Source organism: Chelmon rostratus, chromosome 14 (assembly GCF_017976325.1).
Source record: "Chelmon rostratus isolate fCheRos1 chromosome 14, fCheRos1.pri, whole genome shotgun sequence".
Classification (NCBI taxonomy): domain Eukaryota; kingdom Metazoa; phylum Chordata; class Actinopteri; order Chaetodontiformes; family Chaetodontidae; genus Chelmon; species Chelmon rostratus.
The window spans coordinates 6,872,911-6,944,740 of record NC_055671.1 but is presented as its reverse complement, the minus strand read 5'-3'; the positions used below and the strand labels follow the sequence as shown (position 1 = coordinate 6,944,740).

Genomic DNA, 71,830 nt, shown 5'->3' with positions numbered 1-71,830 from the left:
TGAAGATGTAAGCATGAAGCATGTACAATTGGCAAATTAGGTCCAGAGTTTGTGGTAATTCAGGATTTTTTTGAACATCTTTGTTCCTGAGGGGTTTTGATAAACAGGACTCTACTGTATTGTTGCCATTTAGGTTTAGGATTGTGTGATTCATGTGGTAAATCTTTTCCTCACAGGGCCAGAGTTAACGTCACAGAAACATGTCATCCTATATGATACAGTATATTAAGAGTATATTACTATAGGAATATATTTATGCTATTCAGTAAAGCATTAAATATTATATGTTTTATACGACATAACCTCTGCAGAATTGATGCAAATCTCTTGATGGGTAGAACGCCGTAGACAAATAGATGAACTTAACAAGTGATTATAAACTAAATGGCAACAATTCTAATTGCTCAGAATAGTGTTACCAAGTTGTGAATTTGTAGATATTGTGAAATCAATTCCAATAGTTCTTGTGAATATTGATATGTCACGTCATTTATTTTTACATCTGATAAGTACATGGAGCTCAATAACACCACGTGTTATGGTATTTTAAAGACGTACAGTAGAGATAATATTCATCAAGCTACTTACAAGATCAGTACCTTGTGTGCACTTTTCAAATCTAACTGTGAATTAGCAGCTGTCTGCAAGCAGAGTCGTACACACTGTGTTCTCTCTCCAGCTATTTCACTGCATGTCCCTACGCATTGAGAGATCAAAGACTTCCTCCACAAAGACAGCTCCAGGAACATAGTGGACTTTGTGTTTTTGTTGGGAAGTCTACAGTATATGCTCAGTGACTGGACTCTGTATGTCGCCCTCTCTCTCGTTCATGGTCTTACTGTATGAGATGTAGCGAATGGAAATGCGGATTAAAAAGGACGTTGTATTTTGTCTCGGAGTTATAAAGCCTTTCTTGGTCATAGTCAAGCCTCAAAGGTGCAAATTTCCAGCACGGTGGACTCATCTGATGTTCCTTCAGAAGCTCTTTGCAAAGTGTTTTTGTCTGATTCTTTGTGCCACTGTTGAGGTTGTGCATGCGATTTGTTTTGTTTGTGGTGTTTACACCTCGATGTGTTAGGGATAAAATCAAGCAGTACGGTGTGAGGACATCCTACAGGGAACACAACATTCAAATCAAAGCACAGTCAAATAAAATGTCTCGTGATATTTCTGTGAAGCTTGGCAACACATGCAACTCAGAATATGACTATGGTACATCACATATTATCTCGAAGGTATTTTAAGGGTCAGGATTGAAGAAAACTGCTGGTATTCAATGCCTAGCATGTAGCAAATACCTGCCCCCCCCCCCCCCCCCCCCCCCCCCCCCCCCCCCCCCCCCATCTGACAACTGCCAGTACAAACACCTTATAAAGCTGGAATACTGCAGTAAGTGAGAGAGTAATGTTTTGCTTTTGCAGAGCCTAACATGCAACATGTTTTATGGCTGCACTAGTTAGCTTTGGCCAGAATGTGCTGCTACAATTCACCCATTTAACTTCATAAAGGATTTAGTAAGTAAAGACTGAAAATCCTCAAAGCCCTTCTCCATGAGAAAACTGCCAAAAATTCCCACCAGTTTTGGGTTTTGTAGCATCAGTAATATCAACAGCATCACTATCTAATCCTGAGATTTCCAAACTGCAGTGGAACAGATATAAAGAGCTCAAGAAATGAAATCTACTAAAGTCTGTACAGAGCAATGAAGCAGAGGGGTTTCAATGTGAACATTCCCCAGTATTTTTAATAAACAAGGCTGAGCTGTTGTCTACAGACTTTGAAGGTTACCATTGCCGCCTGGCTGCGGTCCAGTCCTGGCTGCCCTGTAGGTGCCTTCAACTGCACAGCAACGCTATTATTTCTAAAGCTAAAACGCCTCATTTTTCTCAGCACGCCGGGGAAAATGAGCTCTCTAAAGCCCCCCACATGGACATGTAAGGTTGTTTGCTTGCTTATGCTTGCTATGATAAATGAAACAATCCATTATACATTTACAGGCTGTTGTTCATACTAGCTCCAGGACCATATAGTGCTTTGTTTTTGTGAGCTGCACCACTGTTAAGCTCATCTACCTGATCTCAAACAGAAAAGGCAAGAACATTTGAGAATTTGATCACAGTAAGACTAAAGACTGGTGCGCTTTCATTTTTAGTCAAGCTGAAAGTCGCCATCCAATGGGATTGTAGCTCTGAATAACATGGCAGAATAACAGAGCTGACACAAATCTTCAAGATGGCAATTTAAACATAACATGAAAGGTGATACCAGCGTTAGATATTAGTCAGAGTAAGGAAGATATGAGAGGTAGTGTCACGAGAAATAATTAAAGTGTTATCAATAAATAGTCGGAGTAAAGTAAAGAACCTTGGAAAAACCAATCACTCACGAAAGACCTGAGATATTACACCCACAAACTACACAAATATGGTTTTTCAGCGGCAACCTGGACATCACAGGATGCTTGCCTCCATTTCCAGAAAAATGCCAAGTATAGAGTTACACGAGTAATTCATGCATGAGAAACATGCAATGCGATTGTTTGTGTCAAAATGTACAAGCTGATGACCTCAGTTATTATGCGAAGGCAATGGACGCCAACATTAAACATGCAAATTGGGCTAATGTGCTTCTCTCCATGACATGACGTCAGTATTGATGTGCAAAGCAGGATGAGAAGGAAGAAGGAAGCTGATCTCCATTGGCTCATGAGGGTAGCGGGGGCCAATCCTGTCAGACATAAAAGATGCTTCCCATTTGTTTCAAACCTCTGTTAACTGTCGTTTTAAAAGTGTCCGCCTTTCTATTACTGAGGTTTATTTGTGGGGCTATACTGACAAACTGTTTCCATCCTTTTTGTCCAGGAATTGCTGTTCTTTACAGTGAATAAAGATTAAGTGCTTTCACGTGTCTGTTAGTGTGACTGAGTGTTTGGTAAAATAAATGGCGAAGTTAATAAAAAAACAGTACAGAGAACGCTGGGCCCGAAGACGTGCCGTGCCCAGTTATTGTCTGGTCCACCCAGAAGTCACTCGAGCCACTCACCATCGCACTGCAGCCAGCTGGAGGGGCACGTGTGATGGAGTTCAAGAGGTGCACAAATACATCTCAACATTGCAGGCAGCAAACTCAGATGGAACAGATTATTATGAATGCAAAATGTTCAAGGCTGTAAATCCTGGCCTCATCATGTCCTGCAAGCAAACGCACCTCAACACTTGGTGTCAACCTGCAGAAATAACAGAGTGACAACAATAAATTCCACCACAATCACATTAGAAAACCTGATGCCAGATTATGTAGAATCCACTTAGTGACGGCACCGGTTGTCATGTGGCCTTTACCCGACAAAGCATGCAAACACTGCAGAGAACAAACAAATGAAGTGAGATGGAAGAATCTTAGCCCAGCAATCCAGCTGATATTGCAGCAACAGGCTAATGTCATCTGTGCAGCAAATACGTATTAACTAAAGCATAAAAAACTCAAGCAGTCTACTTGTGTAATATTGTGCAGTGTTGTTGAGCAGCAGACGACCTTAAGTATGTGGATACGTGCAGTCGAGTGCTGCAGCGGGACAAACTACAGAACAGAAGCTCAGCACTTCAGGTGTAATTATGAAATCAGTAAAAAAAAGGAAGCTGTCACATTAACCCATTTCTTCGAGCTGAAATATTTCACTTACTTAATGCTGAGCCGAATATGAGGAACATGTGACCGTCACAGCCAACCCCTGCGCACCACAAAAGCCTCAAGTTTCCCATGAAGCCAACAGGAAATAATTATTAACTCCACATAAGACAACAGTCACATTTACGTCCAAAATGCCAAAAGACTTTGAGTGTGAGCCTCAGCTAAAGACCTTTCCATGTGAGCCAAAAGCAACAACAGGCTAAGTGGAGAACATGTCCTTCACTGGAGCACTCATAACTCACCACTGTTCAGTATGTGAATAGCATGAATGCATCAAAATACACCTGCCACATAATAACCAAGAGAAGAGGCCACAGCTAGAGCTTCATTCACAATTGAAAGTCAGTGTTAGCAGCATTATAGCCGACATTAAACATTTGCAGATACCAAGAGAGCGACCACAAGCAGCTCTGTGACAGTTGCAGCAAACAACCAGCAGCCTCGGCGGCCATTTTGCCAAGCGTATAAACAGACTGAGCAGGGCCAAGACAAGACTAGCAGCATGCTAACAGGAGCGCCGCGCACTTAGCTTACCTAGCTTACCTAGCTTGTTGGAGTGAAGCAGCTAGCCTCTGCTGTGAGGAAGAGTCACTGCGGTACCAGGCTCCAGACAGCAGGACAGGGACAGTCCACTTCCAGCTTCATGTTTGTGTTTCAGGCCAACAGGTGGCAGGTGGAGCATGATGTTCTTCATCTCTGAACGATGGCAACTCCTGCTACTCCTCCGCGCCGTCGTCTCGAGGACACCCCCTGCTGTAGGTGAGCTTCATGATTAGGTGCCATGCGACAAGCAGCCGAGTTAGCAACAAAATTAGCTAGCTAGCACTGCAGTAGCAGCCAAACAAGAGTGGGTGAGTACAGGAAGCTTAAATGGCCCGCCTTTTTTTCTAAGGGTGCGTTTGATATGTGTGGCAGCAGATAGAGTGTGTCACGTGTCCTCACGCTGAACTGGCATGAAGGGTTCGCTCCACACGACAGGCCTCTTTCACAATGGACACCTGAACTCAGGAAAAGCACAGGTGATGCTAACAGCAACAACAATGTCTCCTGTTCAAGTGTTCCAGTAAGCCATGACCAATGGGATGCAACCATCATTACATTTATTATTTACACCTTGTGCTTTGAGACTTTCCATTTTATATGTGCTACATTTCTAACTTATATATTCAGAGGGAAATATTTTTCTTTTGACTCCACTACATTTATCTGGTAGTTGTGGAAGCGAAGAGGCTGTGGTTGCATCACTTTTAACCCTGTTGTTGAAAGATTACAGTCAATTATCTCACTATCTCAGGATAACAGAGTAGTTTTCTCATGATAATGAGCTAATTATCTCGGTATCTAGGGAGAACAGTTGATAATAATTATGTAGTTAAAGTCAAGTCCAGTTTAGAGTGTTGGAATTTAAAGCATAATGGGGTATTTTGAAGTTGTGCTATTACGACTTTTACTTTATCAAAGGAGCTTAATTTGTTGAGCACAACTACAGATAAAGATAAAACTTAATTTATATTCCCAGCTCAAAGTCTAATGGGACCAATCTGACCATCTCATTCAACAGCACACCACTCCACCAACCACCCCTGAATATGGCCAGAAGTGTGTAAGGCCAAGCCATTACAGGAGAATCACAGTTGCTAACATGATTTCCTCTCCATGCGAACCAAATTTGTTGTAAAATCCATCCAAACTAATCCAACCATGTAATATAATGTTGATACAAAAAAAAAAAAATATATATATATATGTATCTCATACCACAGGATTTAAATAAACACACTAAATTCTTCTTGACCATGTCAAGAAATGTACTGTGGCACTGACCAAAGACTATGACTGTAGAAAACATGTCCTACTTCTACATACTGTACATTTAAAATGGAAACTTATTAACATGCTCACTTCTCCGTGAGATTTTTTTTTTTTTTTCACAGATTAGAAGTTGTCATGGTAGTCAGGCAGTGTAGAAATGCATGTAGAGGTGTGAACCACAACATTGCATCAACATGGACTGACACTAAAAGAGTCGATCGTCTTTCAGCTTTGAAAAGCCTGACCGTTATTCCCACCGATGTCTCTGACAACCGCATGTGAGCAACTATTATTATCTTTAATCGTAGCCATGTTGTGAGCAAGTGCACCGCCTCGTCAAGCCTTTGGGGCAGTCCTCCCTCAGAGTCGACTCCGACTCGTCACTACAGCCCACTTCTTTCCACTGCTCAGTTTCGTCCATTCAGATAAATTCTTTGTTCCATCAGAATACAAATGTGATCACATTTGTAAGTGATCCTTTTCAATAATTTAGTTTCTTGTAGGTCCAGTGTCCGCTGTGAGCTCGATGCCCGGCACAACTTGACATTATTCTTCCAGCCACTTGTCATTTAAACAAGTGAAATAACCTTTTACTTATCCAGATAGCATCTGTACTCTGTGTATCTGTAGATTACAGCGTCCCTCGTAGTGCTTTCTCAATGATATGGCCTGTAGAAAACACACAGTGACTCATGTAATTATGAGGAAATTATTGGTACTAAAAGTGATTAACCATTAGAGGAAGACTTGCAACAGAAAATTGTCCTGCATGTTAGCTTACTCCATACCAACTACAATGTACGAACTACAGGACAGTAATATTATCGTCCTTTTTAGCAGGTCAGAGTACTAACAGTGTAAGTCATTGTCAAGTCTTATGTGATTCATTATGTCCTTTTCCCTGGAAGTGTTGTCAACATGTCTGCACACGTCACTAACGCGTGGAGTAAAACTGAACTATCCAGCATTGTTTAATTTGACCTCTTTTCCCTCTCGGGCCCCTCCACTTTGATGACACCTTGTAATATTAGCGCTTTGCTGAACCTCGGCTCAGCTCGGCGCTTTTCACTGAGCGAGATACCCCTGGCCCCCGGTGTATGCTGCTTTTCAGCGATTAGTTCAGGTACTGGAACCCTGCAGGCAGACACTTTGCCTCAAGGGTTTGTCGGGGCAGGCTTTTGTAGCTTTGTTGTTAATTAGGTTGCTTGTTTTGTGCACTGGTGAAAATGATATTTGAATTTTCCCCGCTCATTTCATATGTTCGGATACTCTCATACTACAAAATACGGAAGTGTTTAAGGGTTTGTATTTACTGGAGAAGTAATAAATATGAATAAAATCAATGAAATTGCCTTATATGCTCACTCAATGTCAACAAAAACTATTAGTATGCTGTGCCCTCTAGTGCCTGAAGTGGTGCACAAGGCGTAATTAAGTGCAAGACCTTGTTTGTTTGTTCCATTTAGAGGTACTGATTGGGCAAATACCTTGATGCGGATTTTCCAGCACTATGTACACGCCTGTGTAAAAATGTAGTGATCAGGTATGTTTAGCTAAGACATAGTTTCTGGTCTAACCTCTGCAGGACGGTGTCCAGCACAGCAGCTAACATTTGATAACCTTAAAGCTTGCAAGTCAAATCCCAATACAAGGTTTGCTGAAAAACCAGCAGAGGAATTGTAAACTGTGGAGGATCCACGTCTGTGAACGTTATAGATTCCTACAGCTGCCGCTAGTCTTACTAAAGAGTCAGATTTTACAGATGAGCCTATGATGGCCGGGAATTTTTCTTGCATGTTGAAAAAAAATCTTTCTAAAAAGAAACAATTGTTGGTGTTTGAGTTGTGGGCAGCCCCTCTCTCAGATGACTGTGTTTGATGGTTTGTCATTTCATCTGCCTGGGAAGAGACCGCCTCATAAACGCTGATGACTTCTCAAGCATACGAGAGCAGACTGGCTGGTCTAAACATGACGACGAGGCGATTCATCTGCCTTTCAGTTGTGACGCTGCACTCTGCTGCCGGGACGAGCAGAGACCCCCGTGGCTCCAGACTATGGCTGACTAACAAATGGATTTGGAAATAAATAATGTTATGACCCCAAGAGAACTTTACATGAAGAAAAGTTTACTTGTCTACTTAACTTGCCTCCAATGAGGAGGAGACACTGGATTCCCAGAACAAGACAAACTGTTACACGGGCGTCACTGTAACATCATATTATAGTTAGTCATAGTATAGCTGTAATGTCACAGCTGCACCGATATACGCTAAGTTCAGCATTAATGAAATACAGGAGAGACATAACAAGACATGACTTGACTCTGCTGAAACCTCTGCAATTATTTATCATTTTCTCGAAATCTGTGGGTTTAGTATCACCTGCTTGTCACAGATCCAGAGGTAGCAGCATAGCTGAATATGGAACAGCTTGAAAAACTGCCTCTTCTCAGCCTGGCTGTATCTGCAGGAGTTTAATTTCACATTCCACCCATGATTTTCAGCTTAGGTTATGCCATCGATTAGCAAATTAAAATGGAGCGTGTTGGCATGTTTCTGTAGCTGTTAGCACGCTTGACAGTCGTGGTACATTAGATTAGCCGTGGAGTGGAAAGCTCGGATGCCCTGCAGTCAGTATGGGGTATTCTCATGGAGGAAACAACACGACAGCTGTACTTGTCCTTGGGAAGATAACCCAGCACGAGCAGAAGAACGGGAGAGGCAGAGCAGACATTTTATAAAGGTGATGAGACAAAATGAAATGCAGCATATTATAGGTAATAAGAAAATGGACTGGCCCTGAATTTTAATATTTCCAGCTACTTGTGTGACTTCTTAGAATGGCTGGAGGATCAGATAGCAATACGATGAATCACATTAACACATGACTCAGAAATATAGCTTTCTTCTCTCTCTCTTTTCCCACACTGGTGATATGTATTGTTCTTTGCCGGTTTGGACTGTGGCATTCTCAGTGCCATCCGTCGTACTTGTAATTCAGATTAGACTGTGGTTCAGTGAGCTCTGCACAAATCCCAGTTTTGATGGTGCCAACTACTTCAGTTTGGGCTTTATTGTCTGTGTGCCTGGAGTCAGCCCACATCACATCTCCTGATAGATGATACCCTGACACACTTACCCATTCAACTCCCCTCCTCAAAGCCCCTTACCTCCCCCAGGAGATGCATGGATGAGCAAGCTTATTCTCCTCGTGGGGTGTTCCCCATGCATGACTGATGTTTAGATTAATATCCTTGACTGATTCCTGCTCTGCGGTGAAGAGAGGAGTCGGCCTATCATAGCGCAGCCGCCCCCTCAAGAGTCCATTGATTTTCGCACCATCCTGACAAACATAAACCTCCAAGACCCACAAAATACTTTATCTGTTGTCCATTTAGATGCCATGTCCTCAAGCCCAGCTGTGCACATCTGCTCTGTTTGTCCTCCAGCTCTGTTAGCTACCAGCTACTCGTTGATCTCATTCAGGAATTACTTCTTTAAATTAATGCAGTATGTGAATGACAACACTAAACACAAATCCAAATGTGTGTATATTGCATCAAACATTTCTTTTAATATTCATGTTTGTTTGATTGGGCGTCCCAGTAGCTTCTCCTGTAGCAGTTCTAATCTAACGCGGTACACACAGTAAGAAGACGAAATCAATATTTCATAAACCAAACCAGATAACTTTACAGATCAGCATTAAAGAAAACAATCAAAGCAATAGTAAGAAGCATCATGAAATAAGTGGAAGCAAAATCAAAACAAACAAAATCAGCATACACATTTGTGTTGAACTGTAATGACTTGCACTGATTAATGTACAATGTGAGATCCGAATGTGATCTGGCAGCTGCACAGCGTTGACTTGGCTTCTAACTCTCATACTATGACAATTAAATACTGTTTGCAATCCTTAATATTTGTGCACATAAAGCAGCTAAAGTGCCAGAAGCATAAGGGCAACTGCTCTGCAACTGGACTGTATTTAAAAAGGTTCTGATCTGCAACGATGTGGTGGCGTTACAAAGAAAATGCTCCAAAAGCCTCATGTGGAAAGAATGCTGGGATCCACATAGGGTGGGAAAATGGTAACAGCGCCCCCTGGTGACGCTAACGCCACTGAGAAAAGGCTTGTCCTTTTTAAAGAGAGCTGTGGTGCAGCACGATTCAAATTCAACACAAAAATTCATTTTGCTAAGATAGTGACATTGTATGTTTGATATAAGGTTTCATTCCAAGTCCGGGAATAAGCCTTCAGCATGCAGAACAGCAAAGCACAGACATCACTGACAAGTGTGATACAGGATTTTGTGCATCTCTCTCCGTGTGTGTTTGTGTCAGACATAATCCATTTTATGTTTGAACAGGGGGTTGATTCAGTTGTGACAACACTTGGCTCACCATGTTTGCAGTATGAAGAGCTGGAGAGTCAAACCAGCTTTGAATCCTTAATGCTTTTGGTTTGAGTCAGAGCTTAAAAACTGACACGCAGTTCTGTATGAGCTCAAAACCTGACACTTTCCTTAAGGACAATTTGTCTTTCTTATGGATCACGATAAAACTATGTACAGTCTATGAGCAGTCTGTGAGATATTATTATGACACTGAAGGAACATGGAGAGAAATGAAACGCAGATGCTGAAATCTAGAGGAATGTTTGGAAGATGCTGTGGTCACCATTGCAAAATAAATCGAACAAAAGTACAAAAACCAAAGTAAATATCAACATAAGCCCGTGTAGCGTGGTAAGAATATCATTTGTATGCTGTCGCACAATCAAACAAATTCCATCAAGTGTTTCTGACACATGGGTACAGTTAGACTTGTTTTTTAGAGGGGAAATATCAAAGTTAGTTGAAAACTGAGGCTGATGTTGAAAATGAGCTTTTAGTTGGGAGGAGCTGTCAGAAATACTATATTCATATTTCTCCACAGGCAGTGATCCTGTGCTTTCTGTTTCCTGATAAACAGTGCAGCCTTAAACCTTTATAAACAAACTTAGAGCACATCAAGAAGCTTGAGAAAGTCGTTTTTTTTCTGTGTAGCTGAAGCTGTGTTGTTTTTTTTCCTCCCTGCCCAGCTGTTCGTTCTCCTCAATCTTCAGCTAATTGGCCTTTTTTCCAGCAGACCTAAAGGGCCTTGATTTCACAAAACTGCTCCTATCTGACAGTTTTTTACTTGAGGAGTTCAGCATTTGGAGCCAGGAGACCGGCTCTCTCTTTATCCCCCAGGATCAAGTGCTGGGAGGCCAGTTGATCTTTAGCCCTCTCTCTGCTCCTCCCCACACCCTGAAGCGAGGCCTGGACTTTATAGCCCTCATCCGCTTGTAAACTGAGCCAGAGTAGCTTCCCCTGTGGGACTGAGAACATACTGTATTACCCTTTTAAGAATGTTGAAATGGGCTCCATTTTATTTTCCTGGGGAGCAAGTGAGGGCAAAAAGTCTGCTGACAAGACAGTTTCCTTATCAGGCCACAGCGGGTGCTCTAGCTTGTGAATGGAGGCCTGAATCAGCTCATCAACCTGTTTGGAGTCTTCCAGGTTAACTATATTGCATACCTTGCAGCTTTAATACCACGATCAGTCAAATGCAATTAAGGAAGGATCAGATCAAGTCACGGTACCTAGATCTATGGTGACACTTGTCCATCTGTGTCTTAAATAGAAACCAGTGGTAATATGAATCACATGAGCCTTGAAAAGATAAGATTCCAGTAATTACACATATACTAAATCCTGTTCGTGCTGTATATGAAGCCAAAAGTGTGCTGCGTAGTTTCCTGGTACTATGAGTTGCATTCCTGCGCACCTGCTCCTCACCTGTTTTCCTCCTCATGAGTCTTCTTTGCACACTTATCAGTAATTTATGTCGTTAAGAAATGATCTTTTGATGCAAACCTCCTTCATGTAATCTGTCTCAAGGCCCTGATGACACCCCCAGGCTCAGCTTCTCCACAACAGCAACCCGAACAACCAAACCAGAATTCCACGTATTCCCTCATTGTGCATTGTAAAGCAGGTTTGGCCGCAATTACAACATTACTACTCTGAGTCGTTTGCACTCAAAATGCTGGACCTGCTGTCAAACATGCCGTGCGCCACACTGAGTGCAGCACTAATGGAATCATGCCAGCGTGGGGTTATTTCAAAAACCGAGCATTGGCCAACCAAAGCTGGCACTGTGGGAGAAACATTAGATGCCTCTTTCACTTCTCCTCGTTTTACTCTTCACTCACGAGCCCGTCAGTCCTTTCCCTGCTCACTCACTCAGTCCACTCCATCTCCTAATGTGCATTTGTGAAAAGTATTTGCCAAATTGAAGTGAATCCCAATCAGTGTGGAGTGTGCACATGTCAATACCCCCTACAATGGAACCGCAATGAGCCAAATGAACATGGAGGAAACCAGCTGATAAATGAGTCCTCAGTGGTCTTTGATATTGGCAAGTATGTATTTTGTAATTCATGTCAATCAGACTTTGATGCCTTCTTCACTCACATGAAGTGATTTCAAGGGAAATATTCAGGTCTCATCATAATCTAGATCATGCAAACTTGCTATTACCGTGGTCCTTGATCGTGTTTGTCCATACTTAGAAGGATACATGTGGTGGGACTGTGTTAACCTACAGTTATTTTTTGGTGCTGTAAGGACAGTTGAACAGAATAAACAACAGAGCAACGTGTCAATGGATACATGGATACTGGCAGCTGAAGGTGTCCCACAGTCACCAGTTACTTTATTACCTGTTGTTCGGTCGAAGCACTCTTCTTTTGGAGTTACAGCTTGCCAAAATCATCATGGCTGATCATTAACTTTACAATTACAATAATATGGCCAACGTTTGTCCCAATGGCAGCTCTGTTGAAAAGACCAAGGGTTCACCAAAATGAATTAATTTCTTTAATTTGGAACAGTGGATTAGTGCAGAAAATATTAAGTGTTCATGGCTCATGTTTCACTGGCTACATGGCTTTAAAGATTTAAGATTTGGCCTGATGGCAGTGCTGGAAGGCACCAAAATTAAAAAGTTTCCTGTTCATGGGAGAAAAAATGTGCATAGAAAATGCAATGCAAACCCTCTCATCAGTTTTCAAGACAAATTGGCCGCAGTCAAACAAACTTAAGACAATCACATTTAATGGTGGCACTAATTAAAGCCGTTTTTAAAAAGTTAGAGACAGTAACTTTATTCAGTAATTTAGCTTACTTACTAACGTATCATTCACACCATTACCGAAAGGTAAATATACCTTAATTAAAATGAACAGCTCAAGAAGAAGAGTCTGAACTCCATAAATCCTTGAAACTTTGTGCGGATAATAGAAGCTGCAGTGCTTTTAGGTAGAGAAAGGAGGGACTGTGAGAACACATCCTGCAATCTTTCTCTGGGGTGAATGAATTTTTCATCCATTTGGTTTTAGTTTGCACATTAAAATCGACTGGAGTGGAGAGCTTACTGTTACTGTACTATATGTGTCCTGTGTGTACATGCATGGAAGTTTAACTGAGCCCTTACTGTGTAGTGGCAACACCAGGTGATATATACAGTATTGCTCTTACATAAGTGTAACTGGCTACATTCAGAAACTTTATAGATCAAGGGTAGCTGTATACAGGGTCGAATTATGGCTTGCTGATAGGTCTCATGAACAGAACATATAAAATAATTATCATCCAGTTTGTTAGTACTTCAGCATGTAGTGAAATGAGAGTTAATAGCCATGTGGCAGAGGAGCCCCTATGCTTAAAAAAAAAAGCATTGGGGGTTTAATATTGAGACATTACCATGGCTGCATTCACCGGCAATTTATTTCTCACGTGCAATAACAATAAGGGCAAATTTCGTATTTTTACTGAACGCGCCATCTCCAAGCATCACGTGTGTTGGGTGTCCTCCTTGGTGGTACTGGTACTTGCTTGCCCTCAGATTAGCCTCTCAGGCACGGTACATCGTGTGTTAGATTCGGGTGATGGGGGAAGTTGAAGAAACATACTAATGTTGAATTGTATTTATACACAAAAGTCGTACATGCCATCTGTGAATATCCCTATTATTGTTATACTCGCATTTAATGTCTTCAAGTTTGTATAAAATAAATACCCTTTATACTGGTTTGTTGCACAGTTAACATCAGTATTTCCATTTTAATGTGTGCACATTATTGTAGCAGCCTACATGAGCTAAGCAAATCAGCAATCCGTAAAACTAGACTCCTTTACTTACTTTTTGTCATTATTTCTTCAGTTCTTGACAAAAGCGATCATTTTTCATTGTCAGTGCCCCTGAATGCACCGCCTTTGCTGCGTACCAATGAGATCTGTGCTCAGCCTGAGAGGCTAAACTCGGGGTTAAAAGCCTTCTTAGACACGCCGCTTCAGCGCACTGATGTAGACCTGATAGCTAAGCTAGCTACCTATCCGGTGTCTGCACTAGCTAACACAAGCTAACCCAACGTCCAGCAAACTGCTTTCCAGCTTGGTATGACTTAGAATACGTAGCCAGCACAAGTGCTTGCTTCATATGATGCCGAAGCCAATATGACTGTTCACGTTAGCTAGCTTAGTTAACTGTGTGAGGGACGTGGAAGAAGAGAGGCGCTTGCCACTACCCACTACTACCAGCGGCTGCTACGGGTAGTCTTGACTACAGCTCCCTCCTGCTGCTAGCTGAAGTTCCTCATCCGTCCGTGGATGAGGTAGTTTGGCGATTAAGCTAGCTGAAACACACCAAAGCGGTGGATACATGTCTACCTCTCAACCACGACACCAACGACGAAAGGGAAATCTTGCAGTTCATGTTTCGCCAAGAAGTCAGTGTGACGTCTTTTATTCCATCTTGTTCGTATCTTTTCCAGCCCGAGAAGAGGAATATGTCCAGATATAACATATACAGCCTGTTGGACTGGATTTACGGCGGGGTCGACCCAAAGTTTGAGGGCAATGGGGGCCCCGAGTGTGCCGCCTTCATCGCGCCCCAGCAGCGCATCAGTGAAAGTCTGGTCATCGTCCTCATCTCCCTCGTGGAGATTGGCGTGGCGATGAAGAAAATTAACATTTCCAAAGAGCTCAAAGTGGTGGGGAAAGACTGCACAAGGGCAAAGGAAGACAGTCTGGGCAAGAACCTGTTGCTGGTTGCCCTTTGTATGACTTTTGGAGTGGAGGTCGGGTTCAAATTCGCGACCAAGACTGTGATCTATCTGCTGAATCCCTGCCATGTCATGACCATGATTCAGGTAAGGATGACCCGGCGCTGATGTGTGATTGTTAAGGCTACGTGTAATTGTCCACGCACCCAGGACGAGCTGCTAATGTGAAAGCAACACCCAGCAAATGTATGTGAACACATACCTCCCTTTCATCTTAAGGTTTCATGTTTTGTTTTGCACGACTGTCATCCTCAACTATGTATTGGCCTCACCGACTACAGTGTCATTTATTATTCAGTCTGGATTTATGTCTTTTTTCCCCTCCTGGTCCACTCAGACAGTGAAGAGGGCCAATTAAAACTTGTGTATTACACCACTGTGATATATGAGATGTATGGGTGTCATTTATATATCATTATAGCATATCATATCAGCTCATTTAGAGGTACAAAAAAACATGACAGCAAAAAAAGCAAAAGCACATTAAACAAAGGTTTGGGGTCTAGTTTTGAAGACTTGATGGGACTAATCTGTGTTGGGGGTGTGGGCCGGTCAGAAAGTGCTTCCATGAAGTGAGACAACAGTGTTGTTTCAAGTTCAGCCCTCCAGGTATGCAGCTGGGCGTCATTTGATTTGAACACAATGGTTGTTTATGACTGGAAGAGGCAATGTTATGAGCCGCTTTAAAGCTCCTGAGCTGAATTTATAACTGCACATTTACAGTTTGATCGCTGTAACATGGGACTTAAAGTGGGTGATGTGTGTGTTGTGTTGTATTTCATTAAGCTTGAAGCGGAGGTTATCTCTCTCTCTCTCTGTCTATCTGCCGTGCGAACACAGTGCCTTTCTTTCACGCTTCCTGGTTGGCTGACCTTCATGGTACATGATTGCACACCACGGGTCATGGTAATGGGTCACTGCCAACTGTGTTTTAATTTATTTTGTAGTACACATGGACTATGGAGAACAAGTAATGCTGATGTAGTGTGATTATTTCAGGTTACACAGCATTAGTGTGACAGCTGGTGGACTTTGATGAATGACTTGCTGTGATGAGGAGTTGACTGATGGTAGCAAAATGTCCTTGAGGTATGGTGACCAAGGTAAAGATAATCCACAGCAGGTATTCATCATGCCTGTTGACACTTGAGCGTGGTCAGAAGAGGAAATTAAAGAATATAAACAATCCGGTTTTAAAAAAGAGGTGGAAGTTACAAGTTTGTCGCAGCATCTGTGTTTTACTGTTGAAAGAGAATAACAGGAAGGAGTTGTTTCTGTCACCGGGATGGCTCCTCTGGGATTGCCTCCAGGTGATTATTTGCTGCAGGGAATCAGAGGCTTGATTGCATGATATGAGAAAAACAGGTGGAACAGGAAGTTTGCTATGCCTTCTAACTTTGTTGAAGGTGATGCCTGTGGGCTCGATGGTGCGCTGTTTGCTCTGTTGTCCTGCAGAGAGTTTCTCACCAGGAGGGCTGGAGGGACATTTAATATTTGTCAAATATTTGACAGCGTTGTAGTGCTGATAGCTCTAAGGATGTTTGACTATATAAGCGCATTTAAATTGACTCAAGGTATGATCAAAGTCCAACTACCAGGTCGTTTGAGTTGATGGGTTTACAGTGTATGGGGATGGTACCTTTTTAATCACTTTCTAGATCATCTCATCTCATAAAGACCACACATATCCTCAACTGGCCCCTTTTCTTCTATCCTTTTAACTTATTTGCCCGGTAACTATGCATAAGAAGCTGCATGTGGAAATGAGAGTGTGAGGTCCAGATTTTATAGGCTGAAAAATGTTGCCTCCTTTAAAGTTCTTTGTTGAGATGAGCAGAGTCGAGTGTTGCTGTAGCTGACGGTACCACGGTCCTTGAGTAATCAGCACAACTATCCCCTTCACCTGAGGGTTATTAAAGAGAATGTAACCACTTGGCTGTGTTGCTATGCTGCAGCATAGTTACTTGGCCAGCAGAGTCATTATACAGCAGCCTGTTTGCTAAATTCTGCATATTTCTTAGGTGGATTGAAGAACAGCGGCAAGATTATTACTGCATACTTGCATGGGATATTGGTGCTTACTCCACTGACTGTAATTGCCATTGACTGCATCCACACAATTTTGGGAAACATTGTTGTTTACTTCAAAAACACGAATGGTCAATGGGAAGAAATTTTACACCTTTTAAGCTAAACTGCCATCCCAGCTCAGTCTGGTATGGAGTGGCTGTGTTCACACACATATCAAAAACGCCAGGCGAGTGAGCAGCAGTCAGTACAAGGTGAGAGAGTCCCACTGGGGGTGAAGAGCTCAGTGTCTAATGACTGATGAGTTGATGCTCCACATCTGGTAGTGCACATGTCTGTTACATTTTCCTCCACATGGAACCTAAGCAGTCCCATCGCCACAGTGACAGACGTCCAAATCACTGACTGATCAGTTTACTGTCATCATTTTTCTTTTGAGTCCGGAGGGTGAGGCTGGAGCTCTGTAGACAAACGAATCAAATAGCATGCCATGCAGTGTCGATGTGATGGACAAGTTTTCTTTTCAATATGTTATATATTATTATATTATGTTGTATATGTTATATTACTGAGGTCTTCTGATGAATTTTGTCATGTTTCACTCAGTAGAATTTGGATTTAATAATCAATAGTTCTAAAAATGTGTAAATTGGATTGCTAAGGCAGATGAGCATTATGCGGCAAACATCACATTTATTCACTTTACATGGAGCTAAATGTTCGCCAAATGAGTAAAGGTCTCTTTATGGGTCGTGACAAATCATAAGTGATCTTTTAGAAGGAGTAGATGTTTACCATAAACTCGGCTCCATTAAATTTAACAATTTGTTAATGGAGCAAGGCAAGTTCATCACCAACACGCCCTTAAACCACAAGGAGCTTTGAGCTTTGAACTAGAGTCCTGAAAGGGAATTAATATAAATACATGTTATCGAATCAATCAACATGCATTATTGATACCTTGGCAGATACTGCGGGATGGTGTATCTTCAGGTGTCTTTTCAAAGCGGTTGTGCTTTTTCCACCCATAATACACCCATGACATGCACCGAGCAGGAAAAAGAAATCATCCAATTAGAAAGATGCACGGTGGCAGTTAGCGTTCGTACTTGCACTTGCAGATAAATGATTGATGATTGTTAAAAAGGAAAACAGAGCCGAATACAGCTATATCACTATTTTGTCTTGTCAGGGCATTATGAACATTTTGCCGTACTTCTTCTTGTCAGTATTTTTTTCATTTACATTGTCGTTTCAATTTAGTTATTAAATATACGGAATTAAGAAAGGAGAGGAACTGCTAACTAATGCTTCTCATCAAAATTTTCATTGGCAAAATTAACGCTGTAATCATGATTAGCTCCGCTATTGTGAATGATTGAATATGGCATTACTGTAAAAATGCTGTCCAGTGTTGTGGATGTTCCAGGATGACAGAATAGGTTAAAGAAGGTGAATTCCTCATGTGGTGTTCAGATGACTCATTAGCTCCTGCAGAATCCTCCAGGGAGCTGGGAGTTTCCTTTTCTCGCATGGTGATAGGAAGACTCCTGTCAAGACACACAACCGCCTTATCAAGTGAACTTTCTTCCCTTGTAAAGGTCATTTTAAAACAATGGTAGATACAGGTAGGCTGATAATAAACATTGCTCCAGGAAACAATAAGTCATTCCTCTTTAAAACAGGCCTCCAGCATTTCCACTTTGAATGGATTACACAATGGCTACAGCAATGAACATAAAGGCTTGTGCTCTGTCTTGGCTGCACAGGCTGTGCTGTTAACAAGTGTGCTGCAAACATTCACTATCAATATGATAAACTACGCTATCAGCATTATCTTTAAATATAGCCACATTTATCAGCTGTAGCTATAACACCCAGCGCACCAGATTGTTCGCTCCGTCATTCAGTTTGCGTTCAAGGCACTATCCTCTATTACTTAATGACCACACTTGTAAAAAGGAAGCACGGCTTATCACTAATGGGTTCTTGTCAATCTATATATCTTTTCTCCAGCTGTTTTCCTTCACAGCTTGAAAGGTCTTTTATGTTGAAATAATGCAGAATGGCTTTGTTAAAACTGAGTTTTAATAGTATTTGCACCATACAAGCACATATTTTAAAGGGAGTTGAAGCTTAGCAAACAATAGCCAACATTACCCACCATATCAAACCAAGTCACCTTGAAGTTTGTATTTTAAGTTTCTTTTATTGATCGTTCCACTGTTTTCCTGGAGGCTGAATAGGTTAAGAGGTGTGAGATTCCACCATCTGTTATTTCATTTAGATTACTGGCTCTTTGAATGACTGCTCATTTTGCAACCAACTTCCGTCACCCATAAGATTATGAAATGGAGGTATTTTTGTGTCTTTTCCAACTCATCTGCAGGTAGATCAGCATCAGGAAACAGGAAAGGTGATGGTATTATGCCTAATCTTGCTGTGTCTCCAGACACAGACTCCAGTTGTAAAATTAATAGAGGGAAACGAGGCTTAGAGGTAATCATGTCTTTTATGCTGCAACAACAGTGTCAAGGCTGGTTTGGCTCTCATAACTGTGTGGATACAGTCTGGGCTGGACTGTTTGTCGGAGCTGCACAATCTTGTGTACCGTGATGACAAATTCAGCTGACCGTCAGTGACTCCCGAAGCCGTGCACTTGTTCAAGCCAACGATAAACCAAATGAGAAGTTTTTGCTGAACACTGACAGAGTATCAGTACACCTGAGGAATAGACTGGCCTATGCCTCACACGCGTTGAATCGATTCAACATCTCTAAGAATAACAAAACAAGCTCTCATATTAAATGTGAAGTGCTCGTCTGTTGCTGACCTTCAGATGCACCACACTGAATGTCTTTCCAGCTCTTCTTCTTTTGTCTCCAGTTCAGCCAAAAGTTGTGTTGCACACAAATGTTCTTTGTCTTTGTCACTTGGAATAAGGTCATCTGAGGTTTCCAAATGTCAAATGTTTCACCTGTAATTGTCCTACACTGAACACCTCACAGAAGTCAGGAAGTCACCTTTTGTCAGCACTAATGAAAGACTGTTAACCACACATTAAAGGTGCGCTCAGGTGAGAGCGGTTTTCCTTACTTGACCCGTTTGACGAAACATTGCCAGACTGTTTTAAAGTGCCTGAACCAGAAAAGAGAGGTGATCAAATGCAACTAAAGAAACAGCATTGGAGCAATTACCATTTATTGATGCAGTTTCTAGCAGAGTTAGAGGCAAGGCCGTGAACACAATTAAAAGTTTGCCGTACCTTTAAATCCAGTTTTTGTTGCTGATTAACTTGAAGGTCCGATTTGTTCAAAATTTAGCAGTCTTTGCAAGTTTTGACAGATTTGACAATGATGACAGTCAAAGCACAAGGCAGGAATTGTCTACCAACACGTACTGTGAGGTCTTCAGAAATAACAACATCGCCCAGTTTGGCTGGTAAAGGAAGAAACCAACTATAAAAACAAATGCACCAGATGCATTCATTCTGACAAGATGTTGTTAGAATCTCAAAACCTTGCAATTCTGTATATTCAATATACAAAGAGTTTGGAATAACACAGTAGATCAGATAAATGTGTTATCAGGGGAAGCTCAGTCTCTCCTCTTCCTGTATATACAACACTGAATTATAGTTAAAGGTGGGGTGAGTCATTTTGGAGAAAGACTGTTAGTTGCTGAGAGAGAGAGAGACCGTGCTGCAAGAATATGTGGTTTTTGTACACACACCCTGGCTCTGTAAATGGGAAATGAACACAGTGTCTTGGCCCATGTCGCACAACACTGTTCCAGCCAATCAGCAACAGGTGGTGATTGTGCTCACGCACAGGACAAAGGGAAGTGGAGGGATGATAAATCTGGCATGCTGATGTGTAATTGCATTGTGAAGAAGCTGAGATGGCCTTTCCAACCATCTTTCTCCAGAGTGCTCTGCCCCACCTTGAAGTAGTGATTCTCACCTGTGAATATGATCATGCTACCACGGGCCAGAATCCCAGACAGGAATTAATCCGAGTTCTAGACCGAAGTGGCCTTTTCAATCAGATCAACTCAATTGGCTTTCCCAGACATTTTGTGACAGTAGTCAGTTTCATTGTGAACCAATAAGCACCACCAGTCAGACAAGGCCTTACTGGCAGAACTTGCTCAGTAATTTGCATGATATCCATTTGTGAGTCTCGTTTTTTGTGCCCAGTGAATATATAGAGATGATATCGCTGCTGCATTGCTGTCATAAACATGCATGTACCCACCTCGAAGAATTATATTCATATGCAACTCTTTCCATGAGCAGAATATATTTACACATTGGCAAAATATATTTATGTTGAAAATATCTGCCGAATATTTACTATTAATTTATTTTGTAGGCTTGTCCATGCTGTAGGACTATGGAGCTCCAATGTGGTCAGTGTTAAATGAATAAATGCATAATTATGAGATAAGTAATCACATGAATAATTAATAAATAATAACCAGCAATGTCAAAGCCTGCTGTAAATGAAAAACAGACCCAGAAGCGACCATCTCCTTTTATTTATTTAGCTCTACAGAGTGAACTTGCTGTCTGCCTCGCTGTGTTTGTTACTCAGCATCAAACTGAGACTGAAGTGATTCAGAATGATTTTGGCATTGTTGTTGCTGTAGCTAATAGGTGCTAAGTGGCTAAATTTGGAAACAGTTGTTGAGCTTGCTGGCTTGTGGCAGAGGATATGTGATTGGCTGAGAGGTGAGAGGGCGGTGACACCACCGTCGAGAAAAGTGACATTATGAAATGTGTCCTTTGTCATGGAGTCAGGTTGAGACACCACGAGAGACCAAGTTTTACTGCAGGCAACGTGATCACACACACACACACACACACACACATTTTATTTATAAAAAGCTATTTTCATATATTGTTGTATTACTCTGATTAATAATTTTCACACGGGAGAATGAAAAAGCCTTGAAAAGAGGAAACAAATGTTGGATTTTCTGAGAAGTTCCTACATTTATTTAAAAGTTCAGGATTCTACATTTAATAATCTGCCTCGTGCTGAAAGCTTTTCTTTCTTACAGATGGTACAGAAAGTACTTGTTGAAATGAACTTCAGTTCTGCTCACAGTGCAGCTTCAAATGCGTTGATAGGTGTACAGCAGATCAATCCTGGAGACATCTCCTCTGGCCACTGGGTATTTGTACAGCAGATCTCAAGTAAATTGCTTTCTTGTAATGCTGTTTCTAAACTTTGCCTTCCGGGCAAACTAACTCTTTCTTGTGTGAGATGTTTTTTTTTTTTTAACCAATCCACGCTCTTAGTATCCTCCAGGCCCCAAAAGCACAGTCACTGAGCAAAGATGACACGTATAACTGGGCTCCACGTTGTAACCTATATTCTCCTCAGTAACAAAGCCGATGTTGACATGAACGCTGTTGACAGAGGAAATGAAGGGATTAGAAACCAGTTTCAAACTGGCTTCTCGTGTGTTCCCACATGTGTGAAATACATGTTAAACACAATCACTTGTGATTTTGCTGTGATTTAAACTCCGCTCGTGAGTCCAGGGTTTGTATTTTAACGCAGTCATTGTCATATAGTTCCTGATGAAAGAGCGTGAACGTCATCACCACTGAGCTGTCAGGCAGCAAACCGCAGAAACTGATTCTTTTCCTTCTCCCTGTTGCATGAGCAGTGACTTGTAGATTGTTTCAATCGACAGTCCTGCTTGAAATCAGGCGATGAAATACATTACTGCCAATGCCTGGCAGCCGTTTTAATGCTTTCAAATTTTACCCTAATTGTTTGACCATCCTCCCGGGTCCCGTCTTAGCTCTGCAGTTTGTTTTCTTATTTGAAGCAAGAAGCACTTGAGAGTCGCCTGTGGGATGCTCTGTTCAAGGCTCCTGCCCTTATTATATTAATAAAACTTGTTAAAGCAATTTGTTCATTTTCTTTACTTTCAGCACTGAGCGCTGGAAGCTCTTGAAGTGTTCAAGCTGTGAGTTTAATGCCATTTCTCATCTCTCCATGTCTTTCCCAACAGATCTTCCTGCTGGCCTGCCCGCCATGCAAAACAGCAATGGTTGTATTTAGGTGAGTGTATTTACCCCTGGCTCATGTCTCTCTCTGGTGTTTTATGCTTGTTAAATTCTGTGAAAATGAACAATATATTTTGGCAACATTAATCTCTAGTTGAGCTAACGTGCTCTGTGCTACGACTCACAGTTTCTTGCATTATTGAGTCATCCAGCCTGCCGTGAATGTAATATAAAATGACTGGGTAAACAGACTCAAATGAAACATGGATTTTTTTTTCATATAAAAGCTATTGCCATGTTAATTGTTATTACTTGTTGGCGTCTTCAGAGTAAATTGGGTTTTCACCATGTTTTATTGTAGTGAATTTGTTGGGATTTATAGTTTTCTTTCCTTAACAACCGCTCTGGCGGTTAATTATTTAGGAGGAACAACTGTGTTTTTGCCAGTGGGAACACGAAGTTGGATTTACTCAGAAATAAATACAAGCAAGGTCACTTTCTGCTGCCTTAGCCCATGGGAGTCGCTCAACAAACAGCTGCAGTGACTGGTGGCAGCTGTATCAAGGCGCTGGAGCTGTGTCGCACCTGAAACGAACGTCGAGCAGCCAACTGAAAATAAAACTGTGAGGCTTTGTGAAAGGCTTTCCAGCAAGTTTCTCATCTCTGGAAAATAAGATACTTAAGTCGGTTCAGAAAAGTGATATTTATCCATCAGGCCAAGATGTTCTTTCACATAGAACAATAGTTTATGTAACACTGTATCAGCTTACCGGACATTTCATGGGTGTTTCCCTGTCCTGGTTCAGGAGAGTGACAGTTGTAGTTTGTGTAAACATGGCATTTTAGATGAAAATTCAAGTGGAACTGCACAGTATTTGTACCATAAATACCAGCAATACCTAAGATGATAGCATTAAAAGAAACATACCCACTGATTGAAATAAAGAATGCTCTAAGGAGTAATTCTTGTAGGATTTTTTTAGTCCTGGCTGATTTGGAGATATCCGTCAGTAGCAAACACTCCAGAAAATCTGTGCAACCACACACACTCATGTTTCAACAAAGGAGTCAGTCAGTAATCGGCCTTATTCTGTCATGCTATGAGCAGCCATGTTTTCCACACAGTCAGTGCACAGTAAAAGGAGTTGGTCACACCCAGTCCTCCAGGTAGTGACTGCTCCTCCTTGTTCCCTGACCCTGACGGATCCACCGTCAAAAAACTGACAGTGTTCCAACACTGAATATGAAGCAGCAGTGGTAGAAATAGCTTGCTCTGCATTAGCAGTGAGAGTGAACAGCAAACATGCTGGTACATCCCTCATACATGCAGTATGAGGACGACTTGAATCCTGTAGAGGAATGGCAGAACTCACCATTAACAATAAAAACTATAACACAGAGAAGCAATCACATAGTGTAAATGCATTAAATAGCTGTTGGACAAGAAATGTTACCATAAACAGTATAAAATGGGCTTTGACTTCATGAGAATCTTGAGCATTATAACTTTAAGAACACATTTTTCCATTGATGATTTTGATGGGGATACATTTGCTGCTGCTGCCTTTTCACAACTTTTTTTTTTTTTTGCGAAAGCTCAGTGAAAATGAAAATGTGACAGACTGTAATGATTTTTCAGAGGAGATGAAATGATGTTTTGCTTTGCCACTTGAGTTCATAATCTCTGCCCCCACCTCATGCATAAATGCAGCTCCAGCTTTTAGATCAGCATGACTGTACCGTGGAAACTGACGCTCGGTACCAGCATCTGTATTCAAGAGCGGGAGACCACCTTTGTCTTAAGACACATAGCCTCCCTTCTGCTTGGTTTCAGTTTTTCTTTCTAGCAGGCAGACAAAGCATTGCGTGAGGAGCAAACATATACGGTGCCATTATCTTGTGATCGGAGGGTAACACTGGAAACTTCATGTAGTCTAAGATTTAAACATTCAAGTTCAGAAACTCATCTTGCTGGAAGCTCAGAACTGGCTCTGAACTCCAAAACTCCAAACTTGAAATGAATATTGATGACCCTAAATGGAAATGTGGATACATTTACAGATATGGAAAGGTAATAGTAACATATGAAGGCAAACACCTATTTCCCCCCATATCAACAGTATTGATTGACAGAGAGTGGCACTACCACATACCAAAGCTTCTTTATAAATACGCAATTTTTATACATATTTAGTCAAAGCGGGGGAAATACTGGGCAAAGGTTGCTAGTGATCAATAGATGTGGTGAATTTGAATTTGAATGAAGCCGACTGTTTTTTCAAAAAGGTCCGGAGGCCCCCGGAGTGACAGCTGGACTCATATGAGCTGACGTTCCTACAGCACTGCTGTTTTCCCAGTGACCTTGGCTGTCACAACAGTTATTTTGGCTCATTTGACAAAGTGAGCAGTCAGAGGATAAAGATGTAGGTCCACGCTGTGACACATAAGCTCCTGGGCTTTTCTGTACGGTGGCTCTTAGAATAATTGTTGGTTAAAAGAAACATTTCTCCTCATGCTGGATGTGCAAAAGTCGACTGAACAAGCATCACACTCCCTCTGTCTGCAGGAGCAGACAGGCTGTGTGTGTACTGCATGGTGAGTGAGATGGAAGCAGCTGAAGAATGAGCGCTAACCAAACACTGGATTATATCTAAATGTACACTAATTATGAATGAGTAGCTAGAGTTACTGATTTGTCAGAATCATGACCGCAGCTGTGTGTGATTCCTTAATGGATCATAGGAATATCAGGTCTCTGCAGCATACACACCGAGTGAAAGGTTCTAATTGCCCAAACCATCTGCGACCTGACTTCTCACAATCAACATCCCACTTGGTCCTGACCCTGCCAACGAATGAGAGACAGCTGCTGCTAACAGCGTCAGGGAGCACTCTGATTGGTTTTCAGCAATATAGAACATAATCTACCTTGCCTCCACCTGTTCCTCTGTGCTTAGGTCAGCACTAATCGATTCAAACTAATATGTCAATGCAATGATGCGTTCAATGACGAAATGATTGTTAAAGTTTTCCTGGCAGTCTCACGCAGGTGTGGAGTTTATGAAATCGTTTGAAGTTTCAATGTCAGTGTCATTATCGGCTTGTGTTTTTCTTCCTGTGTGTTTTCAGGCTGCAGGTGCACATGTTGAACGGTGCATTACTGGCTTTAATGTTCCCTGTAGTCAACACTAGACTGGTAAGTAACCTGTACTGGGAATTCTTCATCAAAGCCTTGATCTCATGCAGAAAGGCTTCTGCTGTCATCTTGCAAGCTCTCGTTCTGTCTCTGAGGCTAACACTGATAGGTGTCTTGTTCATAATCCATATATTTCACTTTTTATGACAGCTCAGCTGACATATAAATGTGATGCTTAAATAAGTGTAGTCCCTCTCCTAGAGCTTGAATCTGAAGAATTAAACTCCAACATGCACAAGACAAAATGTCAGACCCAAGTGGCAGAAAGAAGGAGCTTGATTGATGATGGAAATCTGCTGTTTTAGTGAAGGAAATCTGAGAGAGTCAGTTCAGATCCAGCAACGCTGCCTGCTTGAAAGGCTTCAGCTAACAGCTGCAGAGGAGGACCAGCAGATAATGTACTAACTTTAAATTCGACTTGCTTAGTAAAATCAAATTTTGACAGTTTGAACATGATCGCTGTGAGGATCAAACACTCCTATTGCAGAGCAAGTCTAACCATAGTGAAGGATCTACCATAACTCCCTATCAGATTAACAACTTGTTTTCTCGAACAAGGGAAATATGTCTTCACAGAACTGTTGAGGTCTGCAGTGGTGGGGCATTTTTCCAAGCAGCATATATGGCACATATGCCATGTCAACAAACCCTTCACAGCACATATACCCAACACCTGTAAGGAATGAACACACAGTTGATTTTTTGTCAGTTAAGTGTAAGATTTAGAGGGATCTTTTGACAGAGGTAGCGGGTTCTCTTCCTTGGGGTCCGCCATGTTGCACCGCCATGTTTCTAGGTTCTCCTATCGACTTGGAAAGGAAACAGTGAGGAGAGGGCCTCTCATTTGGTGCAACCTGCAACCTCGCCACTAGATGGACTCAACTGAAGAGACAGTTTACGTCATACCCTCCTAAATCGTCTTGTAGAAACATTACATTATACTTATATGTATGAAGAAGTAATGGTATACCTTCAAAGAGAAAAACACTGATTTGTGACCTGACCTGGACAGCAATTCTAAACAATTTATAAATTGTACGATTAATAATAACTGCCTCCATTCAGTGGTGTTTATTTCTCTTTAAAAAGGCAGAGGAGTTACTAAAGTAGTCCATTGCCTTGTATTTTTGTTTTGTTATCCATATTGTGCCCATTCCGATCATTCTCTTCTCAAAGGGGCTGATCTTATGACAGCTTTGGCACTATAAAACATCCAGACAACACTGCAGGGGTCTAAAATAATGACATTTCTGTTTGAGCCTGCAGAACAGGCTCTAAGCACATCATTAACCCGTGCTGAAAAAACTGAAATAGTTTCTTCTCTCCACAGCTACCATTTGAGAAGGAGATCTACTACATCCAACACTCCATGCTGTACCTGGTGCCTCTTTACCTTTTCAGGAAAGGAGGTAGGTGCTTATCTATCCATGTTCTCTCCATTCACAATGACACCTCCCTTTCACATGCCAACCACGCCAGGTTATGATAACATGACGTATTTTATCCCTTTTTGTTGACAATATTTGAATTGCTGTTTCTGCTTTTTCGTTGTCTGTTCAGCCGTGGTGGCTCTTACTGCTTACGTCAGCTCTTCTCTCATCTGTTTATTCTAAACAAACATCTGTTGCTGCTCGTTGTATAATGCTTTCGTTGTTTCCCACATCTGCTATAGAGACTTACATGCTGCTGAAGAACAGAAATGAACATTCTCAAAGTGGGAAGAGAGCCAGTATAGCCAGTATTCAGTGTATCTTCCAAAGGTCTTCCAAAGTTCATAAGATTACTTTGTATGTCAGGGAGGGCTCACACTCCCCCTGTGGGTATAACTACAGGAGGCAGCGCAAAGATCTTGACTTCTCAAGTTATAAATGCAGCTTACTTAACCTTTAGCTGTAACCAACAGCACATCAAACCCTGCAGCATTTCACCTTTTAGTCCGAGATTCAGCCTGTTGGGCCGTGTAACAATAGGAGGGCATGTCTGCATGCATTCTGCAGCCTGGCGATGCGCTGACAGTATTTCCTCCTGAAACTGCTATCAAGTTGCCCTTAGAGTCACGAAGTGGCAAATGTCAGAAGACAGAAGTTGTACTGGGCAGCTCTCAGGAGTAGCTGTGTGGAAAAGTGTCAATATGAAGCAGGAAATTGGTGCAAAAAAATAAACCTTGCCTCATTCTTCTTCTTCTTTTCCTTAATGATTAAAGCTGTAAAAAAAAAAAAAAGCTTAAGCTATAAACAAGACATACTGCAAACACAAGGGCAGGTTAACATCCCAATAACTGCTTCCATCCACAAGGTTTGGAGCTCTCTGAAAAGCTGTATTTAATTGCTAGAGGTCATTTTAATGTGAGATATATATTATCTCAGTGTTAGTACAGTCACCAAACCTCTGCCTGCGGTGCCTCATTGTTCATTAGTAACGTAATGCTGGAGCCACACACAGGAAATCAAGCTCTCAATAAACCAATTTAATGGGTGCACATTAATGCCTCCTCCAAGTGGCAGCAGTGAGGAAACAGGAAAAGCCAGTTTGACACCACATCCTGTTACTGGTTGTACTATGTTCCATCTGTTGGCTCAGCTGATGTGTTATGAAGTGGGGAGGTGTATAGACAGAGCATTTCAAATGCTTGCAAATTCTATGTGCTTGCTCTATCTTGTTAACCCACAAACTGGTTCAGATGTTTAAGGAGTGTTTCTCTCTGCAGGCGTGTATAAGCCTGAACCTCTGGGGGACATGTGGTGGGCACTGCTCTCCAACGGTATCCTGTTCCTCTACCACTTCCTCTTCTTGCAGGTCCTTGGCCTGGTAAGATAGAGCCCTCTGCTGGACATTACTGATATTTCACAACATGCGTGCACATCATCACTCCTGTCACTGGTGTAATTTCCAGGTAGAATGACAAGTCATTCATTCAAACATAGACATGTGGTCAACAGGAATACAATGCAATACAGTTGTGGCTAAATTAATACTATTTGCTTATTATATTTTTTAAAACAGACCTGTGCACAATGACGAACACATACAGTTTAATTCTGGATAGACACACCATAAATTCACAGTTCATCCAAGCTCAGTTTGATCATGTGATACAGCTAATGTTAAAATATCCTGTGAGCTGATATACTGTAAATATTCTGTTAATATGAGGGCAGGAGTGATGAGGCAGGTATTGATGGAGCGCTTCACATATATAATACCGACAACTCTTTTGCTATCGGTTAAGGAGGATCATCCCATTGTTTTACTTAAAGGATAACTTTCGTTTTTTACAACCTGGATTTTATTTGTAGCATTAAATACGACCATTTACTCACCCAGACAACTTTGGTGGCATTTGGAGTCATTTTGAAGAAATTAGCCCCAGAGGAGCGGCGCGTATATCCGTATAATGCGAGTACTCTGGGCATCCATGCGCAGCCTCTATATAACGCATAATCTGCGGCGAAACTCGTTCATATTCCAATATTTTGTTAGGGTTAAGGTTAGCTCGGACAATTTGGAAATACGCTACAAATAAGGTCCAGGTTGTAAAAAACGAAAGTTTTCCTTTAAGACACGATGATGATGAGGCAAGCTTGTCAAAATTATCAATACTGAGGGACCTTTTTGATACCACATGTTTAAAATGATACAATCTTTATTAATTATACATCCAGAGGCAGTATATATTCAGTATATATAGAATTTTTAGTTGATTTTTTCATAAGGTTTTAGTGATCATAGTGTCGATGTTGATTGAAGTTTGAGGTATAAAATCTGAGGCCACATTATAAGATTCACAATGTCAGTATTTATTGCAGTGCTGCTGCATTAGGTTGAATAATGTCAGAAGATGCTTGTCATATTCTCTGCACATATTAAACAGCCATAAAAACACTGGAAATCTAAATACTGCAAGTCAAAGGTTTAGACAGCCACAATGCAAACATCAGTAATAAAGTAAGGTGAGTCATTCAGCAGCCAGAAGTCTTCATGCAGTCAAATACTGAGCTGTGATAAAGTGCAGTGCACTGTGATGCACAGGTGTCAGAAAAGTTATCACAGGGATGACCGGCTTGTGGCAGCCAAGCGTTCATAGCCACATCACTTCCTGATCCTGACGGCTCTTCCTATCGTTGTGAAGCAGAATTCACCAAGCGTTGGATTGTTTGCACACTAATAGGGAGCGTGAGCTGGGTTTAGAAAGTCGTGAGACAGGTTAGTTTTACCCTGCTGATGATGTGTTGTCACTATAGAAACTCTAAATTTAGTGAGAGTCTTTTGAAGCAGACATGAACTAAAGGTGTGTACATTGAAGTCAAGCTTGCTTTATTCAACGTGGTTAGCGTTTGCATCATATTAAGACTTGTGCTGACTCGGCCGCCCGCCTCTGTCCCCCCTCCAGGTGACTGAGGTCAACCTGAACAACATGCTGTGCCCGGCCGTGTCCGACCCCTTTTACGGGCCTTGGTACCGCGTGTGGGCGACGGGCCACCAGACCCTGCTGACCCTCCTTCACGGGAAGGTCCTCACACTCCTCTCCCAGCACACTGGCCCGGTCTGCAGAGGCCTGCTGGACACGCTCCGACTGCGCGGCAAGAAAGTTGACTGAACGTCCTGGACGGCGCATCGACACAGACCTAGCCTTTCATTCTAAATGCCTGCTCTCATCGTGGAAGTTCTTTTTTTATTTTAGATCATCATTTTAATGCATCTTTTAAGACTTACCCTCTGTTTTACTGAAACAAGTGAGCATTTCAGGGCCAGTGAATCAATGTGTCATTCTTTTAGTGTTGTAGTCGGCTTGCATACATAGTTGCATGAACAAACTTATAAAAGGCATTTTAAGGCTGGTAGTTAGCGTTGTGGAGTTGGACAGATTGATCTTTTTGTTGTTCTTTTTTTTTGTTTTGTTTTTTTTAACACTCCCCAGACTTATATAAGTGAATTTGGAGGAGATTTCTGGAGCTGCCTTTTTGTAAAGCTGTGAGGACAGAACATAGGAGTCCTCCAGATCTGCAGTTGTTACACTTTCAGTTCTTTATGTGGTAGTTATGCTAGATCATATGTTAGTGGAAAAAGCTGCCATTTTATTGCTCTCAAGTGCGTTTTGAAAAAGATTGTGAACGTGAGCTGTCGTAAAAGTTATTGCCTGTTTGTAGTCCGAGGATTTTTGTTTGACATGTCCGATCGCCTCGTAGCGTTGTCATGACTGAAAATAGAAGCTTATTTATGGCGTCTGTCTGTTCCCACTGTACTACACACATCTACAGGCTATGAAAACATTGTTGTACGCGGCATCTTTTGCATTTCTGTCTGCAGCCCGTTCAGATCATTCCAGTCGTGATAATCAGGGGACATGAGGTTTATTACGTGTTGCGATTCAAAGTGACGAGTGAGGATTTGTGGAGCTACACTGGGATGTTATTATTACTTCCGCCATGGAGGTTATGTTTCTGTCTGTGTTATTTTATTGTGATATTGGACCATAGTCGGTGAGGTATTAACTTCAGTGCGTCGTTGGCACGAATGTGACGTTTGCCAAGATGGAGCAGATCTTGGCGACGTGTTTCTGGGCTGGAACGATGCATCGTGACACTTGAATAGAATTTGTTGCTCGATCCTGAAGTCGGTCTTCTAAGGCATCCTGAATTCACTCCACCACTCTAACTGTAACGAGTCACAGTCTGGGTTTTGTATAAAAAATGCATCAGATGATCTGCATGAAGTCACTTTAGGTCATTCATTGACGACCCAATCGAGAAAAAAAGTATTAACTAGCATTTACAATTGGAATTTGTCAGTCATGGTATATATCATTTCAAGTGTGAGGGATGTGTGTATTACTGTAGCATATACTGTACTTCACTGTAAAGAAGGGATAAGACAACTTTTTGTATTTCTATGGATTTGAGTGTATGTGCTGTATTGACAATAAAAGTGTTTTCAGTTGAACAAAGCTCTCATCGTGTATTTTTAGCATTTTTTCTTTGAAAACTGAAAGTGTTCACGATATTTTTTGGAAACACCTCGAGATTTAGAATTTTGTGCAGATGAAATACTTCAACCTCTTAATGTTTTTTTACTTTAAACTGCTCAGGATCATTGTTACTGTGTGTAAGTGACACTTAAAATAGAAGTTACTGAATGGTTTGTCATTTTAGGAACGGCACATATTCACTTTTTCTCAGAGCGTTAGATAAAAAGAATGAGACCACTCTCATGTGTCTGATCACTGTGGAACCGGAGCCAGCAGCTGCCTGTAAGATGAGCATCAGTCAGCTTAGTTTAGCATCGAGGCTGCAAACTGCTAGACTGGCTCCCACTAAAGGGAGGAAAATCTGCCTACCAGCACCTCTAAAACTCACTAATCAACAGTTTATATCTCATTGGTCAATGTGTAGAAAAACAATGTGTTTTTTTCCTGCAGGGTTTATGTGCAGGACTATTAGCTGGGTGCACTGACTTTGCTGTTTGTGTGCAGATTAAACAAAGAACTATTATATGTTAACTAGCTTTAAAGGTGCTGGTAGATGTATTGTTTCACCTGTGGCCACGCTACATCCCCGATTCCAAAAACAGTTGGGATGCTCTGTTCAATGAAAAACAGCACAGCCACAACATATTTAATGTTTGACCTCCTGAAACTTAGTGATTCATGTAAATATCTGCTTATTCTGAATTTGATGCAGCAACAAGCTGGGACAGGAGCAAAAACACCTGTTTGGATCATTCCACAGGTAAACAGGTTGATTGGTAACAGGTGATAGCATCATGATTGGGTATGAAAGGCTCAGTCCTTCACAAGTAAGGATGGAGTGAGGTTCACTACTTTGTGAACACATGATTGTTTAAAGGATGTTACTACATGGGCTCAGGAACACTTTGTGAGACTGTCGGTAAAGAGAGATTTGTTTACAAATGATTGCATTCTGTTTTTATTTACACAGCATCCCAACTTTTTTGGAATTGGGCTTGTAGCTGTTAATCTTTATGCTGAGCTAAGCTAACCAGCCGCTGGCTCCAGCTTCATATTTTACAGATAAATATGGAATTGATCTCCTCACGTAACTCTCGGCAAGAAAGCAAATAAGCGTATTTTCCGAAATGTCAGACTATAAATAACTGCCTCTCAGCAGGCCGCAAAACACTGAAGCCAGATTGCTGCCTGACTCGTCCAGCTTCTGCACAGTATGTTCGGCTTCGCTGTTCTCTGAAAGGCCAGACGGGGTGAAAAGCTTTAAGTGCAGCGTATCGACTCAAGTGAGCTGCAGAGGGTTTTCGCAGGCCTGTAGCACTTCATCATTACAGACAGTCAAGAGAGGAGGTCGATCTAATACCACCACAGTGGCTGTGGTGACGTGATAAAATATGAAATATGGTAAAATATGCTGCTCTTCTCTCAAGTGCTCGTTGTAGATGCAGACACACGCGGCACAGTGCAGGAAATGTGGGCCGTTGTCCTGCCTTTCATGAAATGAACTTGACTGGCTTCCTTTGTTGCTTCAGAATAGAGGAAAAGCAACAGAAAAACATCTTTTCACTTTCTGTCTTGGTCAACGCAGATATAATCACTGCTAGAGGAAGTGAAGAGTACTTAGTGACAGCAGGTAATGGAACTGATGAGGTCGGCACATTTTGGGGCACAAATGGCACCTAAGACAATATAAATCCCTGCTGAAGTAAAGCGAACTGGACGGAAAGGCTTTCACGACACCGGTTTTAAATCCACTCACTCATCGGTATGATTTATTCAGGCAGATGGAAGCCCAGAGGCAGTCTCAGGAGAGAAAGGGAAGAGCCGGTCGGATCTGATCTCAGCCCAGCTCTGGGTTCACGTGTGGTCGCGCACGGCCGGCAGACTGAACTGTTCAGCTATCTCAGAGCGCTTGGCCCCCGAATATCATGTAACATGGAGCAAAGTATTTTCAGACACGCGTGCCTGGACTTCTCCAGACTTGGTGCCGAGCCTTCTTTCGGTGGAGGACCTGGCAGGGAGGCAGGCCGGGCATGTGAGGATCCTCCTGATGTCAGATCCAGCTCCACACAAGCCTTGTGCGACCATATTTGCAGGGTGCACTTGAATGCTGTTGGGAGCAGAACAAAAAGGTATGGAAAGCAAAAGGAATTTAAAATAAATCCTAAAAAGGACTGAAAGTCCACGGTCACACTGGGCATCTCTGTAAGGCTGTAGTCAGTGAGCTACGTGCTAACATCAGCGTGCCACCATGTTGATCTGTAGCATGAGGTGGACAGAGCGACATTGTCACCAGCGTCGCTAAACATACAGAGCAGCCAGAATAATTCATTAGTTCATGTAAAACAGTCCCATAAAATAAAGCACAACTTTTATGAAGTTGCCAATAAATAAATAAATAAATATAGCATTTGTTGCACGTCCATTGTGATGGAATAGAAGAGACACATGGCTGATCTGAAAACCTGAGCACATAAAAAGCAAAGCATCAGTGTGTGTAGATACCAGCAGGGCCAGAAGACAAGTCGAGTGTTTCAGTATGGTGATGCTGTGCAGCTTTTTCTACATTTATACTGAAACTGATGCAAGTCACACACGTGTGATGTTTGGACCATCTACAGAACATCACAGCACATGTCAGTCTGACATGACACTAAAACAGTCATTATGAGCATCATCACAAACATCGCTTAACAGTTTGTGCTGAACATCACTGGTCAAAAATATTAATGTTTAGTAGCTGTAGAGCTTTTAGTCCTATCACATGATCTTCATTTGCCCAGTTGTCATGAAAAGGTGAAATACATGAGATTGCTGCTGTCACATGAAGAAGTCACTAGTGCTGGAACGTGGGTTTGTGAAAGGACGTGTAGAAAAAGCATCGGACAGTGGCAGCAGGACTGGCATGACTTTAAATTTAAAGGGTCAGTTCACAAATTTTCTCGGTTACTCCTGTCGGTATCCAGACATGCAGACACAAAATGCTGACAAAGAATATGAGCATAATCTTTTGACAGATCCAGCTTTTGTCAGGCTGGATCTGTCAATAATCTATTACTCTGCAGAGCATACGGAAAGGTCTCAGACCCTTTCCAGTTTTCCACATTTTATGTTTGACATGTAAAAACCCCTTATTTTTTTCCTCATTAATCTACACACAATACTCTGATTTATTGCAATTGAGCTCTGGTGCATCTACGTAGACACACCTGTCTACATCAGGTTTAGAGTTGATGGTGAATGTCAGACTGGAAATCAAGCCATGAGAGGTTGAGGGAACTGTCTGCAGACCTGAGAGACGGGATTGTGTCGAGGCGCAGGAAAAGAGGACCGTAGCCTCCATCATTCAAAGGTTTTAAATTCAGCAAGACAACAAGCGAAGCACACTGCCGGGAAGACACAGGCTTTCTTCAGGAAAACTCTGGAAGTGCTCGAGCGGCCCAGCAAGAGTCTGGACCTGAACCCAACAGAACATCTCTGGAGAGATCTGAAAATGGCTGCGCACCAGTGCTGCCCATCCAGCCTGGCTGAGCTGGAGCGATTCTGCCAAGAAGAACGTGAGAAACTTGGGAGAGACGCCGTCATTGCTGGCCAAGCTGCTTTGAGCGAGTACTACATGAAGGGTCTGAAATATTTCAGTCTTTTATTTTTAATTAATATACAAAACAAAAAGCTGTTTTTGCTTTGGCATTGTGGTACATATTCTATCACATTGTGTGTATCTGAGAAGGACCTGAGAACTTAAAAAACAAAACTGTGTGTGGATGTGTGTGCTGAAAGAAAATAGAATGACACGTTCTCTTCAGTTGATTTTGTATTTTTTTTTTATTGAATAAATGATTTTAAAAGGTAATAACAATGTTTAAAACTACATTATCTTCACAGCCATTGCTTACATACTCAGATAACCCATCTATATATATTCTGTCAACCCTCCCCACACTTCTCTTTTGCAATTTTTTTTCTAATCTCTTTAGTTTTTTTTTTCTTTTTGTGTTTTTTTTTTTCTTTTGGAGTCATACTATCATAATAAATGCCCATTTCAAGTCGCGTCACACTAACAGCAATTCAATAGGAAAGGAGGAAGGGTCTAGCTCTACAGGGGATGGATTTGAAGTTCCCAGTTCATATTATTCCATCAACATTTTTCAAGTTACTAAAGCAGACAAAAAAAAAATAATCCAAAAATCGAAAGGAAAAGAAATAAAAGTTGGTATGAGGAGTTACACCAGGCAACCCTCCCAGCCCATCAGGCCACTGCAACAGAAAAAGTCATTTTGTACAGTGACACGTCTTCGAAGTCAGTGTCTCAAAAATTCAGAACATAGAAAACCACTAAAATAATTTTGAAACTAGATCCAAAATATTCTTTTGAAAAGAATTTATTTTGATGTACAAAAACAGTCATTTTCTTTTTTTATTTTCTTTTTTTAAATCTTTTTTAATAAAAGTTTCAAACACAAGTTTATTGTAGTTCTTATTTCATTTGTCATTATCATTATTATTATTGATTCATTTATTCTTCTTTTTTTTTTTTAATTCATCTATCAGTGCGATTGTATACCAGTGCAGCTACTGGGTCCAGAGTAAAGAAAACAGGCTTTATCATCTTTAATGGCATAAAAAATAAGGAAAAATCCATCTTTTATACAAAGTATAACTGCTGGTCTTTAGGGAAAAAAACATTTATAAACCCATAAAGCTAGGAGGCACACCATGGGATTTTCATTTTTGTAAATTATAGCAATAATAATAATAATAATAATAATAAACAAGTAACAACAACTTGCAACCATTTTTAACCATCCTTGATGCCATATACGGCTTCAGAGATAGACTCAATGAAAATTCATTGAAAAATTGGGTTGCTTTATAAGTCAAGACAGTTGAGAAATCGCACAAAAAAAAAAAGAAAAAGAAAAAAAAAGACACAAACAACATTTTGTCAATTGCAGGGGTGTCTTTTGGAAGGACAGGAAGCCAGGCCTGAAGAGCAGCATTTGGGCATGGCCGCTGGCATCTTTGGTTCAGTCAAACATACGAAGGTAACATGAGCTTGAGCATTCCACGAAATATGAGAATGACCACACAAGGAATGCTGAGGCTGAACTCTAACCCTGGTATGGAACCAAAACACGATCTGCTACAACAAACTACAAATGTCGTTCCATAATATCCAATGAGGTATCAATGCTTTAAACAGTTAATCAGTACAGAAGCAGGACTATTCTCTGCGTGCTCTACGTAAAACATTAACTCTGCGTCCCACTGTGGGAGATGCCTACCTTCAACATGCCTGGTCTGAGAGGCTGCGAGAGCCTCGGCGACAGGACTTCTCACGAGTCGACAACTCAAACCTTGCTCTTTCAGAGGTCAAAAGATTCAGCAGCTAAAGGAAAACGGAGGACGTGCTCGAAAAAAGCAGCGTCCGATCTTCCAGGAGAGGCAACGACCACTAGTACTGCCACCATCTACCGAACGACACGCGTCACACACCTAGACAAACCATGAGGTCGGGCCACAGTGTGGGGAGTAATCGAGGGGAGGGAGGCTACGTGTGACTTCTTGTCCTTTCAAACCTGCAGGGGTGTTGACTTGCACTGGTAGGAAAAAAAAAAAAAACACCTGTTGAACAGATCTGCATATATCAAGGATAGTAAAGGTAACACATGTAGGATTTTCTCTTCATATATTGCTGTTAAATTGTAATAACGACCATTAACAGTACATTCCATAGCCCCATATGACGGGTTTGCTGCAGGGACTTCTCCTTCTTCACTGTATGTGTAAGACTAACGGTCCGTTTTTCCCATAGGGAATTGATCCCAAAATCACCCACGTAGGACTTAATGAAAGCACAGATTCATGGGGCTACTGTTTGTATCGGTGACAGTCACATCCTTCGGTATTGACGTCATAACTAACTTCACAGCAGTATACTAAAGAGCAAATCTTACATGTAGCATCTTTAAGTATGATATGATCAATGAGTCCGCATGACCAGTCACGAGCTGTGACCACCCCAATATGAGGTCCGATAGCACCATATTTGTCTTTTAAATCTCTTAATGGTTAATAAGAGTGTCTAAGCCATAGATCAAGCATATCATGGATAAAACCATAGGTCTCATACTCATACATACATGCAACAAAATACATTGCATGTGTATACAAAGACATATATGTAAAAGAGCATGGTCAATTTGGTTTTGCAGCAGAAAAATTCAGGTTGTGCTGTATTGAATGGACCAGGAAATGAATGCCTGACTGCTCCTCTTTGAAACTTCTGATGTAGTGTATTAATCGTAAATGCATACATTTCACTGGAGGCATGAAAGTGTCTTCCCATGGTTTAAACGTTTGGGGTAACAACACCACAGTGCCGAGAAAACGAGTGTATGTGGGGCTTTCAAAAATGAAAGAATTGAGGACCAGCAGCTGGGTAAGACGTGAGCGAACAGGAGACCGCAGGCATACAGGAGCCCCCATATGTCTAAGAAGGTATTAACAACAGCATTCAAGTGCAGAAAACATCATCTGAGGCCCTTTTCTACACTGTGGTGTGAAGATGGAGCCGAGACAGAGCAAACCATGGGACGGAGGAGCACTCAGAGCGTCATCTACTGGTCCATCATTTATTAAATCATTCATTTAAGGCAACACAACTTAAATCTGGGTCATTTCGGGTTACTGTGGATGGAGTGCCAAAAGCCCTTGACATTTTGCATAAAGAAAAATAACCTGCCAGTTAGTAAAGGCTGTTACGAAGAAAGATGTTGGTCAAGTAACAAGAACCTCTCAAAAATTCCAGTTAGCAAAACTAAAACCGAACCCAAAGCGAGCGGATCAACGTGAGGATCCTCAACTGTTCGAACATTCTGGAAAGTAAATCCAACTAGCCTAGTGTGTGTGGATGTGACTCACAACAAGTAATATTTGGATGGGAAATGGCTTCTTTAGTCCTTACAAAGCCCTGGCTTTTTATTTGTAGACCTTAACTGCAAGCCGCTCGGCCCCATGCAGAGATTCTGCTCGAACTAATTCAACTGTGTTTGCTCTAACCTACTGCCAAACAGCTGACAAAACAGACCACAGAATCTGACCATTTCCTGTGCCGCGGACACACAGCTCAACGGATCTCACTGAACGGCAGAGTGTCGGAGAACGGCGGTAGTGCGGTTTCAACAACTGAATCGACTGGCTGCGTTGCTGCAGCTGCTCGACACTCTAAAGAGCACAGTGACATGCACTTCTAAATGACACAGACGTGTTGAGTGGATCACTTCCTTTGTGCGTCAGGTGGTGTGTCTTCATTCAAAATGACAATTTGAATACATCATACTTTGTGGACGAGTGACAATGGTTAGCTATAATCTGAAAAGGCAAGACAATGTTTCCACGACGACACGGGCAATATACAAGACATCCGTCGAATGACTGAAACCGCCGGGTTTGACTAGTACTCAGTGGTGCAGCCTTGCCTGAGGATGGCTGGTGTAAGTTTGCATTCAGAGGAGACCCAATATATATTAGAGTTACCAGTTAAATGGCACCGAATGCAAACACTTCAAGCCAAACGACAGGCGACTCTTACAAAGTGTGGAATAAAAAGAGAATATGGCTTTAAGTAGTTATAGCATGTCCCTGTCAAGTGACTCCCTGCCAGTAAACTCAGAAACCAACAGACACAGTAAATTTAAATGAAAGCATTGTTCATGCACATACTTTTTTTTTTCTTCTAGGGACCTGGAGATACGCCTGCTCCCCCTCTCCAATGCGGGGAAATCAGACCCGCTTGTGGCCCGTTTTACATATATAATTAACAAATCACCTGCGCAGACGTGATTATCCTCAGACAAAAATGGCTTCCTCCACGATTACCTTAAAGTTAAAAAGAAAAGTTAAACAAAAACGAGGGAACGTAGCTGTGAGCTCTAGCCAAACAAACGCAGTTCAAGGTTTACAGGTTCCACCACAAAACACTACAAATACTCAGGGGGACGTTTCCAAAAAAAATCTCTGAGGGGGATCTTTGGGTAAAATCCAATTTCTAATTTACTCTACTGGTTTTCATTTCGTGGCAGACCAATATCTATATCCACACACAGGAATACACACACGATTGTGAGCTCAAACAAACACTACCAGCAAAGGCTGGTTAAAGGGCATCACAATCCTACTATCTATACTTTGGAGTATACAGATCCCAATATATAGTTCCAACTACAACACTACGAGAGTTAACAAGGCTAAAACAACCTCAACAGTCAATCTTTTTTTTGTTCTTTTTTTTGAGAGGAATCAGAATAGAGACGACACAGCCTTTGAGAACTGCAGTTGCCTTGCTACATGGTATACATGTCTGGATAGTAAGATAAAGAAGGAAAAAAAAAAAACAAGAATTTTCTTAGTAAATGTAAAATCGTAGCAAAGCCTAAACAATATAAGCGCGGAACTAATCCACCGTAAGAGACTTCCTTCCATCCACAGAATCAAACACCTGATTAGGTTTGCTGAAAATACGCAAGATTAATAAAATCTAGTATTTGTTTAATTTTCAAAAATATGAATGACGGGGGTTATAGATATAGGTATACATATGCTGCAAAAACTTAACCACAGGCAAAGAAAAAGAAACGTGGATTTCTTGCCATAATCAAATGATGCTTCGTTGCCACCCGTTGCCATGTCAACGTCTGGGAGACGGCCAGCATGGCAACGGAAACTATCATCATAAAATGGTACAGTAGTAGAAATAGCTAGACCAGGAGGGGGCGGGCTCTCCTGGGAAAAGGTCCGCGGAGAGGTCCAATGATTGGTCATGCGGCTCGCTGTCAGGAATAATGGTTGTAGGGTGGTAGAGGGTGCCCAATGCCATTCTGGTAGTGATGGTGCTGGCGGTGGGCGATGTACTCTGCATAACCCATTGTCATCTTCTCGCTACGGTACCTAGGAATGAGAAGAGATGTGTTGGTAGAGGCTCTCTAACCCTCATGCTTGGAAAGCTATGATCAGCCACAGTCTGCACCAAAATGCTGCACCTGCTGCAACCCTGCACAAATCTGTCTAACACAGACCTTGGAAGTCTCAGAACAACAGATGTTTTCTTCAGGGTATTCCACTGACGTTTCTGAACTCACACTGGACAGTTTTTAAAAAAGTACAAAAGTGGATGTAGGAGAACCAGAGATTTTATATTTTTTATTCCACACATTCTTCCTCCTTATCAGAGCCTGGCTCCTGCTACAGCTGAGCACCAAATTCAGTACTTTTAAAGGGTACTGACCAAATTACCTTTGTACTTATGCAAATCAATCAGTGCCAAATTGTGCTACCTGAGAGAGATATTGGGTGAGAGAGTATCTTAGAGTATAGAGAGGAAAAGAAAGAGCAAGACTACGTCACCCCTGCAGCTTGTTCAAGTCAGCAGAATGCGGTCACCAGTGTGGTTATGTTGCAACACCCGCTGCAATATTTGTAATGTGAAGTGCAAAGCTGGACAGGGCAACATGTCTAACCTGGGGAAAAACCTGGTCAAAATATATATCGAAAAGCTGTAGACAGTGACAAATACGTTAAACCCTCCACAGACGACGAAACTTTAAGTGGGGCGTTGACAACTTCATCTTCAGGGAATTAGCTGGTTGGACAAGTTGCTATTGGAGATAACTGGGCTCTGTCTTGGTTGCTGTTAGCTTGGTATTTTTACCAGCGTCAGCAAACACTCATTGGCTGTGTCCGAAAAACAGTATATGACATTTTTTTGTATGTCTGAAAGTGCAGTATGAAACCAGTATGACGTGAATTGCGGACTAATTACAGGGAAATGTGACAAGACACACTCAAGACACACATGACAGCATCTCATGAGGTGTCCTGGAGACACACTGACAGGCTGGAGGTTGTAGGGAAGGGTGTGTAGGGGGGAGAGAGAGATGGGGAGGTAAAACGTTCCAAAATAAAGAACAAAATGTTCTGAATAAATAATGCTGAAATTGAGAACTTTTTTTTTTACTATTGGAATTAGTGAAGTACCGAATCCCAGATACTGCATCAGTCCAATTGTGAACATTGGCCGACCCTGAACTACCCGCGATTGAGGTTCAGGCAAGTTATGCTAGTCTCGCCCTTCGCAGTTTATCAGATTTCATGCAGCTCCCTTTGGAGCCACAAAAGGCTTTATCCAACTTTTTTTTCACTTATGCAGTGCTGCTCCTCAAGACCTGTAAACATACTGTGAGACAGATCCCATATTTGATCATACATTTTTCCTTTTACAATCCATGTTAGCTTTAGTTTTAACAATCCTGCTTGGCTGGCGAAACTCTAACAATCTACAGTGCATTAATCAGTGGCCGTGGTCCCACCAGGTAAAATTTATGTACTCTGTCTTAAGTTTGGTGATATGGATCTAAATGAAAATATAAGGCAAACAAAGAGTACATCAGTGACACATAAATTTATCAGAAGTTTGTTGTTAATTTGATACAATAAGCATATTCTTACCTGGTTAACTTAATGGTCTTCCTGAAGTCATTTGTGATGGGAGCTTTGTAACCTCCCTTTCGTAGTAAGGAATCTATGGTTTGAATGTGGTCCCAACCTTCACAAAATAAGAGTTGAATTTCTTTACACATCTTTGAAAATCCATATTGCATTGTCTTTATGGAAAGCAGGTGAGGCTGCATTGTTAGGGACACAAAAAGATCTCACCTTGCTCCTTTGCAACCTCTGGTAGGTAGGTGGCGGTGCGCTTTGATCCTTTTTCATTGAAAAACTCTATCCTAATACCGTGAACACCCACCTAGAATTCAAGACAGGCATGACCAAAGAAACCATACACTTTAAACCCATAAACCACTCCATCCAAGAAAGTCAAATGCAATGTTGTGTGTGTGTAGGAGCTGCTGTGTATTCACAGCAGGAAGACTAAGACACCCATGAATGAGCATTTAAGCTGTGACGCACAATTCTCAATGCCAATGTTTCAGCAAACCGTGTCTCGTACCTCCCAGTCAAGGTAATCACCGACGTCTTCAAAGTTGGTGAGAAGAGACACTGAGCAGAAGAGGCGAGGCAGCTCATCCCTTGTCATAGGGGGGAAGCGGCTGTCTTTAAGGGCACTGCAGACATAGAAGCACAAAGAAAATACCATAGGAAGAGGTGATTCAGAGCACAGTTATCAGTCAGGTACCAAGAGACCCGATTAAATGATTAGCATGTTAATGACTTGAAAGCAATGCACTAAAATAACCTTTTTTAATGTATTTATTTTTAAGTTAAGGGCAAATTTCCAGTCAAACGTCCAACATGTGATCTCTAACGCAGATGGACACACACACACACACACAGAGACCAGTGCGGTGGCAGCGTGGACTCTGATCACGGCTTCTCACCGTGCTGTTTGTAATGCGTGCGTCTGGACACAGCTGTGTGTGTTTACATGTATTTGACGGGTCAACTGTGTCTGCCCTCAGGTCAAGAAGCGCTAATGAAGAAATTCCACACCGGGTATGTACAGAGGGCAATGTTACCACTCACTCTCCAGCAATGTCACTGTGAAGTGGTAAAGTTTTTAGTTTCAGTTCTTTACACACACCCACTCCGTGTTATGAGTCACAGGACGTCTAAATATCAATAACATAATTAAGATTTTTAATTGAAACACTTGTCCAGCCAAGCCAAGTAGCGCCCAGCCAGCGTTTAACCCACCAGCCGGATGATCGATTGATCCGTTCAGAGGAGGGGTAAAAGACTGACCAATACAACTACAAAATGACTCTTTATTAGTACAACTTTACAGTTTAGAATTAAAACATCTTTACAACAGTTCATACATTACAGTAAGAGTTAAGTTACCAATACATTTCATCTGTGGCATTGTCCTCTTGGTGTCAGTGCCACGTCATCAGGACAAATGAGTTTTGCATCTCTCTACATCATCCCCAGTGTTAACAGCTAATTGTGTTGCTAGCATAATTCAGCTGCTGCTTGTCTGACAAAGACATACACAGTACATAAAACCCTGTCTTCACTTTTTATAATATCAACCTTCATGGTAAACCTGATTTAAGGACATTTAAAACCTTTTAAACCCTCAAGACCTGAAAGAGAGACACGTGCTCCACACAGCGTTACAGCAAGAATACAACAACAAAACAGTATTAAATCCAGAGACAGAAAAGATGTTTTTCACAGTCATGTACAGGCCAACTATCACTTTTGGGGGTAATTTACTTCTACTGATCATAGAACATCAGCCATGTTAAGGGTTTTCTAATTCTAATGTGCTTGTTGTTCACTTTAATTTAACACAGTGTCACTCCACTATCAAGCTCTGTCACAGCATTTGGTCTTCAGCTGAAAAACAACTTACCTGGTAAGGGTGTACTCCCTGAGTCCTGAGTGCAGATTCATGGCAGAAAATGTACCTATACAACCCCTCAACCGCTTGTCTCTGCCTATTTTCCATGTGACAAACAGCGGGCTGAAAAACAGCGAGAGAGACCATGTTAAAGACGTTGAACTTTAATAACTTGCACGCCACATGTACATTTCTGCGGTGCGTAAAAGTTGGCTAACAGCTCACATCTCCATTTCATTCTGTTTCATGACACCACAGTTGTTATTCACATTAGGTAGAATTGGGACTATTGTCTTTTACGCCCCGATGGATCAGTTTTCACCCAAGACTGCAGGCTTTTCACAGCCATCTGTCCATCCTTGACTGGATAACTTCTTATATACATGTAATAAAGACGTGGTGGGTGGGAGTGGATGAACCCTGTTAAAGGGTAACCACCCATAAACTCTAATAAGCAAAGCGAACATGTACACAATGAGGCAGGGTTCATTTAGTCTGTCAAAACCTGGCATTCAACCGGCTGGGGAATTTTGACCGGGTTATTGCGCAAAGAGAGCAGAGAAGAGATCTGAGTGCAGACGTTTCACGAGCGCACAGAAGCAGCCTGAGCGCGAGGAGAAGGGCTGAAGCTGGAGCGCAGGAAATCTGTGCAAGCAACAATAAGTGTGAATGAGTGCGAGGGCAGGGTTTTGAGGGAGAGCATTACGAAATCTGAACGTGAAATCAGTAAGCCGTGCTCTCAAATTCAAAGACCATGCTCTTCAATCAAGATGAGGAAAAAAACGCCCTATAAGCAGAGCACTGTGATGATGTCAGACTTTGTATTTGTGTTGAGCATTTCAATAATTCAATCTGACAATGCCCCTAAGTGAAGGACATGCCGAGGACACCACAGACCGTAAGTATGAGTTTCTCAGACCTGTGGGAGTTTTCACATTGGTGGCCATTAGCCTACTACATTCTTGGTCGTGGGTGGCTTGTTGGGTTAAGACCTTGGTTTGAGATGGTGGCTAGGCGCAATCTCTGTGTTCACCCTTTAAGACTGACAGATCCATTTGAATGGGGTTTATTTCTCTAAGAGAGGTCTGGAGGCTGAGAACGTTGCAGGCTCAAATCAGTCATGGTGTCAGATGGGCCATGTCAATAGGTTGGCATCTACTGCAAGTTTAAAAAAATAATAATTGAAAGCCCCCTTTGTGTAAAACTCACTGACTTTATGTCTTGCTGAGGGAAATTACCCACAATTTACAGTGCTCTCAATGACAGGGGAAAAAAAACAAATGAAAATATCTAGTTCTTTGTTCATGAAGGCAAGATTATGTTTATGCTGTCATCTGATCACACAACTTTACTGATCATATGAAAGCTAGTATTTTATTAGAGTCAACAGCAAATATTTTTTTATTATGACAACACATGAAATACGAGCCTCGCATATTTCGCTTTGTTTGAAATTTTTTAAAACTGTTAACAAAAATGTCATTGCCCAGGTAACACTGCATTTGACATATTTCATCACGCTAAGGCCTCATGTCCTCTTGCCATGTTTGGCTAAATGGTTCACGTGGCCATTGGACTGGACCTTGGAGAGAGTGTTTCGAAGGGTATTTTTACATTAACATACTAACACCAGACAATCTGAGGCAATGTTAATCTAGTTTGCCAAGATAGGCTGTGCAAAGTATTAAGAGAATGGGATTTTTTTTTCCCCCTTACTGGACACATATAGAGTATGGGTGAGGGATTGTTTCTAGTGATAGATAATGATTACCAGCACACAACCCAGGTGTGTTGGAACTATTTACATACCTACACACCACTCACAATCTATCATATGCACTTGAAATGCATGCAATAATATATATATAATATCTAAATATTACATATGTATAATATTTAGTGTCTGCATGGTGAAGTGCAAGTTTATCTCTGATTTGCCACATGACAACAGAAAGGCACGTTTTAAAAAATCAGAATGAAGCAATTCCTTTGACTATTGTGTCATATTTAAAGTTTGCCCTTGTCAATAAGTCACTCCAAAAAGTTTCTTCACCCATGGGCAGGTCGATACACTGGATTTGTCATCTATGGTGGAGACTGTCAACAATCCCCTCACAGCCACAAAATGTAAAGTAAAACGCCCTCGAAGACCCATGATATCACATTACAACGCCTGTATAAGGTGGGGTCAATGTTTCTGTGGAGTGCGGTTACAGGCAGACAAAAAATAAATAAATTTGTTGTTCTCATGGCTCAATTTGGTCATAACACACACAAAAAAAATCTCATGTTCAGTGGATGCTGCCATTGTTGAAACACTGTGTTTGTGACGGTTATTTAACATTACTAATACCGTTTTTAGGTTAAATGTGGCCATAAGGAATCCTTAGGACGGCTTAGTACTTAGCAAGAACCACCTTTTCTTTGTTGGCTGATGCTAAATCGGCTGTCACTGTCATTTTCCCTCGACTGGACAGTTCACCTACAAACCAAACCTGTTGTAAAACGACCCAGTAATACGACCGGTCATCTCACAAAGACACCAGAGAGACATTGTAATATATTTACCATTAAATTAATTACTACAAGCTCATTAGTGCCTCGTTGCTAAGCTAATGTAGCTTATAGCTAACAAAGCTAAGCCTAGTATGTGGCAATCCAGAGTTCATTGAGGGCAATTTAAAAGATTAAGAATGCTCATGTTAACTTTTGATGTTTTGAATACGTGCGTTGTATTTCCTAGTTTTAATGGTCCATCCGAAGCACCACAACTGCTGCTGTCAAACCGAAAAAAGCGATGTTATCTTACTCGTTCCACCCTGTTTCTTTTAGCTTAAGTGTTAGTGGCTAGCTTATATTAGCGAGTAGCGAACAGGCTTAGCTAACGTTAGCCAGTGTTATTCGAGTTGGACAAACAGTATGGCAAAATGTTTTTTTTTCGCCGAGTACCGACGGGAAATCTGAAAGTGACGGCGGACATCGTTCCGTGATAGGTACCGTAGCTTGATAACACATCAAATCATTCATTGTAACGTTAATGTGAGGTTAGTGCAACTGCAGGCCAGTGCAGCTAGTCTCGTTGACAAGGCCCAAATTCCAACTTGGCCAAATGAAGCTGTGATCGCGAGCTTTTCACGTCAAATTCATCATAAGTAAAATGTTGTTTCGATGTGACAGTTTGTGCCTTTAACACTGAAGCAGATTTCAGAGGTAAACCAATCAAGTGTTTCGCAAAAGACATTTGTTGAAAGAATACATCAGTGAGCTTTGACATGCAGCAAAACAAAAGACAAAAATACTCACTAGGGATCATTTGTAAACCTGGGTGTTCTCGGAGGTTGGTATCCATACAGATGGCAATAAAGCACGTCAAAACAAAAGCAGCACATCTCCGCTGAGACCACCATTTTTCTGCCTCCACTTCCCGAGCCGGGTCCCGAGCTGAGATTCGGGGAGAGGCCGGATGAAGTGTAACCGGCCGGGGCTGGGGACAGAGCGTTTGTGCCGCTGCTACCACTACTACTACTGCTGCCGCTAACGTTACCCCCGGGTCCCCCCAGGCCGTTGGCTCTGCTAACGTTAGCCGTTGCTGCAACGGTCGCGGAGGAGCCAATCCCCAACTCCGAGCCACAATGTCCGGTTCCTGCCACCCCGCTTCCCGCCCCCACCCCGCCGGGACCCCCCGACCCGGGCGATCCCGACAGTTTCTGCTTCTTCACCCCGCAGCACCCGGCCGCCATCTTGGAACAATCTGCACCGACACACCGCTTCCGACCCATAACCGTCACCGCGGGAAGGGTGGGGGGGAACGCCGACCAGACGTAGAAATCCCACTGCGTTGATACGTACGACGGACAATACTCCACTTTCACTCTTTTATTTTTTTGTCGGACGACGAAATAACCGATGTGGTGAGAAGACTGCAATGTCACCCTAGCGTTGCCTTTAAAAATGCGTGACTTCGCTACGCAAAATCCATAGCTGGATAAGCGTTTTTTCCATGAGTAGTCAGCCAGTCCAGCTATGGACCACGGTGTTCCAGTGGATCACCGATAATGTCTAGTCCCAGGAAAATATTCACCCCTTCTCCCTAATACGACACCATCCGAGGCGAGCTCAGTCAGTTCCCCTCAAAACGTACAAGTTCAGGGAGTGCACAGTCCGAACAGGCCGCAGATGACAGTAGCCAGGCGGTCCAGATGTGAAGCCGACAGCCAGTGCGCTGTAGCCCCGCAGCACACCTCTCCAAGTGGAAGCCGGGAGCTTGAGTACGCAGGACCCATAAGCTTCAGCACAAATTGCGCACAATGTCTTGGGCAGCGTAGCTTCTCATTGCACCAGCTTGTTTGCTACTGCCTCACGAACTTCTAATTACACAACAGGCCCAGTGTGTTGGAATTCCAGACGCTGGGATAACGCAGGGTAAAATGGCATCTGACAATGCGGGGTTGGCATGGCACAATGAAACGCGTCAGCGCCGAGCAAGTCATTTCAGTACCGTTAGCCCACAGTTTGCACCTGCGTGATGTCTGTTCTTGGACCTGGTTTCAAAAAAAAATCTCAATAACACCCCCGCATCAAATGTAGAGCTGAAAGTTTTCAGTACAGGTTTGTTTGGAGGTTGTCATCCGTTTATGGGGATACATATAGAAGAGCATTCTAGTCCGTGAACCGTGAGAAATCCTCCGGGTTTGGCAACCCTCGCTCCGCACCCGTCTCTCAGCTGCTACCATTCAGTGCTGTTCGGGTAAAAGCCCTGTGATCGGTCTGTGGGCATCGGTGTCGTCGGCACTCCGGAAGCGGATTCAGAAAATGTGTTGCGCCCGGTTGCTACACTATATGCGTAGCTTTCGTGGGGGGGGGGGGTATCAAATTTGCAATTCAGAAGAAATGTGCGGTGCTGTGGAAGCATGCGCGCTCACGACGTTCGTACGCGTGTGTGCGTGCGTGCATGAAAAAAAGTATCGGTGTCCGTCAGCTGTAAAAGGCATAGAGCTGAAAAAGCGCAGTCTCTGTTCGCTGGCCTGTTATTTACATTTTGCTCCAAAGTATGAATGCTGCAGAGAGAGCTGATGTACCAGTGTCTATGTATTTCATTCAGGTGATTGATCCTTCAAACAAGCGTCTCTGTGGGTTAAAACACAGTCTGAAGTTCTTTCTTACTTTCTTTTTAAATAGATCCTGCTAAAGCAACCTTTTTTACTTTATTCCGTATGACGAACATGAAATCTTGTACATATACTCCTTCCTCGTGGCCACATCCTCTCTGGGAGCCTGAAACAGTAGCCTAAATAAATCTGAGTACTGTAAAAACACTGTCACAAACGCCTCCTGCCCAGTTCTGGGCCCTCCTGAATCATTCTCCAAATCCACCCCCGTTTGGCACCCCTTGGTATTCATATCAGTAAAGAGAGTGGTGTAAATGTCGGTGATTAATATACATGGTAGGATCAGCTGAGGATGACCATGCCCTGACTCATGATGCTGGACTGAGTGTGCTGGAAAATGGAAACACTGTATGCCTGACAGAGTGAGACAAGGCCTGGGTGGGTGGCATGGGGGCAGGAGATCTTGATCTCTGGATGCTAAAGAAAACATACAGAACATGAACTTATGAAATTCATTCTAAGACGTGTTTTCCTCCCCTCTCACACATTCCAAATACTATTTGAAACCAGCTACATACTGTACCTACACCACTTAAAACTTGAAGCTGTACTGTATGTGTAAGGATGATTGAGGTCAGTCTGGTTTGCTCCTCTAATACAGATTCAAGGCACAGATGACTCTGGTAGTTATTTTTCCATACTTATTTTTTCAGTTGAATTTATGGGAAATGCGTCAGAGGAGATGTTTTTGATGACTAGTCATGCTCCTTCAAGGTTTATGGCGCAAAATAGATTTTAAAACTTAGGCAAAGCTGCATACTTTGGAAAACGCTGATGAGGTTGAGACCGTTTATGGTGTGCGAATACCAACATCTCATTTCAAACCCCTCAGGGTGAATCATCTTAGAGGAGGGTGATCCCTGTCACTCAGCATTTAAAGTCCGGCTGACAGACGACACTGTGAGTATGATAAAGTTTCAGGCAGCCTGTAGTATCCTCAGTCTTCTTTGTTGTATGTGTGGTGTTGATTCTCATAGCAGGGCAGTGCTAATGAAACTGATGTAAACGGCTGCAGTGCCAAAAAGCGCTTGTGCTTATATTAAAGTTGTCTTAACGTTAATGTGCATTCAGTGTCCATTTGCCTTATCTTTACCCCCATTTGCTGTCAAGTCTAGACATATATGAGTTTATCATCTGAGCCACAGCACCAGGCAGTAGCCCTCAGACACCCCTCCCATAATGTGCCTCATGACTGAGTCAGCATAAGGCTTCAAGCCTGTTTCAAAATGTACAGCTAATTATTGTTGGCGCTTGACTGACTGATATTGACTGAGCATTTTCCCGGTAACAGGCCTCCCTGGGCAGACCTCAGTACACATGAGGCCCAATAGCTTTAATTTAAGCAAGAGTCTGAGCACAATCATCGTTCTCCTGCATGACTGACTTCCCTCTATCAAATATATTTAACTTTTTTAATTCAACTTTGGAAATTTAATCAAGAAATCATATAGGTTTTACAGAAACTGAGGTGGTAACTGATTTTGGTATTGATTGAATCAGTATTGTATAAGAGCAAGTGCTCATAACATTTCCAAAAGAAATTACAGGCAAATGACAGGAAAGTCCTTGAAAATCATTGCACCACCTCTTTTCCATTTGCACTGGCTAGTAATTCATGCAAATGCTGTTGCAGTGGGGTCAAAACTCACATGACTTTCCTTTTCTGTGCAGGTTGTTTGTAGATTATTTAAACAGTAAAAAAAAAACAACAGAAAAAAACTGTTGTTTTACTGTGCAGACTAAAATAGTCACCATAAAATATCCCTTTAATTCTTTTCGTGATTACAGAAACTGCCAAGGATTGCATTTCTTTCTACATAAAAATATGTGTCAAAAGAATAATGTGGAAAACAGCCTCAGCCATTATGACATGATGTGATACGGTGTGATAGAAAGTCATGAATTCTTTAAATTAGCTCTGATGGAATGTGAGAAATGGGTGATTTGATCTTGCTAATACGTCAGTGATAAACTTCTGCAGCAAAATGCTCCCTCTGATTAACTGATACTCAGCAGACTCAATTATTATTTTAGATACTTATTCTTTTGATCATATATTAAATTCCCGACAGTTGATGGGAAACCCTATTACAGAGCATTTAGCTTAGTAGAGCATGAAGCTGGTACGTGCATATAGCTTAGAGCTGCAGAGCAGAGTGCATCCTCTTCAAAACCCCATTCATGCAACCACTGGATTTTAGGCAGAGGTGATGTCATTGCAATACAATCCACCCCATGTAGATTATCTTTGGAAACTACAACAGGAAAAGGGGAAGCTGCCTCAATTTCCTCCCATTCCAGCTACACTATAAGAGTGGGCACTGCTGTTCAAGGTCAATGTAGCTTTAAGTAATTCCAATTGGCTGTGCTGAGAGCATTATCATTGGCATTGTAATCTTCCTATTTAAGAATAAAAAGCAGATGCCAAAGCATCATTCGGTGAATATAAATGAGCATAATAGCTTGGTTCTTTCCATCCATTCACTGTCTGTTCTATTCTTGGGAGCAGAGACAATCTGGCGTGTTGCTATTAGACCCTGTGGTGGAATTTCCCGCACCAGCAGGACTCACTTCCCTCTGAGACTATGTGTACAGTAGCTGACTGAAGACAGAGAATGAGCCATGCTTATGATAATAAACAGAAAGTTCAGTAAAGCTTCTCAGGTGCTTCAAACAGTCAAAAAAGAGAAAACAACACAGTGTGTACTACATCTCTTGCTGAACAGAAATGCATTTGAATGGGACTTGAATGGGAAAATAACTGTGGCATATAATGGCTATAGTATATCAGCAGGGGTTTGATCAATAGTGACCCAAATGATTACTTCTCAAGACTCCTGCTGAGATTTCTGCATATTAAAACAATCACTTATTGTTGGCTAATCTCATGTTTTGGCACATAATATCTCCACCCACTGGAGTTTCACAGCACTCTGAACCCCCCCCCCCCCCCCCCCCATACCTTCTGTACCATTATCTCTGTGGTTTCAGATGCTCAGTAATGGATGATAAACAATCAGTACAGTGATTATACAAGCCAGAAGCCAGCGTCAAAAGGCATTTTATCACAGCAGTTTGCAACATGATGGTGGACATGCGCTCCCATAGCCAATTCATTCATACTGTGAAAATGTGACATCTGTGTTGGACAGGGTAAGCTCCATCAGTGTTGCTGCAGATGCCAGTGGTCACAAGGTTGATAAAGGTCATGGGCTGCATAGGACCCAATTACAACAGTGCTGTAAGTGCTTGTCTCCTGTCCATTTAATAAATCCTCTGATGTATTGCTTGGACAAAGTTTGGATGCAGGAGAAACATTTTGGTTCGGCTTGTGTGTGAACATCACCTTGTGGAGGAATTTCTGGAAATGTTAATGCAGCTTATCAGAAGCACACAAGTGCAGCACGAGTCTGTATAGCCTGCTTAGCTCTCTCTTCCCTGCAGAAACGTTGTCATCACTTTATCTGGACTCAGCTGTTTCCCCCTCTGGCTCCCAGTGTAATGACCTTTCTCTTCCAGCCAGAACAGAAGAGTCACTCCCCATTTTCCATTGTAGGCTGAAAACCCACCTCATCAAGAGGGATGTCATGTCACCCACTCAGCTTCCCTTCTGCTGTATGTTCCTCCTCTATTTGCACTTATCTTGAAGTGAGAAGCTTTTTATTTCTTAGCTGTATCAACACAATTACTGAGTCACATGCTGTTGCCTGGGCATCATGGTTTTGTTGCTCACTCGCTTCACTCTGTGTGACACCCTTGTTTTGGTTGCTTTGTGTTATTGGTCATCTAGGAAATTAGCCGTATTTTCTACTTGCTCTCATTGTTTTCCTGCTTTCACTCTTTCAAGCCACCATAGAGAATTCAGTGACATAGGTTAACCATGCAGGCTGGAGTTATATGCAAACTAAAAAAAATCAACACAGAAATCCAGTTAGTTATTCATTTGTTTTATTTGATTACCACCATAGTATAGATGTACATTTTATCCTCTCACAGCCATACGGAGTATTGCCATTCCGTGTATGCTTAGTTCATTGGGACAAGCATTTGAATGCTGACTCATTTATAGACTGGATGATTTGTTTAAACAGTCAGAATTAAAAGAACCCCTTTAGTTTCTGAACATCAAAGTCTTGATGAATTTGTTGATTGCCTGCTCTGTCAAATAGCCCATATCCAGTTTTCTGGATGCATCAGAAAAACGCAATATGGATGAAAATCAGGAATTATCACTGTGAAGAAGACATGGAACAACGAATAGCTGTGATCGGGAGCTGCATGTAGCATGTGTGTACAGTGAAAATTGTCTCCTTTTTTCTGTCCTTGTTATACCAATACTGCATTTTTATTTTCATCCTGTAGATGTCAGTAATGCTTCCGACTTACGTTGACTCTGCCATAAAATCCACGAAGAAGAAGAAGGGGGAGGCGGAGCTCGGTGTTTGAAAGTGGCGGGCAGCAACAACATTCATCTCATAGATATTGATGTTAAGTACACGGACAAAGGACAAAAGTAAATCAAAAAAGCTGCAACAAGTAAAGTTTTGTTAATATCGTCCAATCGTAGTGCTATTCTTTATCAACCAGACCTGGTGAATGCAGTTTTCGTGATATTTGGTACTGGAGGAAACGTGAGAAGGTAACGTTAACGTTGATGTCACCGTCTTGCTAATGACTGCAGCTAGCTAACTTAGTTAATTGCAAACTGACGCCAACTTTAACTTAACTGTCTTCCGACAACTGTGTTGAAGACGTTCCATTTGTCCATTGGAAGTGTTTCTAATTTAACAGAAATGGCACTTCAACGGCTAACAATGAAGTTGGTAGCTGGTTTTGCAGTGTGCCTTCATTGACGCAACGTTAATGATAGGTAACGTTAGCGTTATAGCTAACTGGCCTATGTATCATGGAGACAGGTCAACTTAGTGACGCAAGAGGTAAAACTATAATCAATAACAAAAATAGTTTAGTAGTGCATAGTTCTGTTGATAACTGTCTGGACGGAATATGGGCTATAGATTAAGATGTCATCCTCAGACAAATCGTCGAGCTGCATCGTAGAAAACGTTACTGAATAATGGACCAACTCCCTGGACTCCATAACAACACCCATTGAGATTTTACTGACATGTGGACATGTTCTAATTCACCGTTAGACGCTCCTACCCAATAAAACATGTCGATATCACGTCTAAAAAAAAAAAAAGAAAAGAAACGATGCCAGCGTCAAGTTCATTATTTAATATTACTGAACGTTGAGACAGTTATCCACGTTTGTAGATGCTGACGTTAAGCTTTGAGATAATTGCATTAGCACGTCGTAATTTCTTCTTTTACCAGAGATTTTCCCTTTTATTTCAGTTCTATAACCCCGATTTCTCTGTTGATATCTACATATCTGTTCACATGATGTTTCATTATTCATGTCAGCACTGGAGGAAATCTGCTCATTTTGATGATGGAAACAACTGTATCTCAACACCTGCCATTGCAATCAGTGTCATCACTGTTTAATGTCCCTGTTGTCTCTTATTGAAAATGAAGGTTTATCAAAGTCTTTTGTCCGTTCAAAATTTTGATGAAATGTTGTCTTGTCATAGTATTGGACTGATATTCCTTGGCTTCATTATGATAACCGCTTCTGTTTCTAACTGTAGGAGCATTGCATCATGACAAATGAGGATGATAAGGGGATCCCAGTGCGGGTTGCCTTGCGATGTCGCCCATTGGTACCTAAAGAGATCAATGAAGGATGTCAGTGTTGTCTCACTTTTGTGCCTGGGGAGCCACAGGTCTGTACTCAACAGTTGAGGAAAATACTTTGTCTGTTTCAGAGTAATGTTTTGTGCATTATATCTATGTGGGTACAATTTATATATTTAATTTAATGCAACGACACTATTTTCCAACTACAGTATGTAAAACTTGCTGCATTGTTGTTCATTTTCAGGTGATCATTGGCACAGAGAAAGCATTCACTTATGATTTTGTATTTGATCCCACTGCTGAACAAGAAGAAGTCTTCAATACGGCTGTGTCATCCTTACTGAATGGACTTTTCAAAGGTAGCTATAGTTTTGAACATGATGCTTTATTGAAGCTGGAGAGATAATTGTCTTTTTGTTTTTACACCCGTCCTGGGAGGTGACAGTCCAGGATCTGCAACATAAGAACTGTTTGGGATTCATGGTTTTGATCACAGACACTTCAGTGGAGACTGTACTTACCATTGGCTGCAGACAAATGAAAATTACATTTGATACATTGGGAAAATATAATTATATTAGCTAAGATGTTAGATTGCTATAAAAATATTTTGATGTGTGTATCCTTGCTAAATTGTCCTGTTTTTTGTAGGCTACCATGCCACCGTACTTGCATACGGACAGACGGGATCAGGGAAGACCTTTTCCATGGGAGGAACATACACATCAGCTCAAGAAAATGATCCTTCAGTAGGAGTTATTCCACGAGTTATCAGAAGGATCTTTGAGGAAAAGGAGAAGAGGACAGACTCTGAATTCTGTTTGGCAGTATCCTACCTGGAGGTCGGTGGACATGTTTACGCTGTGTAGATAATTTTTTACGCATTTAGACTTTTATTGTGTTTCTTGACATCCAGCAAATGTTATTTCATTGCTCGATGGCCTTTTAAAGTGATTTAGTTAAGCTTTCTTCCTTTTGATTGTAGATCTACAATGAAGACATATTGGACTTGCTGTGTACATCTAAAGATAAACCTGCCATCAGCATTCGGGAAGACCCTAAAGATGGCATTAAGGTAGGTGACTGACATGATGACAAGAATTAATACATGTTTTGTTGCATTGCTTTGAAGCATATAGTCTATAGAAAGATAAACCTCACAGTTTTTTTAATTGTTACATGTTTAGGTATAATATTGTCTGTCAGCTTTTGTTTTTGTTGAAAATATTCTATTTTTCAGATTGTGGGTTTAACTGAGAGGAAAGTGTTCACTGCCCATGAGATGGTGGGTTGTCTGGAGGTTGGAAATTCTGCTCGCACCGTGGGTTCCACAGCGATGAACGCCGCTTCTTCACGCTCACATGCTATCTTCACCATCACTCTGGAGCAGCGCAGAGGAACAGACAAGTCTGTTTGATGATTTTTCTCATAATCATTTCAGTTAATGTTAGTCCCCTTTAACCTTAACGTACAATATTTTGACTTTACACATAGTGAAGCTTTAAAAATGACATGCAGAGACAAGCGCACAAAATGCACTCTGCTTTCTGTAGTGTTTTTAGGTAGACAATCATAAATACATCTTTATTAAAACAGTTTTGTAGAGATCAAATTGATATTGTTTAATTTGACCAAAACAGATTTGATTTGATTTTTTTTGTGTTTGTGCTGTTTTCATTAAAATCCAATATGATATTGGCCTCAAGCTAGGTTAGTGTGTATGTGCAGGTCAGATTCTGTGGCTCATTAAACAACATTTTGAAAGCACTATCTTCTGCAGTTTTAATATTTGTGTACCGTTTTTTTGCAGAGTGGACTCAGTTGTTTCAAAGTTGCACCTGGTGGATCTGGCTGGTTCAGAAAGGCAAAAGAAAACCAAAGCGGAGGGAGATCGTTTAAAGGAAGGTAATCAGAATATGTTTTTCCTTAAATTTAATGTTCCCAACCCACAATTTGTGATTCTCCCAATGAGATATGCTGTACTATAACATTGCTGTGTTGTCTCTGTATTGTAAAGATTTGCTTGATAACAGCATTTCTGTTTGGATGCTATTCATTTTCATCTTCAGGCATCAGCATCAATCGTGGCCTTTTGTCTTTGGGTAATGTGATCAGTGCCTTGGGGGATGAAAGCAAGAAAAATGCCTTTGTTCCTTACAGAGACTCCAAGCTCACCCGCCTGCTACAAGGTAAGCTTTGATTTAGATGTTCAGAAAATACTCAGTGGTCATTAGGGCAGGCTCGGATACCATCCTCACTTTGAGGACCTTCAAACATGAACAAGTCGTATTTGGAAAGCATATAGTAGGAATTCTGCTTTGATTGTCTAATGGAAAGATTTTCATGGCTGCATCTGTTCTGTTAACACAAAATGAAACTTTGTTTTCCTGCTCTGTTCATTTTGTTTTGTGTGATGTTGGTCCATGCTGAACAGGATATGGCAGCATTACTGGTTAATCTACATCTAAACAGGCAGGCATTAGAAGCAGCTACAATGTAACATAATGAAAGACTGCAGAATAATTCTACAAAGTGCTTTTGTGAACTGTTTCCTGTTTGTTTCATCAGACTCTTTGGGGGGCAATAGCCACACTTTGATGATTGCATGCATCAGTCCTGCAGACTCAAACATGGAAGAGACCATCAACACGCTGCGATATGCTGACAGAGCTCGCAAGATTAAAAACAAACCTATCGTCAATATTGACCCCAGAGCTGCAGAAATGAACCGTTTGAAACAACAGGTACGAAAATTGTCAGTCAGACCTCAAAACTGCCATTGGCTTATGTAACAATACTGCAAATTAAATGTTGTTCAGTTACCTGTTTACAAGTTGGAAATCTTTGTTTATGATACACACCTTTCTTTATCCATTTGAAATGTAGTAAATGTCTTGATTCATACTCTTAGGTTCAGGAGCTGCAAGTGATGCTACTTCATGCCCGTGGAGGAGTAGCTCCAGTGCTCTCTGGGTAAGACACATTTCCTAATAAACCAATATCCCACAGAATGTCAGATAGATGCATCCCAGGGTACCTATTACCCATAACAAAAGGCCATAACGGTTACTCAGTCCCTCTGTTACAGGCCAGAGTCAGCAGAGAATGTGACTAAGCTGTTGGAAAGGAACCGCGCTCTGCAGGATGAGAACAATAAGCTAAGCAGGGAGCTGAGTGAGGCAGCCGGACAGACTGCCTTCATGTTTGAGAAAATCATTATGGTGAGCCAGAGATTTACTAATCCTTCCTCCACAGTCATTGTTGAAAGCTGATGAGAAAACTGTTACTACGAGTGATGATGTGTGTTGTTTGTACTCATGGGTAGAAAAAGCCAAGATTATTGAAACAGGCATTGATACAAAACATGAGCTGGCAAGAAATACTTGATTGGCACAGTCTACAGTTTATCTTTTTTACATGTCCTTTCTCTCACAGTTCACTTTTTGACTCCATGATGTTAATCACATTGTGCTTGCTGTACTTTACAGACAGAACAAGCAAATGATAAACTACAGAGCAAACTGGAACAACTACGGCACCATGCAGCGTAAGTTCACAAGGGCATGAAGCCAGCGGGGCTTCAGGATGGTTCTGACAAAGATGACACACAATGCTCGGGTTATTCCTGTACAAAAGCTTTGTTTGGTGTCTAATAAGTTAGTGTTCATGATTTCAGCTGTTTCTTGTTTACCGCTGCCACAGTGATCATAGTGAGCCATACTCTACATTCATCTTTATTTCAGATGTACAGTGGATCTTGAGAAAGTGTTGGAGACACTGGAGGACCAGGAGTTGAAGGAGAACGTTGAGGTGATGAGAAACCTGCAAGACATCATCTTGGAGCTCAAGGTACACAAGTCAGATTCTGTTATAATCCACCAGTAGACAGCTGTGTGTAGTAATACTGACATTTACATTGGGCTTTATATTTGTTAGCTACTATTTAATGAATGTGACGGTACAAATGAAGTTTTGAGGTTTTTTTGTTTATTTTATCAGAATTTATTCAGTAAGTAGAACCAATTTAAATACAATATTTTTGATTAGATGATGATACTGAATTTCATGGTTTACTGTTTGTTGCGTTTTTTAAAGAATGAGAGCGCAGGCATCGCCGCCTCCATTGATGCTATGGCTGCAGGAGAGGATGGACCTGAGTTATCTGGGAATGGCAGTAAAAATGCAGCAGATGAGTCCCCATCAGTACGTTAAAATGTTGTTCTTAAGTGGTTATATCATAATTAGATGATACTTAATATCAAAGATACTTTACTAAATCAAGAAATCAGTAGTGTTGTGCTGTCCACACTGAGCGCACACTCTTTGTACTGTTCTATAAATGTGCTAGCTATGTATTTTTTACCAAATGTACTATGTTAACACGTTTCTTCTCTTGCACACATTAATTGATCCAAAAATACATTTCCCACCTGTACCACATTTAACAGGATGTCACTGCCATTGCTGATAAGGACTCCCCAGAGGCCTTTACGACCCGTCACGCACTGCGGCAGGCCCAGCTCTCCAAGGAACTGATTGACCTGAACAAAGTGTTGAGCCTGAAGGAAGCTTTTGTGAGGAAAATGTGCCAGAATGACACCCAGTTGGAGCCGATGCAGTCGGAGCACCAGGTAAGAGGGATTTGCACATGCTGACACAGATTTTGTAACGTGAGTGTTTTGGAAAAGTGGGTGAAGATGCTGTACCATGCACAAAAAATATGAAGGGTGTACTGTGTAGGGGTGGGTTGTGTGGGATATGGTGGCTAGAGACCATTGGCAGACTCCATCACAGTGTTTTGTTTCTTTTCCCTGGGATGCCGATCGGCAAGCAGCAGCAGCAGAGAGAAGCAGGGGGGAGAAAAGCCAGAATATGTTATCTTTTATTTTATATTTATATAACTCTGTGATTTTAAAGGTTTAGTTCAACCAAAGCAGAGTTGATAACAGAACAATGCAAAGACTAACAACAATGTTTTTTTCTGAATGAAGTACGGTTTATGATGAGTTAACGAGGCAGTTGAGCTCATCTTGGTTCACTGATCGAGTGAAATGAATGGCTGGAAAATTTGACATATTGCCCTACCCTAACATCTATGGTACCATGTTGACCTGTAAGACGGTAATTGTCAAACTTTGTCATGTCTCTCTTCAGTTGGAGAGACACTGCTGTAGGAGTTGAGATGGGCTAAGTTTAAAGCATGATGCAGAAGTTAATCTTCTGGGCATTTTATCCTACAGAAAAATGTGCACGATCTACAGTCAGCAGTGGACTCGCTGCAGAAAGAGAAAGATGACCTGGTTTTGGCACTTCACTCTGCAAAGAAAGACACTAACCAGGCAAAGTATGAATGCTGATTTTTGGTTGTGCCTGTATTAATATTTGTTTTTTTTTTACATAAAAGTAAAGTAATCCCAGAAGTATTCACTCCTCACTTCCTTCTCCATTTGACATGCACCGCCTTCTTCTAGGCTTAGTGAGCAGCGGAGGAAGAGGCTGCAGGAACTTGAGGGCCAGCTTGCAGACATGAAGAAGAAGCTTCTTGAGCAGTCTAAACTGCTGAAACTCAAAGAGTCCTCTGTTCAGAAAGTTAGCAAGCTCATGCAGGAGATACAGGTAACCAGTGCTTTTCTTCACTACTTCTATTTCATTATTACTTTTATTGAGTTCTTTTGATGGTGAGGGGTGCATTTTTTTTATTTTAATTGGAAACACACACTAATACTATTTAGGATGCAGTCAATTTTTCTAATATCTGTATGACTGTTTTCATACCAAATATATTGATGAAGGTTTATTTTTCAGTCTAGAACCATCACAAAGGTTTTCCATGAATTTTGTTTAAATGTCATGCCATCTCGTGAACTATGAAACACCTTTCCATAATGTCATCACAACGGAAATACAGGGTATATATGTATTTATGGCCAACATTTATTGGCCCAGTGTCTTTAAACAGCCTGCTAAGGTTTTCAGATGTTAATAGAATAGAAATGTATTTGAACAGCCAATCAGATTTCACATCCTGCACCTCGTCTCCAAATCCGAACATCCTTGAGGATTTGATGTTCATCAGGTTTAACATAATCTAATCAGATATTCAGAAAGTGAAAGTATAAAACTGATGATAAATTGTAGAAGATTTTAACACAGTAACACGTGGTCATATACACAGACCACGTGTAATTGTCATGATACCATCATAGAACTAAGTTGACCATTCTGGGGTCAGTATTATTAGTATAGTATTTTAGCAATACTATAAATGTTCTTGTTAGTCTAGTCTGCTAATGTCACATGAACCAAGTAGCAGTGACAGTACACAGAGTCTTTGATTCTTTGGCCATTCACTGGAGTTATACAGAACACTGTGGGCAGATAAATTTCAGACCAAAAATATAAAACATTTTTCTACTTTCATCACATGGTATCATCATGTGCATCATGTGAGTTGGCATAGAGCATTGCTAATATTTAACAGTACTTGTTTCAAGTGTAAGCCACAGATGCCAAAACCAAGCACAGTAACCCTGTGTTCTCACAGGCCATGAAGACCCAGCGGACACAACTGATGAGGCAGATGAGGGAGGACTCTGACAAATTCAGACACTGGAAGAGCAAGAAGGACAGGGAAGTGTTGCAGCTGAAGGAAAAGGTATGTGAAGATCATGTTGATCAATGCAGGACATTCTCCTTCACCAACATTTCATTCATAAAGTCAATCCATCAAATCTTGCAGCTAAATCCTTTTTTCCTTATATTTGATAATTGTGGTTCTTTGGCTTTGTGAACCCCACAGTGTATCTTTATCTGTTTTACAGGATCGTAAACGTCAGTATGAGTTGATTAAACTTGAGAGGGATTTCCAGAAGCAGGCCAATGTTCTGCGTCGTAAAACTGAGGAGGTGAGGCCTCTTCATCTGTTGTCTGTGCAGGTTCATTTATGTGATCTAGAAGTAAATATGCCGGATTTGATATTTGCAACATACGTGAAATAGTATGTATTTTTATATTTTGAAGGTGTGAAGAAATAGTGAAACTGGAAAGCAGTTTATTGCAAGTTTTTTTTCCCCCCACAGGCTGCAGCTGCAAACAAGCGGCTGAAAGATGCCCTACAGAAGAGAAGTGAGGTGGCAGAAAAACGCAAAGATGCCCATAATAGAGGAAAGGAGGGAACTGCTGCAAGAATAAAGGTAGTAAAACTTGGTTCTAGGGCATCTCTGCAGCCACAAAGACTTGTATGTGGTCTCCTAGAGTTAACTTGGGTCCTATGAAATCTGCTTGAATTTTTCCCAGACTCTATTTTTATTATTAATACCCAGTTCTGAGTGGGGGCTTTACCTCTCTGCCATTCCCCTTTCACTTCTCTGCTCTGTATCAGCGCTTGTCGACAAGTTAGGTATCAAGTACTTGCTGAACAAACCAAACATAAACTTGAAATGCGATGTGTTCAGCCACAACAAGCAGATGATCATCAGTTATTGGGCCTTAAATTCCATATTGGTGCATCTTTAATTATTACTGATATAACATCCAGTGTTGTTGTCCATATGTGAAGATACCCAACCAGGTAGACAATTACAATTTTGCTGCCTCAACTTTGTGACTGTATTCATGTGTTCAGACTTGGTTTCTCAACGAAGTGGAGGTGATGGTCAGCACGGAGGAGGCCCGGCGCCACCTCAATGATCTGCTGGACGACAGGAAGGTCTTGGCTCAGGAGATCAGCCACCTCAAACAGCAGATGGAGTCAGGGGAGCGACCCACTGCCAAAATCAGGGTTAGATGTAAATTCTCTACTGTTATGCATGCCCACCTAAGAGAATATGCACAAAATTGAGAATAAGTGAGACATCCGGTGCACCAGCAAAGTAAAAAGGTTGCAAAGAATCAATCGTTTGCTTTATGGTGTGTTTCAGCGTCGGACGCTGATCATGTCTGAGCTGGAGAGCCATGGGGCGCTGGAAGCTCCTCTGACCAAACAGGTGGAGAACTTGGAGACAGAGATGGGTCTCAGGTGAGTGATAAAACAGCTCAGTCAGTCTCAAAATGTTAAAAATTCCACCTCAACATTTGACCAGCTTTCATCAGCCTTGCTTCCCTATAGTAGCTGAGCCTTTCAAACCACAATGTCAGTTTAACAAAAACATCTACAGAAAACATAGATGTAATACCTTGTTGTGGGGATTGTAAACATTTGCAATGATTTTTCTGTTCATAGGAATGCTCAGATAGCTGACCTTCAGCAGAAAGTTCTTGTCGCAGATAGTGAGGGCCGTCTGAAACAACGCATAGATGGCATCACAAGCATAGTCGATGCCAAGAGTGCCCTTAAGGTCCTGATGTCTGAGGTGAGCAAAATGCTAATACATTATTTTATGTGTGTTAAATAAGAACACACATTTGTTGGTGTTTGTATTTTCAAGAAACATCAAATTTTCCCTTCTATGTAGCTGGTGTCTGCTAAAATAGCCAGTGCCAAGCTGGAAAGCGAAGTCAAACAGGAGAAAGGGAATGGACAGGACTTAAGGAAGCTGCTGGCTGAGGAGAGAAATGTGATGTCAACCATGGACATGGAGCACCAGCAGCAGTTGGTGGAACTAGAGCAGAGGCATCAAGAGAAGGTGCCCATGACTTTTTCCAATATACCCGTTACATTTACAGGTTTTAGAGACATGCACATTTCTGAAATCTTCTATTGTATGTATTTTTTTTCTTTGCACAGGTCCTTTACCTCCTTAACCAGCTACAGAGCAAACCCATAGGTGGAGAGTCAGATGAAACAAAGGAGACAGATGAGCAGAGTTCAAAGGAGAAGGAGCTTCTCCAGCGCCTCAAAGTCCAGGTTTGCCTCCACTAGCTGAGGAGTGTTTAATCAACCTTTGACTCTGAATTTCTCCTTGGTTTTTGAGATTTTGTGCAGAATTTTTAATCCTGTGGTTATCTCTAACATTATATTAGGAAGAAGAGCTTGAAAAACTGCGAGAATTGAGTGAACAGAACCAGAAACTGGTGGAGCAGAATGAACAATACAGTCAGGTAACTGAATGATTTAGTCCAACATCACTGGCTTCCATTTGTCTTTTTATTAGCCTGATGTTCAGATGACAAATCGTTTTAAATAGTTGTGAATTAATGACATTGACCACATGTTAAAATAACATGCTGGTAAAAAATTGTTTACGATAGCTATGTGATAGGCTCAAATCAAACCATGCCTGTTTTTCTTTGCTCCACAGAAACTCTCATTGCTGCACCTAGTAAGTGGAAAGAAAATCCTTGCAGCCAGCAATGAAAACAGCCCAGACGATTCGTTTGAGTACATTCCTCCAAAAGTAAGTTATTGCAGATATTGTGCCTTCCTGTTTTTTGTTTTTTAAATGCAATGTACTTCAGTTTTTAATGTCGAAGGTGGCTAATTCATGTTATTTCCCCAAAGCTACTGAGAATGTTTTATTCAGGGCCGGTGTTTAAACTGAAAGAACACATTGCACCGAGCATGAATGACTCTGAACAGAATCCTCTTTTGATTTTATGCAAGACAAACCTTGCAGCTGGACTCCTGGGATTGTGAACTGAGATGTTTCATTTCTTTGTGTTTGTTGACTTTCCTTTGCTTGTGTCCTCTACCAATGAAAGCCTAAAGGGAAGCGCCTCACCACAGCTAAAGCACCGCTGAATATGGCCATCAACATTGAAGAGCTGATGTCTTCCAGTGAGGATGAGAATGACAAGGAAGAGGATGAGTGGCAACCTAGCAAACCTGAGAAGGGGCGCAGAATTTCAAAGAAACAGAAAGCAACTGGGGTAAGACTGGGATCAGGGTTAGGGTTAAACCAGTAAGCTCATAGATCCTGACTGTCCACAGTGCTCACTGACTGGTCATGAAGCATGAGAGCAAATCATATCCAGGATATTAAATCAGGCCTTATGAAAAAGACCTTCATATAATTCCATTGATGTCACATCATTCAAAATGCTGAAGATAAACTTAATACCACAAGAGGTAAAAGTGGGCTTTCCCTGCGTAGCATAGTGCAGTTTGGTAATGCCTTCAAGATGGCTAAATTAGCAAAATGCCAGATTAATTAGATCAGTCATCAAGGGCACTGTTTCTCAAGCCTGGTCCTGGAGTACCACTGCCCTGCATGTTTGAGATGTTTCCCTGCTCCAGCACACCTGATTCAAATGAACTGCTTGTTATCAGGCCTCAGCAAAGTCCAGTAACGAGCTGAGCATTTGAATCAGGTGTGTTGGAGCACGGAAACATCTAAAACATGCAGGGCGGTGGTACTCCAGGACCAGGATTGAGAAACACTGATCTAGGGTTAGAACAAGAACTCACTGCCCCCTACAGTCCAGTTGAAGCACTGTTGCAAAATACGCCTTCTCTGAATAAGCCTGGGAGCAAAGAGACTAATCCAATTTTATAGCACTTCAAAAATGGCTGGCCGACTTCACCAAGACTTAACATTATGTACAGGTGTATCCTTCACCTAGGAACAACCCAGGGATAAACATGGAGAGAAAAGTAATCTTTTGGCATTCCTTGTTGTCTAGTGGTATATGAAAACCAGCTGATGTGGTCATTGATAAAACTTTCAAATTTTGTCAAGACCTCAGTGCATAATCTGACCTAAAAGATGAGATTTCTGGAAATGTTTGCAAGTGAAAAGTAGTTTTATAAGATAACTTCTAACATGATATATGGCAACTGTGAGGACCTCAGTCTTATCTGGCACAGTGATTTGAATTTGAATACTGATAAGGACTCTTGAGCAAAGACAGTTTCAGTGCAGGCTGACTTACAAGAGCTCGGGGGAAAATTTACACAATAAGATGCATCATTGATATTATTTTACACTCGTCCATCTTCATAAAATGGGTTTACTAGAAAATGATTTGTGATGGGAGTGCATGAAGGCACCTTTATCCATGTAATGTGGTCCTGCCCTCGAGTTCTGCCTGGAACAACTGTATCAGTTCAACTGTGCCTCTTAGGGGGCAGGTTTTGTCTACCCAACCTCTCTGAGCCAGCATTTGTTCTAGCCCAAACAGACTTTATTTCAGCTGCTAGGGTTGTCCTCCGTGGTTGGAAAGCTGAGTGAGACCTGAATTTAGAGAGTGGGTCGGGCTAATGACAGAGTTATCTGCACAACCATACAAAATCATATTTGCTTGTCTGGAATCTGATCTGTTTTTGTATTTCATAAAAGGGGAAAATGTGTCATAGGAGCCAGACACTATACTTTTGAGGAATTTATTTACCTTTTGCACATATGTCTCATGTTAAATATGAGCATTTCTTTTTTAATTGATTACCACACAGGTCAAGGAATGGACTCGTGTGTGTTATTAACAGTGCAGAGACAATGCTCTGTTTTTTGTGCATGTTTATGTGTGTTATTGTTGTCTTTTGTACTTGTTCATTTGTGTTAATGTTCTTTAAAAGAATCACAAAAATGCATTCGATAAGGGAGGAGCAGAGGTGCCATCCAAATTCACCTGTTTGTTCAGTTGAGAGTTTTAGGTAAAAGTTTCAAATTTTAAAGCCTGTGACATCTCTCTTCAAAGGAAACCCAGCAATGAACCTGCGTATTAAATCTTTATGTAGTTCATTGCTGTACTGTACAACTTTGTAGAATCACAATAGGTGGGTTACTTATGATGCAAAGAAATGTCACGATGCTAAGTCGTTTCTCTCTCTGTAGTGTGCGTGTAAAGGTCGCTGCGTGAACAAGCTGTGCAGGTGCCGCAAAGGAAAGATGACGTGTGGGGAGAACTGCCAGTGTGATCATGAGAAATGCCGCAATGTTCACATCCAGGTGCCTGTTGAGGTAAATTATCCAATGATTTTCAGATATTTACTGATAACTTACCCTGTTCGTGTGACGCAGTTATACAACCCCGACTCCAAACAGGCTGGGACACTGTGCAAAACATAAATAAAAACAAAATGAAATTTAGCAAATTCTTTTTGACCTATATTCAATGCATACAGTATAAATGTATAAGAGATATTTAATGTTCAAACTGCTAAACTTTGTTGTTTTTTGTGAATACACACTCTCTCTGAATTTTATGCTAGCATCATGTTCCAGAAAAGTTGGTGGACATGTTTACCACTGTGTTACATCACCTTCTCTTTCAACAGCACTCTGTTAGTGTTTGGAAGGACACAAACTGCCTTCACACATGTGCAAGTTGCCCATGCTATCAACACTAACACACTCCATACCATCACAGATGCTGGCATTTGAGCTTTGCACTGGTAACAGTGTGGATGGTGTTACGATCCAGCCTATGGGAGCAGGGATGCAACATAAAAGAGGACGAAAAAAAGACCAAACCTTGTCTCCCAACTCTCCCAACGAGGTACCAAAAATCAACCACAAATTTATTATCTACTGAACAAAAAAAGGCCTGATGTACAGGTGAACAGCTACAATAAAGAAAAGAAAAAGAAACACAATAGTGCAAATATATTTACAGTGCAACGAAGTTAGTAAAGTTCAAGTTAGTCTTTTCGAAAAACAAAACACCACAAAGAGCTATACGACACAGAGCTACAAGTGAGATGTGGGGACAAGGCTTGAAGCGCCAGAATCAAACACCACTGCTGCCAACTCGAGGTTCCACCGGCAACTGGGGAAGACTCTGGTTTAAAAGCTGGAGGCAGCTGCAGGGACCAATCAGATTACGCCATCAATCTCTCAAAAAGAGAGAACACTCACTCTGACACAAAAACAGGGACAGCAACAAAGAACAGAACAATACGGCCAAAGCCGTAACAGATGGTCGTTTTCCTCCTTAGCCCAGTGGACATGACTTCCAAAAACAATCTGAAAGGTGGACTCGTCAGACCACTGCACACTTTTTCACTTTGCATCAGTCGTCTCAGATGAGCTCAGGCCCAGAGATATCTGAAGAATTTCTGGACGTTGTTGATATGGCTTTTGCTTCTCCTGGTAGAGTCTTAACTTGCTACATGCAGCAAACGGGTGTTTTTGGATTATTCCACATCTTTCCCAGTCTGTTGTTGCTCCTGTCCCAACTTGTTTGCATCAAATTCAGAATAAGCAGATATTTACATAAAATCAATGAAGGTGATGAGGTTAAAGATTAAATATATTGTCTTTGTACTGTTTTCAATTGCGTATATGTCAGAAAGGATTAACAAATGATCACATTCTGTTTTATTTCTGATTTACACTTCGTCTCAAATTTTGTGGAATCGGGGTTGTATTTACTGTTTACCTTCTGTTCCAACCATCTAATCCTTCAGATCTTGACTCACTCGTTGATACTCATTCTAAACCCCTGCAAACAACTTGATGATAATAATAATTGCAAAAAAGAGCCAACAAATTTCACATGTATGTTCCAGAACCACTATAACATCATAGAAGTTGGAACATATTGGTAACCTTTTACTCATTTCAGGATGGAAGTCAGGCAGACGCCGTTTCCAGAGACTCCACATCTGTCAGCCCTGACAACACCACTTTCTTCAAGCCGCCATCTTGTACACCCACTAAGAAGGTAAGCTGGCTTCTGAAGACTTAACAATACAAGGAATAATCATCCATTTGGCCCTGTAAATGATTGGCATACAGTGTAGGAAATTTAAAAGATATTCGGGCCATTGCTTGCCTCCACTGTCTAAAGAACTGGGGTATTTACAAAGTTTGGGGGGCACTTTTAAATAAAGGTAATCAACTACATAAAGTTAATGTTTTTAATGTGAAATCAGAGATTAGAATATTACAATGCATACAGTAATCACTGCTTTGCACCAACATGAGTAAATAAAAAGCATGCTGTTGCTGTTCCAAAGGGACGTGTGCTATCATCTGTATGTGTATAGAATAAGGTCAGAAAGCCCTGAAGGGAAACTTCTCCCTCTTTTTAGCATTGCAGCTAAAAAGATCAGAATGAGTGTAATATTCCCTCTTTACTGACGCCATTCTGGAAACAACTGCAGTTGAACATTTTTAGCATACTTCATCCCCGAATTTAGATTTAAACTTTGTCAGCTAAAAAAAATCTGTTCTAGATTTGCGACTAAAGATTACTTCACGTGGTGCATCGAGCTCAGTAATGTTAGTCAATGTCACTGATCGCCCCACTGATCAGCAGTCAGCAAGACCCACATGTAGGCTGGAACATTAACGTTAGCAAGCTAAAATTTACTGCTAATGTTAGCTAGCTAATGTTTATGAAAGTCTAGCATTAATAGGTGCAAGTAATGATTATTTTCATCGTTGATTAATCTGTAGATTATTTTCTCAATTAAACAATAAGTTGTATGGGCTATAAAATTTCAGAAAATTGTGAAGAATATTGATCAGTGATTTGGGTTGCTTTCTATATTTTGACCTCTAGTATCTTGCCTTTAATGCTTGTTGCCACTTGAGCTTTCAACAAATATTGAAAGTAATATTTAAATGTACTTTAATATTTAAATGTACTTTAATATGTAATGCAGAACTAACACTGGTGTACTTATATGCACTATTGTAGGTGCTAAAAGAAATAGGAGACATGGGACATGCCACTGCAGACCTACAATTGGCCACCAAGCCGATCTTGCCAGAGGAGGAAGAGGAGGAGGATGACTATGAGGAGGACAGAACAACAGTCAGCTTCCTCAAGAAGAAGAAAAGACTCCTGACGAGTTTTCAGAACAGTTTTTTCTCTGGATGCACTCCTATCAGCGAGGAATCGTAATCAGGACAGGGCAGGGTAGGGCTTTTTAGATTAGGTGTCCGTACGTCCTTCAATGTTATGTCAGTATCGTGATTTTTTTATGTGACTAAACTCTTGTGTACTGTAACTTGAAAGTAGCTGTTGATTCTAAAATGCTTTGTTATCTGTAGAGCGTAACAAAAGGACTGGGCAGCAGCAAAGCCTTCAACCATTTACTGGAATTCACACTGAGATGATCAAATAGCCTGTTCATAATGTAGGTTAATGTAGTACATGATGATGATGTCCCGTAAAGTAAGACTAAGACTAAATTTACCTAGTTAATATGTCAACTCAGCAGTCCACAGATACACAGTCCAGCACTGTTCAACACACCATTTTAACACAATGTCTTGGGGAGCAGCCTTTAGGCTTTTCGCTGTGCTTTTACTACCAGAGCTGAATAAAGTCTGACAGTCAGATCTTGTTTTTAAAGACCAACAAACTGTTTTGTTCTTGTCTGAATGTGTTTAATATGTCAGCATCACAAGTTAATGTCAAATAATTTATTTCATTCATTAGTCGATGATTAATGTTTTTACGTCTGACTCACTTTCATTGCCGTTTCCTAGCAGGTAATCACTAGTGGAAAGGTTGTTTTTTTTTTTGTTTGTTTTTTGTTTTACATTGAATTAAAAAAAAATAAATCTTAAAGTGAAGCACTGCATTGATATTATTTTAATGTATATTTGTTCTACTTGTGTTGGTTACTTTTGCTGCAGACCAGGTTATTCTGAGTGCTTTTAAAACTGAATGACTGTATATACTAACACACACACATTCCTTTCTCACAAATCCCAAAAACAATAAAAAATGGTAAATAAAACAGAACAATATAAATAAATTGGTACCATTAGGAAAAAGATGTATGTGTCGGTGGTTTTGTGAGTGTGCTGGATTCAAGGGGACACTGTCCAGCAAACTGGGTGAAATTTATAGTTTGACAGTGAAGGTGTGTGTTTCTGTGTGAGTTGGTAGTAAGTGAAAATAATTCTCATCAGATTCATATTCATAATAATAAGATTATAGTAGTATTCATTTAGAACAAAAAAAGTTATCTGATTCACGTGTAATAACAAAAATAAAGTAAAACTGCTAAAAACTGATAAATGGAAAACATGACATCACCCCATCAATAACTTAATTACAATGATAATGCAAATAAAATTAAACAAAAGAAAGCAAATTTAGAATGGGTGTTATACAAAAATGAACAAAAAAAAGCAAATAAAAACAAGTAAATGAAGCGTGAGTCTGCAGATGTGTATTATTCCGTTGTGGTATTGAATGTATTATGTGTTCATCACTGGGGATCAGGCAGCACTGTAGCTTAATTTATTGAAATCAGCTGTTTCTTGGTTGAGAGAGGCGGACATTGTTTTCTTTCTTCGCTGTACGATATTTCATTTGTTTTTTGATGTCCAGTTTAAAAGGAGAGCCTTCTTGGTGATAGCTGGTGAGGAGAATACGAGGAGCGGTGCTGCGTGGTGATGCTGGTGCTTCAGTGTATTCTATGAGTGGCCCGACACTGTATGAGCTGTATGTTAATGCTATTGCGCTTGCTGAGGTTATTTTTACAGATTCGGGTCCAGAAGTCAGCACTGGTAGTTATTAATGGAGAGGTGGCGTTCCCGCTGGGAGACTGAGGTGTGTGAGCTGCTGAGAAATATGTAAATGCTGACAGGATTTTCCTGACCTGACTGCAGATATTCAGCACTTTCTCTGTTGGACTGGGATGAGTTAGACTGCTAAGAGTTCTGCTGAATTTTGAGAGGATGGCTGATTTTATTTGCATGTACTGTTAAATAGCTGATTTTTGGTAGGCTTGAAAGTGAAGCAGGTAGGCCGGTCCAGCCAGGTAACTCCTCTTGGATTAATTTCGGGTGTGGTGTGAAAGATTGAGTGGCTCTGACGGCTTGGGGGGATATATTGATGCATAAAAATTAAAATTCCTTTCCTGGCATTGATTAAACCCCTA

The 71,830-nt window shown here is 41.3% G+C and overlaps 3 protein-coding genes across 4 annotated transcripts; 2 read left to right on the top strand and 1 right to left on the bottom strand.

Annotated features, from left to right (window-relative positions):
• The first annotated feature begins 13,908 nt into the window (after positions 1–13,908).
• On the top strand, positions 13,909–31,849 carry LOC121617821 (transmembrane protein 164). The gene is made up of 6 exons (XM_041953056.1): positions 13,909–14,742; positions 22,714–22,763; positions 25,838–25,904; positions 27,235–27,313; positions 28,612–28,712; positions 30,295–31,849. The coding sequence occupies exons 1-6, from the start codon at positions 14,305–14,307 to the stop codon at positions 30,499–30,501; spliced, it is 942 nt and encodes a 313-aa protein (XP_041808990.1). The 5' UTR covers positions 13,909–14,304; the 3' UTR covers positions 30,502–31,849.
• Positions 31,850–36,358: 4,509 nt separating this feature from the next.
• ammecr1 (AMMECR nuclear protein 1) lies at positions 36,359–49,014 on the bottom strand. The gene is made up of 6 exons (XM_041952536.1): positions 47,534–49,014; positions 44,243–44,353; positions 42,875–42,989; positions 42,580–42,670; positions 42,373–42,469; positions 36,359–40,815 (listed from the first exon to the last, which is right to left on the bottom strand). The coding sequence occupies exons 1-6, from the start codon at positions 48,007–48,009 to the stop codon at positions 40,701–40,703; spliced, it is 1,005 nt and encodes a 334-aa protein (XP_041808470.1). The 5' UTR covers positions 48,010–49,014; the 3' UTR covers positions 36,359–40,700.
• A 4,840-nt stretch (positions 49,015–53,854) lies between these two features.
• Positions 53,855–70,693, top strand: kif4 (kinesin family member 4). Of its 2 annotated transcripts, XM_041952271.1 has the most exons (32): positions 53,855–54,037; positions 55,056–55,190; positions 55,349–55,463; positions 55,756–55,946; positions 56,090–56,179; positions 56,345–56,511; positions 56,915–57,009; positions 57,174–57,293; positions 57,673–57,848; positions 58,016–58,077; positions 58,193–58,325; positions 58,593–58,651; positions 58,848–58,953; positions 59,200–59,307; positions 59,553–59,735; positions 60,345–60,448; positions 60,576–60,720; positions 61,649–61,759; positions 61,926–62,009; positions 62,184–62,297; positions 62,729–62,884; positions 63,024–63,121; positions 63,326–63,455; positions 63,558–63,728; positions 63,830–63,949; positions 64,066–64,143; positions 64,344–64,439; positions 64,744–64,911; positions 66,816–66,941; positions 67,351–67,479; positions 68,548–68,646; positions 69,628–70,693. In XM_041952271.1, exons 2-32 carry the CDS (start codon positions 55,068–55,070, stop codon positions 69,832–69,834), a joined length of 3,864 nt encoding a protein of 1,287 aa, XP_041808205.1. In that variant the 5' UTR covers positions 53,855–54,037; positions 55,056–55,067; the 3' UTR covers positions 69,835–70,693. The 2 variants fall into 2 exon arrangements, with proteins under 2 accessions (XP_041808205.1, XP_041808207.1); XM_041952273.1 differs by lacking the exon at positions 67,351–67,479.
• The last annotated feature ends 1,137 nt before the right edge of the window (positions 70,694–71,830 follow it).

Bases quoted from the DNA above. Each gene is read 5' to 3' on its own strand.
- LOC121617821 (XM_041953056.1), top strand. From the start codon at position 14,305: ATGTTTCGCCAAGAAGTCAGTGTGACGTCTTTTATTCCATCTTGTTCG. The intron at 14,743-22,713 runs GTAAGGATGACC...CTTTCCCAACAG, and splicing joins ATGTCATGACCATGATTCAG to ATCTTCCTGCTGGCCTGCCC. The intron at 27,314-28,611 runs GTAGGTGCTTAT...TTCTCTCTGCAG, and splicing joins TTACCTTTTCAGGAAAGGAG to GCGTGTATAAGCCTGAACCT.
- ammecr1 (XM_041952536.1), bottom strand. From the start codon at position 48,009: ATGGGTCGGAAGCGGTGTGTCGGTGCAGATTGTTCCAAGATGGCGGCC. The intron at 42,990-44,242 runs GTAAGTTGTTTT...CTATGTCTGCAG, and splicing joins AGGGAGTACACCCTTACCAG to TGCCCTTAAAGACAGCCGCT. The intron at 42,470-42,579 runs GTGAGATCTTTT...TATTTTGTGAAG, and splicing joins AGAGGTTGCAAAGGAGCAAG to GTTGGGACCACATTCAAACC.
- kif4 (XM_041952271.1), top strand. From the start codon at position 55,068: ATGACAAATGAGGATGATAAGGGGATCCCAGTGCGGGTTGCCTTGCGA. The intron at 58,652-58,847 runs GTAAGTTCACAA...TCTTTATTTCAG, and splicing joins CAACTACGGCACCATGCAGC to ATGTACAGTGGATCTTGAGA. The intron at 62,298-62,728 runs GTAGTAAAACTT...TCATGTGTTCAG, and splicing joins GAACTGCTGCAAGAATAAAG to ACTTGGTTTCTCAACGAAGT.